Source organism: Canis lupus, chromosome 29 (assembly GCF_048164855.1).
Source record: "Canis lupus baileyi chromosome 29, mCanLup2.hap1, whole genome shotgun sequence".
Lineage (NCBI taxonomy): Eukaryota > Metazoa > Chordata > Mammalia > Carnivora > Canidae > Canis > Canis lupus.
The window spans coordinates 4,029,009-4,101,097 of NC_132866.1; the positions used below are offsets into that span (position 1 = coordinate 4,029,009).

The following is a 72,089-nucleotide window of genomic DNA, read 5'->3' on the forward strand; positions in this document are numbered from 1 at the left end:
ATAAAAATTTTATGAAATGTACTTTTTTTCCATTTGTTGGAATATGGTCTCCAAATGTGTGCTATTCCCATCATACTGTACAGGGCATGCGAAGGGCTTCTCTACGTTCCCACACAGAAGAGGGTCTCCCTGGTCACCACCTGTGTGTATCTACAAAATTTCTCTTCAGTGATAGTTTTGCATCACCTTGTGCAAACTTTGAAAGTTCCTCTGATCCATGCCTCCCCACCTCTCATTATTACAATTTCAGGTGTTGACAGTTTGCTTTTCTTTGCATTGGCCCTATTTTTAGTTAACATTTTTCACATATATATCATGATTTCTACATCCTTGACTAACAATTTTCTCTTGAGATTGCCCATTTTACTATTGGGTTGTTCCTAGTTTTATATTTGATCTTAAAGCATCATTTAAAAAGTGAGTAATATATATTGTAAATGATTCTTCCCAGTCTTTGGCTTAAGCTTTAAATTTCTTTATTTTGGGAGACTACATCCCCTTTAAAAAATATGATCAAATGCATCAACTGTTTTCTTTATAGCTTAGAGTTTTCACATCTTCTTTAAGAAATCCTTCCCTACCCCAAAGTTGTGACAATATCTTCCAAGAGTTTCTTTTATTTTTTTATTATTTATTCTACTTCATTTTATTTATTTATTTATTAATTATTTATTTATTTATTTTAATGATAAATTTATTTTTTATTGGTGTTCCATTTGCCAACATACAGAATAACACCCAGTGATCATCTGTCAAGTGCCTCCCTCAGTGCCCGTCACCCACTCATCCCCACCCCCCGCCCTCCTCCCCTTCTACCACCCCTAGTTCGTTTCCCAGAGTTAGGAGTCTTTATGTTCTGTCTCCCTTTCTGATATTTCCTATCCATTTCTTCTGCCTTCCCTTCTATTCCCTTTCACTATTATTTATATTCCCCAAATGAATGAGAACATATAATGTTTGTCCTTCTCCGATTGACTCATTCCACTCAGCATAATACCCTCCAGTTCCATCCACGTTGAAGCAAATGGTGGGTATTTGTCGTTTCTAATGGCTGAGGAATATTCCATTGGATACATAAACCACATCTTCTTTATCCATTCATCTTTCGATGGACACCGAGGCTCCATCCACAGTTTGGCTATTGTGGACATTGCTGCTATGAACATCAGGGTGCAGGGGTCCCGGCGTTTCATTGCATCTGTGTCTTTGGGGTAAATCCCCAGCAGTGCAATTGCTGGGTCATAGGGCAGGTCTATTTTTAACTCTTTGAGGAACCTCCACACAGTTTTCCAGGGTGGCTGCACCATTTCACATTCCCACCAACAGCGTAAGAGTTTCTTTTAAAAGATATGAAGCTTTGTTCTTTATAGATGAGTATTTAATTTTGCTGGAATTTACTTTTGTATGTATCTAAGGTGAGCATCTAATTTTATTTTAGTTTTCCATGGGAATAACCAGTTGGTACAGCTCTGTCTATATAATGATCTAGTGTCTCCCATTAATTTATAGTGCCCTACTATTGTATATAAAGTCCCCAGGGACATGCCATAGGGGTCTCTTCCTGTGTTCTCTGCAATGACCCACTGGACCATCCTCCCCATTACAGTTATCAAGATCTATAAATAGTCCCAAAAGCAGGCAGAGGGAAGTATCCTACATTGTTCTTCTTCAAAATTATCTTGCCATTTCTCTTTATAAATATTTATTCTTTTTAAAAAAGATTTTATTTATTTATTCATGAGAGACAGAGAGAGAGGGGCGCAGAGACACAGGCAGAGGGAAAAGCAGGCTCCATGCAGGGAGCCCGATGTGGGACTTGATCCTGGATCTCCAGGATCACACCCCGGGCCAAAGGTGACACTAAACCACTGAGCCACCTGGGCTGCCCTCTTTATAAATATTTGGATCAGCTTGTCAAATTCCACAGAGTATCATTTTAGAAGCTTTGTCAAAATTCTTATGGGTAGACTTGGTCCTTTTAAGAAATTTAGTTTTCCCATCTATAAGCATGAAATAGTTCTATTTTTATGTCTTTCAATAATTTTTATTGTTTTCTTCATCAAAATTATTTTTACTTTTTCTACCAGTTTACCCCTTTTTCTCAAAGCTTTTTATTTTGATTTATTCTAAAACTACAGAAAAAATGAAAAAATGTAGCATAATGTATACTCACATAGTCTCCACCCAAACTCATGAATTATCAATAGTTACCACATATTCACTTTTAATGAACAATCAAAGTAAGTTGTAGAATCATGAAAATCACCCACAGATTTTTGTCTCTTTCCTGTCAGAGAGCTTTCTTCCATATAACCACAGCACAATTCTCTTTGCCAAGACATTGAACCTGATTGAATATTACCTGATATGTAATTCACTTTTAAATTTCTCTATTGTCCAAAATATGTTTTATTTTCCTTCTCCTTGTGTCCAATAGAATATTACTGAGCAACATAGTAATTAACTCATTTTGAACTACAACATCGCCTTACCATTTTCATCTACCATTCATGGCACTAACACTATCCATTTCATAAGATATCTTTATCATTAGTTTTTACCCAAATTTTATTTTACATTTATTAAAATTGTGGTTTTCTTTCTTTTTAAGCTGTTAATATGAAAATTATTCTCTTAATGTCAAAATATTTGTATAAATACATGATGGAATAACCTGCATGATATACATCCTCTCAATACATCTAAACTAGAAAATTAGACAAAATAGACAAACCAGCTCCTTTCAGACATCAGACAATGGGCACCCCAGATCTAAGAAGCCTCAGGAAAAAGAAATAGATAATCCCCACAATCACCTTGCGATTCTATCTCAAGGCCCTTTTTAGTTTGATATAGGAAGGCAAATGCTAAATAGAGCACAGGGGTCTTGCTGCATTGAGGAAACAGATCAAAGTTCCTTAAGGCTAAAGGAACTGAAATATGTGGGATATAGAGTCAAAGACAAAGGAGCTACACAGAGAAAGATTCTAGAACTCTGTACAGAACTCTTTTAGATTTTGCTCAATAAGATAGATAGATAAATTTCAGAGACTGACTAAGAAACTATAAGCATAACTATGCTGAGAATTCATACATGCCTGGGAGAACTCACAAGTGCTCCAGAGATCCAGATTATAGGGTCCCCATTGAACACTCAGAGTAGAGAAGGGTCCAGATGAGTTACACTCTGGTAACAGAGAGAAACTAGATCAGACTCTAACACAAGTCCATTAAAGTTTAAAAACAAGCTTTGTAATAATCAAGTTGATCCTTAAGTAACTTAATTTTCTGCAAGGAAAATAAAACCCCAAAATTATTTGAAGGAAGACAACAAAAGCCAGTATGCACCAACACAAAATGTAGTGCCTAACTTAACATTTTTTAAAAATATTGAAAATGGGAAGAAGCAGAAAAATATTACCCATATGCAGGAAAGAAATCAGAAAATGGGAATACAGACAATTGCATTCAAACACTTTCACAAAAACTACTATAAAAATATGCAACCTACAGATAATGAGAAAGAAAAGAATAACAACAAAACTTTTAGAGATAAAAATGCACTATCTGAATTGAAATATTCACTGACTGGATTACGAGCAGATGAGATCAAAAGCAAAGATCAGAAACATTGAAGACAACAATAAATATACTATCCAATCTAGGCAAGGAGATAATAAATGACTGGGGGAAAAAAAAACAGCTACAATGATATGTGATTTAATACCAACTGGTCTAACACACTTATAATTGGAGATCCAAAAGGTGAAGACAAAGGGAGATGGAAAACAGTAGACAAAACAGTAGCTGAAAAAAAATACCAAATCTGATGTAAAAGATATAAATCCAGGGGCCCAAGAAGGTCAAGAAACACAAAGCAGAGTAAACATAAAAACACCAGAGGACATCATATGAACACTAGTGATATAATGATGTCCATAAGTACTGTTAGAGATATAAAGCATATTACATACAAAGGAACAAAGAAATCATGACCTCCAGGGTCCATATGTAACCCAGAAGACAATGGAATAACATCATTACAACAGGAAATCTAGAAATACACAAATGGTAAAGGGAATTTTCAGAAGTAAAGATGAAATCAAGATTTCCCCAGAAAACTAAATCTGCAAGGGGAACCAATAGTCCTCCTGCACTAAAATAATGAAGAAGGAAGTTCTTCATGTGGAAAGATCACTATACCAGGTGGAAATATGAATCTACACATCAAAGGTGGAAATATGTGGGTAAATATCAAAGTTTTTCTCACTTCTGCAAAGACCAGCGCTAAAATCCACTGTAACGCAACTAGATGTGAGCATTGATTAATAAATGAGTAACTCTGAAAACAAAGTCTCTATTTCAAATTAAAGATTTAAATGAAAAGTAAAGGGGAGAAAATTTGTTTAAATTCCTAGGACAAAGTCAAGTTGTCATGAATTTTTTCTTGTTGGACTTGGTGTGCTGATGTTGAATATTTGGTATAATTTGCCCATAAAATCATCCAAGCAGATATGTTGCGTATTTCTTTTAAACAAACATTTCAAATTATTTAATATCCTTGGGTCTATTAATGTATCTTGTTTAATTCAGTGTTGCCATCATGTATCTAGGGGATTGATTCTTTTATGTAGGTTTTCAAATGTATTGTCATGAAGTTTCTTAATAACATCTTCCTTTCTTCTCCCTGACATTGTTAATTTGTTATTCATCTTTCTTTCAATCATCAGAATTTTCTCTGTTAGTCTCTTCTAAGGAAGAGCATTGGTTTTTACTGAGCATCTCTATTTTTTTTCTGTTTTCATAGTTTCATCTCCTTACTTTATTGTTTCTTTATTTTCTTTGGGTTTATTTGGTTATTCTTTTCCTTTTATAAACAGCTTTATTGAAATATAACTGACACATATAAAACTCTATATTTTTAGAATTTACTTTTTGATAAATGTTGACATATGCATACACCTGTGGAATTATCACCACAATCAATAATGAAAACAGAGTTACGGTCATGAATTTCCTTCTAATTGTAGCCTTACATGCATCCCACAGGCTTTAATATGTAGATTTTTTCATTCTTGCTTTGTCCAAAGCAATTCCCAATTCCCATCATCAGTTTTTCCTTTGGCACATTGGCAATTTAAAAGTCTATTGCTGGGACTCCCGGATGGCTCAGTGGTTGAGCATCTGTCTTTGGCTCAGGGCGTGATCCCAGAGTCCCAGGATCGAGTCTCACTTTGGGGTCCCCGCATGGAGACTGCTTCTCCCTCCTCCTCTATCGCTGCCTCTGTCTCTGTATCTCTCATAAGTAAATAAATAAATAAATAAATAAATAAATAAATAAATAAATCTTTTTTAAAAAAATAAATAAATAAAATGAAAGTGTATTGCTTACTTTGCCAACCCTTGGTGTTTTCTCCTATCAGAGAGAAATAGAGGCTACACATTGAGTCTCCTGGGACCCCAGCCTGTCCACTGCAGATCCTGGGACTTTTCTCAGCCTCTCTAATTGTGTGAGCTGACTTCTCACAATAAATCTCTTTACACACACACATACTCCTCTTGCATATGGCTGGTCACTCTGATCTTATAGGATTCATCTCACATGTCCCCTCCACAGCAAAGCCCTCACTACCCACTCTATCTAAGTCAATCTTCTCAACCAGTTATTATATTTGTTTCTTTCAAGACATGTATCATGAGCTGTATTTGTTTCTTTGCTTACCTATCATTCTCCCCCTTCCCCCTACAGCACCAGTTGCATTGGGATGGGGACCACCTTCTCTTACCCATTGCCAGTCCCCATTATCTATGTCAATGCCCTTGCATGCTAGTCTCCATCCAAGTACCAGTAGAGTGTCGCAGAGGCTCTTTATTTTCCCTGGTATCCACACTGCCCTCTTCCTTTTAGAATTGCTAACCTCCTGCATTTTGACTGGGGATATGGCAACCCAGCTGCTAACTGCATTCCCCTGCTAGACTGGCATCTAGATATGGTGACATGGCTATGTGTTGGCTGTTGAGAAGCAAACAGATGTGATGTGGAGCTCCCTGATGACAATTTTATAAGCAAATTGCTTGCTCCCCAAGTGCTTTTCTATTCCTTTCCAAGACCTGGTAGTGGATATGGTGGTGGTGATCTGGGTTAAACCTTCAGCTGGGGCCACACTTCAGACTGAAGTAAAAAGGCAGAAACACCTGGGTCTCTGCACAACTCATGGAGCAGTACAGGCAGCCTACATTGAGGTCTCTGACCATTTGTACTGTTCTGTGAGAAAGGAATACTGTGCTGCATATCTGAACCAGTCAAACCCCTTATTACAGCCTAATATCCTACTTGAGCATTGAATGGTGGGCAAAGGAAGGTGAGAGTGTGTCATCGTCCCTTCTTCCAGCTGCAGAGTAGTAGTTCCCAAGCAGGGTCATTTGGCAATGTCTGCACACATGTTTGTTTGTCATAATTTGGGAGTTGGAGGTTTCCATTGGCATAACGTGTAGGGGCCAGCATTGTGACTAAACTTCAATGTATGTGACAATGAAGAACTACCCAGCCCCAGATGTCAACAGTGCCCACTGTTGTCTCACACTTACTTCTGGAAAGAGTGGTGTTCTATTTCTGCCCTCATCATGGGCCACTCATTCATTAGTCAACATCGTTATTTCTAGTGGTATCCTTGAAGGAGATTGAACTTTTCACCAAATACTCAAACTCAGTTCCAGGACCTAGCCCACAGTATGTGCCTAAGGATTGTTAGTCCCTCATACATTTACACATTTGTGGATCTCAGCCACAATCATCCTTCTCTGCCCGTCTACATCCGGCCAACTCCTTGCCTTTCTACAGGAGCCTGCCCCAATCCCGCTCCTAGCCCTATTACAGGTTATTAGGGACCACTCTTCCATGCTTCCAAAGCATTCTGTGCATTCCACGATCATAGTCCTCATCATGTAGTGTTAGGCTTGTGTGTTTGTGCATCAAGTAAGATACAGACCAAGACTTATCTCATTGTCCTGTCAAATCAATGGAGACATGAATATGTATGATTTTAAAAGAACTTATCAAGAAAGAAACTACACGTTCTGTTTATTTTGCTGGTGGATATTTGTAGATTAATTTCTAGGTCATGGTGGGGCAAGCGGCTACATAACACCTCTTTTCTGGCAGGTAAGGCTGGTCCATGAGTGCCAATTTTGAAGCTCACCTGTCATGGGTAGGGAGGAAGTGGAGGAGACCTTATCAGGAAGCTGGAGGTTATAGGGCACCTAGATACACCAGTGAAGTATCACATATCTTTGCAGCCTCCCTTGAAAACTCAGGAGGTCAGCACGCCTCTAATAACTAAAACCAACTCCCTTCATAAACAGACATGTTCCCAACCCTTTAAACAGACACAGTACAGCTCTTAGGAACGCCTTTCCCTTAAACACTGAGAATCATTACAATAAGTCAAGGACATCTCCTTTCCAAACAAATACCCAAGACTAAAAACACGAGGCCCTGTTAGGTGGAGGAGCTAGTGTCTTTCTTATTGAGGAGCCACAGCACTGGCGTATAACACAATATAATTGGTTCTTTTGAAGTTTTTAATCACTTTCCTTGTAATCGAGAGTGATGCTGACAAGCAGGCTATCAGAACCCAGCTCCACACATCAGTGACACGGGGGACCTTCGCCAGTGCAGGCTGGCATCGGTAATTGTTTTAGAACTAAAACACCCGACATACTGGGGGCTCATTACAAAGATTCCTCTGGAATGGATGAGGAGGTCAGAATCTCCCATCCCCACAAATCATTTGTCGGTGAGCGTGTTATCAAAATATGAGGCGGCCCCTTCAAATATATTTTAAACACTGTTAATGTATTTCCACATGTCACCATCTGACAGCTCCACCATCCTCAACTTTGCCACCAGGGAAATTTACATGCATTTGAATTCACTGGGCCAAGCACGGTCTCCCCACACTGACAGCCCATTTAGCTCCGTGATAAGTTAATCTGTGCGGCGTTTGATAGATTTCTGTCTCTTACCCAAAACAGAGTTTGCAAAAAGGATTCAGGAACAAAATTTGCAAAACATTAGCACTCCAGCTTCATCACCACGGAAGTCGGAACACTTAGAAATGCACAGCCGGGCCCCAGCTGTGGGTGACCTCGCCTGCCTGCCCTGTGCCGGCACTCCAGGTGCCTTCCCCCTTGTGTTATACAATCTTCACATATTTATTCAATGGGTCAACAACAGAATTGATCAGCCAATGTGTCCCAATGCAGTAAAAATTTTATTTATTTATTTATTCATGAGACAGAGAGAGAGAGAGAGAGGCAGAGACACAGACAGAGGGAGAAGCAGACTCCATGCAGGGAGCCCAACGTGGTACTCAATCTGGAGACTCCAGGATCGTGCCCTGGGCTGAAGACAGGCGCTAAACCGCTCAGCCACCCAGGGACCACAAATGCAGTAAAATTTTAAAGCATTACATTTTCTGCTTGTTTACTTTAAGCCAATGAGCTCCATGATACCACTGCCCCCCACCACCGCCTGCCCACCACCACCACCACCACCACCACCACCACCACCACCACCATGTTGGCTTATCATCGTATCAGGTTTTCTGGGGCTGCAGTAACAATTGATCACAATGTGGGTGGCCTGACACAGTAAGTTTATTCTCTCAGAGTTCTAGCCCAGAAGTCCAAAAGCCATGCGTCAGCAATGTTAGTTCCTTTGGGGGGTTCAAAGGGACAAAGCATCCCACACCTCTCTCCTAGCTTCTAGGGATGGCTGGCAACCTCAAGCAACCTCTTGGCTGTGGCAGCAACACCCCAACCTCTGCCTGTCCTCATGTGGCAACCCTCTTAGTCAACTTCCCCTCCTCCCTTTCTCCATTGGCAAACACACTGACAATTCTTGAATATGATGAGGATCCAGAGGCCCCCAAAGGCCCAGTGCATCCTTCTCTATGCTCTAAGCAATGTGCCCAGGTCGCTTCAGCATGGTGCAGCCAGTAGGCTCGGGGTATAGACCACAAGGGTGGTGGCACACGGTCAGTGCAAAGCCTATCAGGAGTCTGGGGTCCAAGCTCTCCTGCAGAGGAGCCATGAACTCCTGAGCAAATCCACAAACCTTCAGCTGACCCTTGAACGTCAAAAAACAAGCCACCCAAATCTAGACCTGGGAGATTGGTAGTGGGGGCGGGGGTGTGCTCCGTGGGAGAGAAGAGGGTGTGAAGTGATCCCGCTGATGAGTGTGAAAGATGACAGAGGAGGGGGCAGGTGGGTTGACTGTCTGGCTGATGTCATTTGGACTTTCAGTGGAGACCAATCTCCATGATTGCGTGATTGTAGGCTTTGGCCGGTGGGTGACATCCATCTTGGCAGCTGCAGCAGAGGGTGAGAGGCCAGCAGGGTTGAACCAGGCCTGGAGCTTCCCCGGCAGGGGGATGGAGAGAAAGGAGGCGAGGATATTGGCCATGGACGTGAGTCACTTGAGTTGTCATCAAATGATCCACTTGAGACCATGCCTTCAGGAGAGCAGAGAGAAAAGGAAGGAGTTGCACACATACAGGGGCTCTCAGCCATTCTTCCTTCAGGGTTGGGGGGTTTACCCCACCCAGCCCCACCCCAGGCCGACCTCCTCTCAGACAAAGCTCTGGCCTTGGGCACCCACCCACGCTGCCATCATCCCTCTGCCTGGAGCAGTTGGCCTCCCTTCCTGCCAGGCCTCACATGCCACCGTTGCCGGGAAGCATTTTCTGAAAGCCTAAGTCAAGCATCCTTTCTGAGGAGCCCCTGGTGTGATGTGCTGCGGCCCTGCCCCCAACCCCCATTCTGTAACCTTCATGCACGTCCCTGGTGAGCTTGAAGCACCCCAAGAGTAGCATCCACGCCTCAGGTCCTGCTCACTGCTGGGCTTCCAGGTTTAGCATGGTCCCCGATGCACAGGAGGTGCTCGATAAATGCCTATCGGATTGAAAACATACTCCGTCTTCGTAGAGCCTGACGCCCTTAGGATGATGTGAACACAAGATTGTTAAATGTTTGAAGGCCCAAGACGAGCCAAGGGCGCTCTGACGGCGTCATACCTTCTGGAGGCCCATGCAACCTCCTCTTGCATCAAAGTAGCCAAACCCAACCTCGTTAAGGGCTGTGTTTATTTATTCAGGAAGCTGTGCCCTGGTAGAGCAGCTGCACGGAGCTGACGGGCACCCAGGAAGAAACGCTGACAGCCAATTAGAGGAGGAGGGTGGCCCCCAGACACCCACGACAGCCTCTTCTGGATGCCTGGTGCCCGATCCAGATGTGCAAAGTTGGACCGCAGCCCAAGAAATGAGGGCATGAGAAGAAGCCTCCAGACCTCGGGCATCATCCTTCAGAATCGAAATAAGGTTGGCAGATGTAAAAGAACAGACGCAACAAAAATATAGGCTAGCCAGTTCAATTTGCGTCTTTTAGCTAAACTACGGGCAATTTTTAATCTGTGTCTATACGTCCCTCATGCAATGTCTGGGACATGTTTTTACTAAAAACTACTCATTTATCTCAAGTCCAAATGTACCTCGGCATCCCATGTTTCATCTGGTGACGGCACACACAAACCACTCCACCCTCATCCGCACCGTGCCCTCGTCCCGCCACAGGGGTCCCGTGAGGTCGGAGGTCACGCAGGCCGGCCCCAGGTCCCCAGCCCGCAAGGAGTGCTGGCCCCAGGCACAAAAGGTCTCATGGCTGCTGGAGTCGTCTCAGCCACGCAGGGAGCATCCAGGGCGGCCACAGAAGCACCACTGGTGTCAGATAGGAACCAACTAGAAAGCATGTAGGTACCGATCCAGGACGCCGCCAGCCGTGATTGCCAAGATCATATTTCTGAATCAGGACAGCCTCAAGAACAATTATCCGCACGGATCTGCGTGTAACAGTCAGCGCCCTGGGAGGCGTTGAGCCCTCTCTCAGGGGCTGCCCGGGGAGGGTGCCATTCACCAAGCAGGCTGCCCGCATGCCCGTGTGGAAGGAACAGTGTTCCTAGCTGTCCGCCACCAACCCAGCCACCTGCGGGGCCCCATGAGGGGTGAAGCAAGGACATCTAAGGGAGTGGACACCTGCCAAGTGGGGATCAACGCCGATGCTTTAAATGGGGTGATGCGGATCCCCTGGGATGGATTTGATTGGTGGAAAGAAGCCAGAGATCTCTGGTTAAGTGGTGAACGAGCTTGGCATCTAATGTTCGTAAGGACTGCAACATGCTTTTATTTTTTTATTTTTTTAAATTTTTATTTATTTATGATAGTCACACACAGAGAGAGGCAGAGACGTAGGCAGAGGGAGAAGCAGGCTCCATGCACCGGGAGCCCGACGTGGGATTCGATCCCAGGTCTCCAGGATTGCGCCCTGGGCCAAAGGCAGGCGCTAAACCGCTGCGCCACCCAGGGATCCTTGCAACATGCTTTTAAACAGTGAGATCCAGTCCACAGGCCAGATGTGGCCACAGGCCCGTGTCCCCTGGGCCAGCAATTCCCTTGACTGGAAGCTTCTTGTGGGGCAGGCCCTGGCTCCCCAGCTCCCTTCAGATGAGGCCTCAGCTGGCAGCAGCCCCACGAGCCCCACGAGCCCCACGAGCTCCGTCCTCTCCACGCGTTTCCCTTCTCGCTCTCACCTCCGTTCTCCGGATGCCGGGAGCCGAGAGGCGGCTCTGATGTGACAAATCGCCTCCAAGCCCTCCGTCAGTACTGGAATAGATCCGGGGTGCGTGGCACCGGGGAGGACAAATGCAGGCTGGCTGCGGATCTGTCAGCACAGACCTCCATATCACAGCCTCGCCGGCTCACGCCGTGCACACCTGCGGCTTGTTGACGGTGTGGAAATGAGAAATTCGGAGGCAATTGAACACCCCGTGAATTCACACAACCGACCCACACAAAGGTATTTAGCACAGGTGTTTCTGTAATTGTGATGCATTAGGACACTTCCCCGTGTTCAGTGGCCCTCGACACTCACACCTCCACCTGCTGGGGGAGGCTGGCGGGCAGGTTTGGGCCTACGTGGCGCCGAGACGAGATGCGGCTCTGCCAGCGGAGCCCGGGCGCCCCCCGTGTGTGCTCTCGCTCGTATCTCCCCTTTGGGGATCCTTGTCAGCCAAAGAGCACTTAAATGTCTGCTCAGCCCTCTCCTGGCCTCGCTCCCTTGCAGCTTACAGAGGGGCTGTGCGCGCCTTGCTGCAAATGCCCTGGAAGCAACAGCAGCAGACAAGGGAGGCGGGAGAAAAATGATCAAGCTCACACGTGGAGCGTGATAAACTGGGGAGGCTTAAAAGGAGGTCAGTCAAGTGAGCTGTCAACTGGCAACGAGGGCCCCGAGGTGGGGAGTTCAAAGTCACGCAGCAGCCTGAGCCGAGGGCCGGGGCACCTGGGACCCGGAGCCCCGACATAAATGGATGGGGCCGGAGGTGTGGGCAGCCGGGATTGCAGCGGGGGAGGCGGCGGCCAGACACCGGCGGGAAGGCTCCTTCCCCGGCAGGGCGCACGTCCCCGCCGTCTCCCCGCCCAGCCGGCGCGGGCCCCAGGCCGCCTGCCCCACAGGGTGGCCGATCGGGGGCAGCGGGGCGCCCGGTGCAGGCGGCGGGGGCCGGGGGCCTAGCGGCGTCTCAGAGTCTATCCATTATTTTTCAGTCTCACTCAGGGGGAGGGAAGCGTCGGCGGCTCAGCGCTTAGAGTCGCCCTTGCCATCCGCACCCTCCCCACCCGTGTCAGCAAAGACAGAGGGCGCAGGCAGGCACCGAACACAGTCCCCCGGCCGGCCACCCCGGCCACCCTGGCTGCCACAGCCACCCCGGCCACCCCGGCCACCCCAGCCTCCCTGGCTGCCACGGCCACCCCAGCCATCCCGGCTGCCACAGCCACCCTGGCCACCCCAGTCACCCCAGCCATCAAGCCCACCCCAGCCACCAAGCCACGAGCAGCGGGGACCAGGGCCGGGCACCACAGAGTGCAGCCGGAGTCCACGTCCAGGTTGCGCCCGGTGCTTTCGCCTTGGGGGGAGCCCCTGCCGTCCGGGGTGCCATTCAGCACCTCTTCATTCTGTACGTGGTTTTCAACATTATTTCCCTATTGCCACACGGTGAATCGTGTCCTTCCAAGAGCTGAAAGGGGACGGTCTCCCAGCGACGGGAGGGAGCCTGGGTGACCAGGAGCCACCTTCCCGGGCAGGTGTGGCGCCCAGAGGGAAACCGAGGCCGGGGATGCTCTGCTGAGGCGCGAGCTGGGCTGCCCCGGCCCCCGTGTCCCCTGCCAGCCGTCCCCACCACTCCCCGCGCTGAAGACAAGCAGGTCACGGTGGCACACACACTCTCACCCACATGCACACAGTCACACACAACACTCACACAGGCATTCGCATTCACACCTGCACACATTCTCACATACATGCACACACTCAATCACACACATAACACTCTGACACACATTCACACACACACATTTACACACAACACTCACATTCATGTACACACACAGACACATGCATGCACGCTGTCATGCATTCGCACATATATACATTCACACAGTCGCATGTGTACACTTGCACACTCACATATGCGCACACATTTACACACACAACACTCACAATCATGCACACACGTACACAATCATACATACACACATGCACACTCTCACACATTCACAGTCGCATACGCACACAGCTGCACACTCACACATACACATTCACACAGTCATGCGTGCACACACATTTACATACTCACACACACACACTCTCATGCACACACGCATCCTTGCTCCCTACAGGCGGGGACCTCCACTGCAAACCTGGAAAGAGACAACTGAGCAGAGAAGCCCCCAAAAGCCATTATTATCATTTATCCCCTTTTCACTTCTAACTCACTTTATACGGACTTTCTGCTCTGACTTTAGATTTGCACCGATGCGTGCATGTTATTGGTCGTGCCCTTATTTTGAAAGCACTAGTGCTTGGTTGTATTTCTCATTTCTATAATTTCTGTTCGTTTTTTTTTTTTTTTTTTTTTTCCCCTCTGCCTACTAAGGAATGAAGCCTCTGAAAGCTTCCGCTCTTTGAAGTTCATTTAGATTTTCTTCGGGGCTTTGTTTAGTGTCCATTTGCTTTTGTATTTGGATCAAAGGGTAATCTTTTAATTGGAAGATTTTATCATTTTTATTTATATCTTCCCTTGTTACAGAAAATTTTTCACAGAGATGAGTAATTCCTGCTTGGCAAGAGTCCTACATATGCCTGTTTGCTTTTTTTTTTAAATTTATACTAACATCTTTCCCCCTGCCCTCATTTTATTTGTGTTTCTTGAATTAATGTCTCTCCTTATAATTATTATGGGGTTTTTAAAATTATTATCCAACCATCTTCACTGTTCTTTTCAATAGATTTTAAGATGCCTTGATGCTATATTATTTGACCCTATACAAAAAGTTTAATTAATGTCATGTATTCATTATTCTTAATATTTTTATCAAAATCAATTGACCTTTTATCTAATTTTGTAAATTAGGTATGCCTTATCTGTTTTCCTTCTGTTTTTAATCCTTCCTTTCTGTGTCGATGGATGTCTAGTAAGCAACACATTGTACAGTTTTAGTTTTTCATCAACCAGAGACTTGGCTTCTTTGGTAGGTGAACTTAAAACCCCGTGAACATAGTCTGTTGCCATTATCATTTAGAGAAGCTTCATCCCTGATGGGTTTTTGACACACTCGGACTATGATCTGCCTGGATCTAACACTTAGAACTTATTTGGAAGACAACATTCCCTCCTTAACACTACTGTGATCTTAAGATCTCCTACATACATTTTCAAACCACTTAACAGCTACAGGATTTATTAGCATCACATCACCCTGTCCTTTTGTCTTCTCTGATGGAGGACGACGTGACAGGTGGTGTTCTCCACCTTCGTCACCCGCATCCACTCTTCTTGCAAGACAACAAAAGTCCTCGTCTGAGCCGTGAAATTCTAGCAGAGGAAGACAGGTGCAGAGGAGATGGACGGATGGCAGTGAGCACCATGGAGAAAAGCAGAGAAGGAGCGAGGGCTGTGTTCGGCTGTAGCTGGGGAAGCTGGTGGGTCAAGCCCTCATTTGAACCAAGACTGGAATAAAGAAAGGGAATAAGCCACACAGATAGCTGGTGTGGAGACTGTCAGGCGGAAGGGGCAGCCAGGGCAAAGGCCCTGGGGCATGTGCGGCTTGTTAAGGATCAACAAGGAAATGAGTAGGGCTGGAGCTGAGAGAAGGCAGTTGGCCAAGCCAGTGAGCTCGCTCTCTTCCAGAGAAGAGCTGGAATAGAAGAGGGAAATCTTCTTACCAGGCAGAAGGTGACCGCAGTCCTGGTGGCAGCAGCAGACGGTGAAGTGTGGTCAGAGCCTGGCGATGCATCAAAGCCCTGCCAGCGATCGGTTGATGCATTGGATGAGCGGGGAGAGAAGAAAGGAAGCAGACGTCACTGTGGGCTCTTCCACTGTTCTGGGTATTGCCCATAGGTCACGCACCTGGGTAACCCCACCAGCCCCCGTGGCCCCACCTGCTCCGGCTCTACCCACAGCTCCCTGGCTCCCGCCAATAGGTTTACGTGTCTCTTAAATCGGTAGTTTCAGCGGTCGGCAAAGGTGTGTCCCTGCAATTATATTTTTATTCAAGATTTCCTTATTTCAGGTGCATAATAAAAGCCTCCCTGTGATCTCCCAAGAAAAAGGCACGTTCTGGAAAGGCAAGCTCTGGAAAGGGCAGGGTCCTAAAGGGTTTTTCTGTTGTTCCCGCGAGAGATTGAGAGTGGGGTTTACGTCACGGACTGCACTGTGTCCCCAGAGCTCCTGTGTTGAAGCCCTACCTCTGAGCACCTCAATATGGTTCTGTATTTGGACACAGTGGGCCCTGATCCGGTGACCTGATGAGGAGAGGAAGTATGGACACTCAGATGACAGGAAAGCGAGTGCACAGAGGAAAGACCCTCGGCAAGCCAAGGAGAGGGGCCACGGGAGAAACCAAGCCCGGGGACGCCTTGATCGTGGCCTCCCAGCCCCCGGGACTGCCACAGAGCAAGCTTCCATCGTTATGCCGCCCTAGGTCGAGGTCTACTGCCATGGCCTAGCCAACCTCACCAGCTTACATCCTTCCTCGAGGACGACCAAACCTTTGTTCCGCTCTCCTCCTGCTTTGTTGCAGCTGGGGAGCTTGAAGCTACCTTGATTTTCACTTCCTCTGAACAGAGTTCCATTTTTCTTTTGAAGAGCTTAGAGAAATCCTTTTTTTGTTCCTGACAATTTAAGAATGTTACCATAACGGACTATAATCCGACCTGTGGCTCGCAAGTCCTTGTCCCCCCACGCAGGGCTCTCTGCAAAGTGTCACTAAAGTCCGGGGAATCAAACACGGCTCCTCTTTCAAGAAGCTGGGGGCCTGCCAGGGGTCAGCCAGGGAAACATCGTGAGGCTTGACCACCGCCGTAGCGGAGGAAGGGCCAGGCACGCGGGTGGTGCAGGGAGGGAGCTGGCTGGGGACCCAACTTACGGAAGCAAGACTGCAGGGAGACTCGCCGAGAAGGGCTCTTGATCTTTGGACATACAAGTGGGGGTCACCTGGAGTATGTGAGAGGCTGCCGTGAGCCTGGAGAGGGCTTCCAAGAGTGGGACCTTTGCAAAAGCTCAGGGGTTCAAAACCGAAGCAAACAAGATTTGGTGTAGCCAGGATCCCCGAGCACCGGGGCGTGGGCCTGGCTAGGAGGTGGGGTCACATTGGACGTGGGGTCGGATGGTGATCAAATTTGCATTTGCGCCACAGCGACCAGCCCATGGGACAATCCAACAACTGCAGAGACAGAAATGAGGCAGTGAGGACGTTTTTTTGGCAGACCTGCCACCAAACTCAGGCGGCTTAAACAAGCCAAGAAGTGTGTTCATCCCAGTAGCGACAGGTCAGGAGCGGGCAGCTGTTCCCAGACTCCTCTCCTCCACCCCCACCCCTGACACCCCCTGGGCACCCACCCTTCCCTTGGCGGTGGGCTTCATGCTTAGGCTACAAGCTTGGGCCTGGCATCCGGGCACAATGGGCCACTCGAGAGAAAATGCTCCTCGAGCCTCCTGGGCGGGAGCCTGGGGTGCACGGGGGGACTCCTTGGCCGGCGCCCACTCCCGAGAATGACCTCGGCTGGCAAGTGGAGCGTGCAGACGGCCTGGGGCCACCAGGTGGCCCATTCTGAGGCAACCGAGGCCCTGGAGGAGGGCAGACACCCCTACGGGACGGCGCTGTCAGGAGTAGGAAGGCAGGGGGCTCGGGAGCGCCGGGCAGGAGGTGGGGCGGCTCCGGGGGGGGGGGGCGGGGAGGGAGCGTCCTGCGTGGAACAGAAGGGCCGAGACCGCCAGACCCCGAATCGGGGCTCGCAGCCGGACCCCGAGCCCTGGTGGTGCTTTCTGTTCCACCTCCCTGGATCATCACTCTCCCTGTTCCAATCCTGGCTTTCGCTTCTTTTATTCGGAGCTCCCCGGTATTGATTTTCTTTCGCTGAGTTTATTTCTCTAAACCCTAACGGGTCCTCCTGATGACGGGTTCTCCTCCGTGGGCTCGCCAAGGGCCCGAGGGCTCCACGCCCGGGTCTCGTGGCGCACGTGTCAGCCTCTGTTAATGCGGCGCCCACTCCAGGGGCAGCGCCCCAGCTTCAAGCTTTTAGAATGACCCGGGTTCCGTCCCCGCGCCACTGCGCCCCAGCTTTGTGACACTGGCGGTTTACCTCATCTCTCTAAACCCCGGTGTTCTCGTCTATAAGGCCACGGCAATGATGACATTTGCCTGGCGGGGTTGCGGTAAACATCACATGAGGTGCCTGGCAAACAGAGCCGCCCCACGAAAGCTGGCCGCTCCTGTGCCTAGTCGGTGACAGCCTCATTGTCATCACGGTCACGAGTCTATTTTTGGGACGTCTGCGGTTTTCCAGCATCCCTCCAAACCCCCGTGTTCCCAAGAAAGGTCGGACTTCACCGGCAAAATTCAGCGTCCTCTGGTTTTGCGTCAGAGCCACGACACCCTCTCGTACCTTCCCGCGAGTGGCTCAAAGCCCTTTGCCGAAATCCTCTTCCGTGGCTCGTGGGAGGTCAATCCAGAGTGAGATTAGCCTTTGTGGTTTTTCTGTTTGTTTGGGTTTTTTTCCCTCTTTCTTTGAAACAAAGGAAGTTTTGAAACGGGATCAACTGTTCTTTCCAATACGTAAGAGAGTGGGCCGTCTGGGAGGCAGCTGCGAAGTCTCCGGTTGCTCAGTTAACAACATGGGGAACTGCCAAGGACAGCCTTCATGGAGCAGGAAGGGGGTGACACTGTCGAAGGAACGGTTCCAGGCGGTTCTGTGGCCTGACAAAAGGACCCCGTGTGATGCCCGTATGGCCCGGGAGCAGTGCGTCTCCTTCCCTAACCCCAGCACACCCACCAGCCAGGCCCTGGCCAGCAGCCCCAGAGTTGGGCTGGACACTTGGGCCAGGTGCAGATGCGCACCCAAGCCCCCTGAGACCCCCTTACTCTCGGGGTGATTCACGCAGTAAGCTTTTCTGGAGCACCTGCCCTCGTGCTCGCGTTCTGGGAGCCAGGCAGCCGTCAGGGAAAAGCACCAACAGAACCCCGCTTTGCTTAGCCTCATTTAAGGGGCTGGGGGCCCACGCGGAAGCCACACTGGGGGCTGGTTGCTGGGGCCCTACCCGTGACCGAAGGCCCCCCGCAGCGAGTGGCCGGCCGTTTGACCTCGCCAGGGCCACAGCTGCCCGGGTCAGAGACTTCCCAAGCCACAGCCCCGAGTGTTGCCCGGCCCTGTGCTGAGTCTTCTGCTCGGCCCCTGGTGTGGAATATCTTACAAGTCTTTCTGGAATATTCTGGAATTCTAGCTTCGTTAGGGGATGCTCTTATTGAGAACGGTTTTTCTTTTTTTCCTTTTCGACCCCCTAGATGATTTCATGGGCATTTCAATGGGAAACAGGGGGTGTCTCTAATATCCCCTCCCGGCCTTTGTCATCTTCCCGGGTGCCTCTCTCCTGTGCTGTCTCAAAATGCTCAGTTCCCAGTGAATTTAAGGTTGCCCCACTCAGCACCATGTGTCCTTTTAATGACATTTTTTGCTGGATTATGTACTCAACCTTTTTTTATATAAGAGGTGTTCCTTTGAGATGCCGCCAATCTGATCTCATTGGAAGTTTATGAGAAAATCCAATATGCTCCCGTCCTACTGCCGAGAGGGCGCGAGCCAGCTCGCCAGATTTATCCGCGGCTCCAGTGCAAACACGGCTGATCATTCCCCGGCTTTGTCCTGCGCTCACTGGTTCCAGAGTGGTCTCTGGGGCTCCGCATTCCTGCCAGAATGTTCATGACATCACTCATATTATTAATAATTACAGGTTATTCACAGATGGACGGGCAGATGGACACACGGCGACAGAGATTTGTTTAATCTCAGCAAGGCTATTTCCCCACACATCTCCCTTTGCCCACTCTTGCTGCCTCCCTGGAGGAAAAAATTAATGAAAAAACAAAATGTCTATGAAAAGAAAAATGAAAATCCTGTCGGAGGTTTGGTTGCATTTTCCCCCTTCAGGAGGAAAAAAATGACCCGTCCCCCTTGCCTCTCACAACGGAGTCTGTGTTACATGTTCCTTTGTGAGCCTTTGAACTATAAACATTCCCGAAGAAAGACATGTCCCTGTCCCTTGTCCGACCCTTGGATTGCTGCAGGCTTGATCTGTGATCCAAAATTCACAGAGGGGGAAGGAGTAGAGCTGAGTGCGTGTACGTGTGTGTGTGTGTGTGTCCGTTGGCTGGTACCCAGTTACTTCCTGGCTTTTCTGGAAGGAAAATGGAGCATCATTCGGTCTGAAGAGGTGCACTTGCTAAAGCCTGGACCCCTGGACGCCTCTCCTTGGTCGGCTTTAGAGGTTTAGAGGTGACCAGCCCCCCCTTATCTAGGCTGGAGGTCGTTCAGGCAGCCCAGAGCTGTGCTCGGCACAGACACAAAGGAGACTGCCTGTATCAGGAGGATGGGGAAGCTGCCACCCAGCTAACCCCATAAGCTGTGTGGGGGAGGACTCTCCGGAGCACGCTGTAGAGTAGGCCTCAGCACGGCACAGGCCCCTGTTGGGGCCAACTGCACCAACTGCACTCGGTACTTCTATGGCACGCGTAGTCCACGCACATCACTTCCTCAGACAGCTCGTCCTCGGTCTCTGAGATTGCTGCCTCTGGTCTGTCAACCCCCTGACTCTTCCTTCCCTACCTCATCCAACAGGTCCAAACGGTGGGCCCCACTCCCACCCCCTACGGCTCAACACTGAGCCACGATTTAGTAAAACTGAGTGATGACTCTATGTCTCTCGGCTCAGCTCAGGTTCTCCACCTGAATATGAAATGTTCAAATCACCCTTTCTAGGATCTTAAAGAACAGATAGAGTCTTAAGACCTTTGCACATCATTGAGCCAGGCCCATCTGACCCTTGGATGTCTTGGGAACACCCATTATCCCTATGGACTCTACAACAGTCGTATTTGTGACCAGTGGATGAAGAAACACAGCTGCTTTATTTGTAGTTGGGACAAGCAAGACATAATCGTAGTATCATTCAACTGGCGGGGGGGGGGGAGGGGTCAGGGAGACATTTTCAGGGAACAGCTCATCTTATAAGTGTCTCTCCACACAAAATACGTTGGGGCGAAAGAGCTACTGATCATTTTTTAAACACCCAGGTACTTGACTGCATTCAACCTGTCTCGTGCTGTTTTTCCTGCCAAATCTTTCCGTGTGTGCAAACACCACCTGGCCATCAGAGACTTGGCCACTGGGCTTTGATACAACTTGTGTAAACCTGGCCTCAAACTGCCAAGCATTTCTCTATTGCCCAAACTCAGAAATGTTGGGTCTTCCATATTGGGGTCGTTGCAATCCCAAGCTTATCGACTGAATCTATATTTTGCTGATAAGACTCACCCTATTTAAAATGCTGGAAAGGTTGCCAATGTAGCTGTTCTGCAGAATTCGCTAATTCTCCATTGTGAGGCCTTAATTTGTGTAGAATGCCGGCTGCATGGGATCTGCTTAATAAATACATTCTTCTTAATAAAAAGATGCATAAATATAAAAACGTGGACTCTGTCTCCCTGAATGAAATCGCATCTAGCCCAGTGCAAAGGGCAGGGTCATTTTGAAATAAGTTAATGGCAGAGAGAGAAAGCAATCAGGCCTTCCTGGTTGATACACGCTGCACACACACAGCTTATTAAATATTGAAACTCTTTAGAAAGATCTACTGACCACAGAGCCCAAATCATCTGTGGTGATTGAAAATACATGATTTCTACAAATCACACCCAACCACCCCAACCTGCTCCACTGAAGCACCTGTTCCCAGGACGGGGTTATTTTTCCAATGGCCTGAACAGATTTATGCTGGAGCCTCCCCACCATTCTCCACCAGCAGAAATACACATGCAGACCAGTGGGCCAGGCTGGGGCTCTATTCTGAGGCCCGCCACAGCGGCCTGGCTAACTGGCCCACCTGGGGCTCCTACCTTTGACCTCGGCTTCATTAGCACAGTGCTTTTGCCCCCTGAGCCAAGGAGGCTGCTGAAATATAAATCAACTGCCTTCTCCCAATTCCCCATTCCACTAGCAGAGGTGTTAATGAACAGGGCAGTGGCCAAAGAGTGCAATGGGAGAAGAAATAGATTTGGGGAAGCCACAAATTGGATAATCTACCTCTGGACAATGGTGAAGTGGATTATGATGCTTTCTATGCAAAATCCATCCACCTTACTGGGCCTCCCTGACCACCCCCCGCAGCACGGCATATCCGGGCGTCTCAGTGTCTCCAGGGCCTTGCGCGTCCTCACCCCCCATGTGTACCACCCACAGACATTCTTTTTGAAGGCTCCAGGCATAAAAACAAGATGGTGCTCCAGCAACCCCCTAACGTCCTCATACATTTAAAAAAGAAAAAGTAAAACACATGGATGCTGTGATTAGAATCACTTTGTTCCCAGACATCCGGCTCATGGAATGATGGATACTTTGGTCAGGGCTGGAGTCCATTTGTTGCTGCGTCTCTATGCCCTGAGCCGGGGCCAGTCTGCCTGTGAGTCCCCAAAACTCACACCCCATGGGGTGTCCTGACATCCTGAAGGGCTAGCAGAGCCCACACGAACCAGCTGCTCACATTGTCCCCTCGGACTGCTGTTCTCCAACCCCATAGTGGCCTGATCCCTCTCCCTAAGCCAGGACTCCTGCTCCCTTCTGAAATCCGCATTCATTTTGAACTCGTAACCTTGATCGCCCTTCAATAGAGTGGGTATTTTCAACATCAGCGCGTTGCCACTCTATGAGCTTCATCTACGTAGTGATGCCGAGGCCGGTGTGGCAATTCCATTTTTCTTAGCAGCACTAAGCAATCATCATTTATCTTAAAAATTGGCACATTCCTCCAAATACATTCATGAGAAGGTTGAGTGTCCACTCCAATGAGAGTCAGAATCTTAAAGAAAGCATCTCCACCTACTTTCCCACATCCTAAAGCTAATATGAAAAAAAAGATAGGCATCCTGTGTTCTACAGAAGCAGAGATTTGGGGGAAACAGACATTGAAATGCATGAGGCGAAGTGCATCTGAAAATATAAGCTCAAAATGTCATTCCATAATGAAACAAATACCAAGTAGAGGGAGAAATTCTAATCGCATACATAGAGATCAAGAACGTATTGCATTTCTATGTAAAACAAACTGATTTCTTACAACTCGGAAAGAAATTAGAATTATTCATTTATAACTTCATAGATGAGGTTTTGCCTCTAACATCCCACTAATCCCTATTTTCATCACAACTGGGAAGGAAGAAGTAGTCAAGCTTTTTACTTTGGGGACACCTGAGCTCCTCGGAGGGAAGAAAGAGATGCCTTCAGCCTATTTTTTTTTAAAGCGTGTCATCAATAATTCTGGGCCGAGGCTATGCCCTGGTTCCCAGCAGAGGAAAGTGAGATGCAGGTGCCTGCGCTCCCGTAGCCGCCAGCATCGTACACACTGGACCCTGCTCCACAGTGAAGGGGCTGATGCCAGCCAGTGACCAAGGGCATTAACCTCCAGATGCCAGAAGGTAACTCGTTGGCTTCGGCCAGCAGACATTTTCTGAGGAGAACCAAACTTCATTAGCGGATGGCTCACTGCATAGAAGAAAAAGGTCTCTCAGCGGTGAGGGTCTATTATCACAGCCAAAACAAATCTCACCATCTGCAAGTAGCATCAGCCAGAGAAAGCCACTGCCCATTTGTGAGGCCATCAGAGGTCACAGAAGAGATCGTCTCCGTGCCCAGTGAAAAGAATTAAGAACACGGCCCTGCCAGACTGACTCTAATGACAAGACCCCCAAGGTGGGACAAGGAGCCATCACTCACCTGTGCTGACAAAACATTGTCAACAGAGGCCTGTGGCCCTGGAACAGGGGTACACTGTGGCTTGCCTAGAAATTTTCGTTGTTTCACTTAAGAAGCAAAGACATTCTGTGTGTATGTGGGGGGGCATGTATGGGTTCCTGCATGCATATACCCCAGCAGGAAGGACACAGTTGAGGACATTTTTAACTGGCCTGGGATCTTTACCTGGACTCCTATTGCCCAAGAGGATCCATACCTTCCTTCCCAGGATCCCTGATGGAGAATTCTAAGGGAAGGCAGCTCCTTCCTCCAGTCTCTGCTTTTTTTTTTTTTTTCTTTTAAATATCCTCCAAAAATCCAACTGGCAAGACAGATTTCCCCATTCCTTCGATGGAATTCATGGGATGGTTTTAAATTCAGGGTCATGTCTTACATAGGTACAAAGACCAATTTCCTGAAATGAAAATGAAGCTGAGAATATCCATCCTGTGTGTGCTGCTTTTCATAAATATCGCAAAGACCCCCAAGGCCCGTGTCTCTGAAACCCCCTACCTCCACTGTCCTCAGGGATTCACAATTATCATTTGACCATTTCACAATTATGCACAAATTGTTCTAAATGGCGAGACAGATAATCTCCACTTAAGTCTTATTGATAAAAAGCTTCAAATAGTTCTAACCAAAGTCTGTTTTCCTAGAACTAAGTATCTTTTGTAGCTACAAAATTTATTTTATTTTGTTTTTTAGAGAGAGGGTGGGCAGAGGGGCAGAGGGAGAGAGAGAATCTTAAGCAGTCTCCACTCCAGGCTTGATCTCAGGACCCTGAGATCATGACCTGAGCCAAAGTCAAGAGTCAGACACTTAACCAACTGAGATACCCAGGTGCCCACAAAATCTATTTTATAGTAGTAATTAGGCACTAGAACTGACATTTTAAAAAATTCCAGGCTCTGACTAGACCAAACTTCCTTCAGGTGTGCTATGGGTTGAACTTCATTTCCCCAAAAAATGCTGAAGTCCCATCCTCCAGTACCTGTGAATGTGTTCCTTTTTGGGAATCGAGTCTTTGCAGCTGAACAAGTGAGAACACGGTCATTGAGGTGCATTTTAATCCAATGTGACTGGCACCCTTACAAAAAGGGAAAATTTGGCCAGAGATAGACACACATAGAAGGAAGATGATATAAAAACACAGGAAGAGGCCACTAGAAGCCAGGAGAGGGGCCTGGAACAGATTCTCCTCACAGCCTCGTAAAGACCCAACCTTGCAGACATCTTGAGACTTATGGCCTCCAGACTGTGAGACAGTACGTTTCTGTTGTTGAATCTTCCAGTCTGTAGTATTTGTTATGGAGGCTGAGCACAAGGCCTTTGATCAGTCTACTCCCTTATCACCTCTACACTTTGGGCAGCCCATGCTTGCTCCATCCTCTGGGTGGGCAGGCCCCCCTCCCGTGTCCTCAGGGACCCTGAACTTCTTTGGGGAAGTTATTGGGTGATTAGTCTTGGGAGACTGAATACATGAATAGATGATGGCCAGACCTTTTACAAAAACAGAACAATGACCCTAAGCTCTGTAGTGTCCAACCTAGGAAGCCAAACCACACAGTCCATGGTGGTTGCCCATAAAGTTCAGGATGTGATCAATAACTGCCAGTTTCCTTATCTTTGCTGCTGCTTCCATCTCAGGACCAACCAGAGAAAACCAAATAGGCCGCCAAGTGAATCACGTAGGATACTCTGCTTCTAGTGGGCTGCCTCTCGCTTCTCCAGGCCAACGGCTCACCTCCAACCCGGCCCACCTGAAGCCATCCCTCCTTGTACTCTAAAGCTTTCCTGTTCCTCTGCCTGTCTTTGAGTTTCCACCAAAGGCAGGTGATGGAGGCTGAGTCCCTTGCCATGGCAAGCTCTGAGTAAATACCCTCTGTTTGTTCTCATCTGGGTGGTCTTCATTTCTTTCCACAGTCCAACTTCCATATTATGTCACAAATTCCATGAAGGGAAAGCACATTATAGGTTTCAGGAAATACTTTTTAGATGGCGAAAATGATGAGTGCTGCCATGACAACTAATAAATATTTGTTGAATGAGTGAGTGGGTTTTCACAACTTGTATAGCTGGGAGAAAAAATTTTGGAGAAAACGAAACACTACCATGCATGAATTACTTGGTAGCTCTGGGCTTTGGTCAAACTGGAAGAAATGGCCAGATTGTGAGTTCCTAGTTTTCAATACAATATGCATTATTCTTTCAGCCTTATTTATTATGGTATTTTTCAAATTATAATACATTTGCTTTCTTCTGAATATTCAGATGCTTCAAAAGGTACCCAAAGGATGCAATTAGCCTCTGGGGAAATATGCTATTATGTGCACATATCATGTTTTGCATAGGCTTTCCATCATCTACATAATTTATGTGCTTCTGCATAATTTTGCCTCTTTTTATGTTTTCTATGTATTTGTGAGATAATCTAGAAGTCAGTTTCCTACCATCAGAAACACAGAAAGAACTCAAGTCAGTTCCTTCACCCAATCTGCTTTACTTCCAGTGAACCCCCTTACAGAACCCTCAGGAGACCATTGCCTTTCATAGGCACCAAACATCAAGGCAGGAAGAAAGTAGAAGGTTCAGGGAGCTTTCAGGAATGAAACGGAACCTTGTCCATTTTCATATTCTTCTGGGTATTCACTGGGGTCTCTGATGGATGGTGCTAGCATTTTAAAGCTCTTTAAACTGTTTATAATCCTCACTTTGGTTTTGAAACAGAAAAATAATGCCAAAATTAATGGCTTTTTAAAGCTTCTGATGTGAGTTGGTTGCATACAAATTTCCCTAAAACTGAGAAAGTCTCTCATCTGGGGAACAGGTAAGTTGTGTGTAACCCTGGTTGGACTATAATTGATTTTTCTCTCCCAAAAGCTTTTCCTATTTCTCATATTTTTAATTTCCATCTCTCATGTGCTTTCTTTACTGCTCAAATCTTATAGAACCGTCATTAGATGCAGAATAGACTTGCCTTCTTGAGCATTCAACCCACATGGGGATCTGGGCTTGGGCTTGAGCTGGCTTTGTCACTAGGCCAGCCCTCTAGCCAGCCTCAACCAAATCCATAGCATGCCAGGATTTGTCCTAGCCTCCGTTTTCATGAGGAAGTAGTGATATAATTTTGACACAGCACATGACTCTCTTCTGGGCCAAAATACAGGGGGAGGGTGAATCACAGTGATTTTTGGAAATTACCCCACCTCTTACCTCATTTTCACAGATGAGAACTAAGACCACGATAAGTACAGAAGGCCCTCCTCAAGGCCAAGCAGTCAAGAAGGGTGTAGGGGTCTGGACAAATACCTGTCTCTCCTTTCTCCTAAAAGAGCTATTTGGGAGGAAAAGCCCAAGGAGGGCAAGTACTACCAATCCACACACATCAGGTGTCAGACTATGACATACACTTCCAGGAAGCAGCCAGCCAAAGAAGAGGGTGCTGCCCCCATAGACTAGAGCAAAACCAACTGACCACAAGGTCTCAGGCCTCTTCCAGGTGCCCATGAACATATGCATCAGCCACTGCTTCCCTTTCCAGTCAGTAGTACCTCTAAGCACTACAACCTAACTTTAGAGACCACCAATGCCACCCCTGAGACACCCCACTGAATCTATCTAAAAAAACATTATAGAGACACACCTAGCAGTCACCCAAGAAAGGCCAGACAGTACCTGAAAAACAGGGTGGTCCCACAGATGGACCCTAGGACAACATTTTTTGAGACATTCTTAGCAAACAAAAAGATTTCCTATTGGAGCATATGGATACTTACATATTGAAAGTGGAGATCACTGAGTTAAAAGGAATGTGAGTTTAAAATGTGTAACTTCTGAAAAGAAAATTCATAATTTCTACAGAATAAATATCAACATTTGTGAGGGCCAGGACAAACCCATAGAACTGACAAGAATAAGGCATCCAAATGAAAATTAGATCCTCCTTGTCCCAACGCAAAGCAACTCCCAAAAGATCAAGCAAGGAAGAAAAAAAAAACATTATGTAAATTGGTATTGTTAAAATCTTGTATCTGAAAATCATGCCAGCTAGCAAAACCAGAGGCATGAGGAGATCTGTCTTTAGAACTATGGAATACAGTGCCTTTGCTTTTACAGTTTCCTGCAGAATTAGCACAGATGTGCCAGCTGAAGGACTGCTATTTCCTCTGAGGGTCCTTCCTCATGACACTGACCACCAGACCTCCACTTGCCACTCTGTCCTCCTAGATGTCACCTTGGACTTTTGCTCTCCCTCCCTCTCCTGTTTCCTCTTATTACTTTTCTGCCTTTTTATTCTCTTCTTCTGCTCTTCTCTCTACATGACAACTTCATTCTGATAGAAGCTCTTTCTTAAGTAAACAACAAAATATCCACAATCCTTTCTAACTTTAATACCCAGATCAACTGTCCTCTGTTTATGAATGAGCAAAGTGAGACACAGAGAGAAGAGGTAAGAGGCTAGGTGAGAAAAACGCAGAGCAAACCACAGTTCAGTTAGCTCCTCTATACATCTCCTAGAGTTCTTCCAAATGAAGGGTCATTGTCTTTGGCAATAATGGAAAGGTGACCACAGTCTCCTCAGTATAAAAAAAAAAAAAAAAAAAGCAAATTTTTTGAGTAAAGTTGTGTCTCAGAACAAAGTGTCTAACTATTCATCTCACCAAAACGCCACCCAGAGTACAAAAGGAAACTATAAATAGGGAAGAAAATGTGTGTATGTGTCACCCATCCATACGCATTGTATTTGGTATGCTGAGGGCAGGCTGAGGCTGTGTGTGACCCAGGGCACAGTTAAGGAATATTCCCTTTGGAAAGCACCACTCCTTGGTACATGAAAATTTTGAAAATGCTCTCTACTCAAAAGACCTATGGTTTATGCAACTGCTTTACCAAGTAAAATTCAACAGAGGAGAAGAGTCCTACCTGTACATACAAGCAGAATATAAGTGGCACCAAGGTGTCCCTGAAGGAATTCTATTTCCATCAAGAATCCATACCTGGTCAAGGAGTGGGAGGGAGTCCAGCCAAGAGCAGAGATCTGAGTATCCAAAGCTAGGTTGTGGTATAGCAGCTCGTGTGACCTATAGTTCTATATAATTGAACTATGTAATTCATTTGTTATATTTGTTCCTTCTATGGTAATATACACTCCATGCAGGCGGGAGCCATAACTGTCTGGTTTCCAGGCTCAGCACCAACTATACAAAGGACATGCCAGATCAATACTAGATGAGGGAATCATTGAATGGATGAGTAGAGTGAGACCATCTGCCAGGAAGGAACACACCTGTTGGACTGCCCAGGGCTCCCTCTCCGCCCCTCACCCCAGCCTGCTGGTCTCACCACCTCACCTCTTATGAACATTTACCAGATCTGGAGAGACCTGCTTTCAATAATAAGTGAAGAGAAAAACAAAATCCAAAGATACTGTGATATAAAAGGACAAGAATCACACTATTAAAAAAAAAAAAAAAGAACAGTTTTTAAAAATATGTTGAAACGTTACAAAAATGACCAGGGAAGTTGGGTAGAATCTATTGGAGCTCTCAAAAATGTCCTTACAAAATAGAAGAACTCTCAGAAGCAAGAGATGAAGGATGAACGAATAACCAACAGAATGAAAGGCAGTAAATAATTAAAGGGAGTCAATCAAGAACAAATTAAAGGAAAGAAAAGATGTCAACTCCGAATAAAACAGGACCAGAGGCTCTAAGTGAGGGAAGTGACCCCACAAGAAAACATCAGATCAGCGAGTCAAGGATTTATGACCTTCCAAAGGGCGAGAATGCAGGGAAAAGAGCCAAACAATTAAAATAGTAAGAGAGAACGTGACAGCTAAGAATGGCAGAGAACAGAGACTGGATATGCAGACGATTGCTTTTCATGAAAAAGTGCCCAGAATAAATGGAACAGAAGCAACAGCTGCAGAATATATCTTCTTCAAAATGGTGTGGGGGGGGGGGGAGCTTAGATCTGAAATCTAAAAGGGCTCCTTGCCAGCAAAAACCAGATTTGCACTTAAAAAAAAAGAAAAAGAAAAGAGAAACCTATAGGTATGTCTATACTGATAAAAGTTTGAAGTTTTAAGGATTAATAAAACCATATGGCAAGCACCCATGCAGCAAACAAAAGCAAAAGCAAAAAGAGGTTGCTTACAAAAAGCTAGTCAGGTCGGCCTCAGGTTTCTCCTCTGTGATATTAAATGTCTTTATGCTTTTGGAGGGTTTAGAATCCCAGAAGGATGGAAAAGAGTCTAAGACTAATTAATGTCTTCCGACTCTAGAGCTGGAAATCCAAAGACCATGTTTTATGCTTGATATTAAAAATATATATACTTTAAATATATGTTTTAAAATTAAATTTAATTTTCAAGTTAATTTAAATGTTTAAGTACAAAAATTTAATTTAAGTGTTAAAACTTGAAAATGCAGACACTTCAGAATTAAAGCATATCAGTCAATAGGGAAGATCCAGAGGTAAGATTCTGTTACCTATAATGGTGGCTCAATGATTGGAATTAACTGATTGAAAACAATGAAAAATGCTCCACAAGTTAGACATCCTCTTAAAAGCAGAGTTGACATGGTCATAGGGAGCCTCAAGTTATATTCTGGAATTATTCAAAGAGGGAGGAATCTGAACTCTGAGGACCTCTGAGGAGCCCACACTCTTGGACATGGGCTGCTTTTAAGGATGAGGGAACCATGGAAGAGAGGCCCTTGGATCTGGCCAAAGAAGAAAAAGAGCTGGAAAGGTGTCCTGTCCCTCAGAGATGGTGACCCTGGGCAGGCTCAGGAGCGCAGGTGTATCAACAAAGCCCAGAGAGGAAGGTGGGTTGAGTTGAGCCCCAAACGGCCCCTAGAGAAACAACCACAGAGCCTCTTCCAGGAGGGCACAGTCATACAAAATTTTAGAATAAATGCTCACAGGGCCTCATGAGGAGTTAGGCTAGGTGAGCAAGACGGAACAGAAAAAGCCAACTGTGAACCAACCCTTGCAAACTCAGTTTTGGAATTGAATTGGGCATCATTACTCCACTATCCACTATGCCTCCCCTGTGGAGGGAATGAGCCACCAGCTCGAAATCTGCAGAGGATGAGAAATAGGAAAAAGGGACTTGGCGGATTTGGAAAGGGCCAAAGAATGTCTCGAAATGAAAGATACATAGACTGGACAGTCAACAAAGCCAGTAGGGACTTCTGGCAGCAGAAGGGACAAGAGAGGAGGGGGGGGGCTGGGGAAGAAGCTCAACCTCAAGGTCGGGGAAGATGCCCTTGTGAAGCTCTGAGATGGAGAAAGAGCTGGAGTTGGTGCCAGAAGCTGCTGTGTGGGGTTCTTCTCTGAGACCCTGGACTCTGCAGGCCAAGGGGTGACTTCAGGGAAGAGCCCCGGGAACCAGCCCCGGTGAGATTCAGAGGGAGGAGGTGAGCCTGGTGTGGCTGTGGAGGGGCTGCAGAAGATCCAAGGGGTCCTTCAAGGGGATGGCCCTCCTGAGATAGTGGGACCCAGGCCAGGGGACCAGGCCATTATCCCCCTGCAGCAAGCAGCCATCAGGGAGGTGGGGGGATGTCCCAAAGAGCAGCTTTCAAGGGCAGTTTGCAGAAAAGGACTCCTTTGTGGGCCTTTGGTATGAGCCAACAATTCTAGAAGCTGGGGAATGGGAGCCTCCAACCTGAAGGGAACGTGGCATCCAGGTGGGAGGGCATAGCTCCCATGTCTAGGGAGAAGAGGGCAGATCTCCCCCAGCCACCCCCACACAGACTAGCTCCAACCCCCAGCTCTGATGGGGGGCGGCCCACCTCTCCTGGTTCCCCTTGGCCATGGCCCAAGCCTAAGCCCAGTGATGGGGTCCCATTTCTCCTTCAACTTTCCTACCTCAGACCCTACGGGGCGGGACACTGGTGACCTCCAGAGGGTGCCGGGCACAGCATGCTCTCTGCCAAGGGCACCCCGGAAGCTGTGTGGCACAGAGACTGAATCTGGTGACTCAGTCTCCTGGGATAGCTTCCCCCTCAGGCGAACAATTTCTACGGGGCAACCTTGCCCACTCCGGTGCCATTCGCTTATCCAGAGCAAGTGTCCCAGTGTCTCAATAGGGTCTTCATAAGCACCATGCAGAGGCCATCAGGCTGCAGGCCCTCCACCCGGGGCTCCCTGAGAGAAGCTCAATGCAAACAAGTAATTAAGATGCTTTTTGGTTGAACATCTCCCTCAGTTTTGTTTAGATTGTTTCTTTCAAGTCTAAATGCAAAGTTTTCTGAAGGAAAGGGCTCAGACATTCTGAAATCCTTGGTGCTGGGATTGTTAGCATGAGAGGAAGGAACCCTAGAGCTCCCCACCAGAAGTGCCTGATGGCCCAGAGGGGGTGCCGCAGGCCCGGGGGACACAACCTGACTCTCCTGCCCTTCCCCTCCAGGGGCCGGACACACAAACTCTCTGTAAATATGTCCCTCTGCTGAGACCTCAAAGTTGCCTGAGATTTTGGCTCAGTTCCAACTGCTCACAGAGAAGGATGGAAGGGACACTTCCCAAAGTTTCTGGGACAAATTACCACCCATTTGGCAGAATGTCCAGGGACAACTCATAGAAAGATTCCCTGTGTAGAGCCCACAGGCTGCTCAGCAGGACCCAAAAAACATGAAATGATTTAAAGAATTAAGTTTATTTGTGGAACGTAGAAGACAGTACCTGCTGCTTCTCTTATCTTTTATTTATTATAATTAATATGTTTAACTCATGCATCATGCAGATACATGAAACAAATAGCTGAGAAAATAATGAATATGTTTTATTAAAAGTTCAGATGAAGTTGAGAAACTTGGAGGATTAATTAATCACCCTGGTCTCTAGTTACATAAAAGCAGATAGGCCAATGCTTTAAATTCAGTTTTAAAACATGAGCAAAATATCTAGCTACTATCCAAAGTCTTTCCCATGGTCTTCTTGGGGTAATAATTTTAGTCTTTCTTGTATATTATGTCCAACCTGGAAGATGTTGGAAGCCAACACTCAATTTGTTCATGATACTTTGCACATATCCTAAAACATAAATGCTATGATCTCCATAAATCTGACATCATTAAAATTGTGTACAATGAGATTAATGGTTTGAAATAATATTTCTCATCATTGTGTCCAGGACCAGGGTTTCACAAACATATTCCAGGGAGTTTTATGAGTTACTTGAGAATTTTTAATTTTTTTCTATTGTCATTGGCTGAAGGTCTAAAAAATTATTTTTGTAGTATAAAAACCTCTCTTTTACCATGATAATTTCCCATCAAAATCCATATCCCTGGAATAAATTTTCAGTTTCTGAAGTGACTGTTTCTCTTACCGAAGCCTGTGGAATCCCCCAGGGTGTCTCAAATATACTTTTGGGATTTTTCCTTGGCTCCTTCTCTTATAGAAATATAATTGGATTCTGATGCCACAACTTAAGGAAATAATATACTTCAAATCGACAGGCCCCTCAAGAAACTGAAATCCTTATTTGCCTCTTTTTCTTTTAAGAAAAAAGAGAGAACATTTAGTCCTACACAAAAAAAAGAACTTATATTGGATATTTAGTTATTCAAATTTTTTTAATGACAAAACTTGTCATGTCTGGGGGTATGTGATAGACAGATGCCCAGGTGGCCCGTGGTCCCCTCCAGCTGCTGTTCTCCCTGTCCCCCACCCTCAGCATCCCTCTCTGCCCTCACCGTGTGGGCAGACCTGTGACTTGCTCTAACCAATCAAATGTGGCAAAGTGGCAGCGTGCATGAGATAACCTATGTGTAATTATGTTGCATACGATTATAACATCTGCCTTGCTACAACGTTCTCCTTTTGACTGGTCTTGTGAGCTGACCAAGGAGAGGGGCCAACACACTGAGGGTGCCTCCAGCCACAGCCGACAGGAAACTGACTCTAGATCCTTCAGCTACAAGAGAATGATGCTGCCAACAAACACATGATTTTGGAAGCAGAAGCTTCTCCAGCTGAGCCTTCAGATGAGAGCACAGCCCCGGCACCAACACTTTTTCTCAAGTGGAGGAAAATCAGGGTCATGAAATGAGTGATCCAGGGCCACTGCTGGTGAGTGATGCTACTGCCACTATAGCTCGGACTTTGGGAAAGCAGATGTGCTCTCCTTCCACCTCTCCTTCCCTGGTCATAGTCGGTTTCTCTCTTCTTGCTTTCACTTCTGCAGGCGAGCCCGACAGCAAGAATGCTTCTGGCCTGATTGCTCAGGGGCTGTGGATTGTGCTGAATGTCTGCCCTTGGCTTTCACATCCACTATCTTCCTTGCTCCATGTACAGGAGGTAGACGAGGTATCTTCTTTATGCTTCAACTTTTAATGGGGTTTAATCAATGAGAAGCACCTGCAGGAGACCCCGAGGGTTGGGGAGAGTGGGCTAGGGAGAGTGGGCTAGGGTGTTAATGACCCCAGATCCCTCCCTATCAGGTCACCTTGGGGCGATGCCTCCCTTCACCTACAACCACAGCTTGTCAGGCAGCTGTATGGTTGCAATTCTTTCTCTGGCTTCTGGGGACCACTCTCCCCTGCTACCCAGCCTAAGAGTGACAATGCCCCTGGGGGCACAAACCCAGGGATACCTCCCTCTCCCTTGAAGTTTCCCCAAACCCTGCCCACATGGATTAACAGCCCCTTTCCTAAATCCTGCTCAAATTTCCCAAAGTGAGTGGGGTCTCTCTTTCCCTCCAAGTCCAAACTGATACAGAGCCCTCCTGGGCTGGGCTCAGGACACCTCTCCTCTCTACAAGTTGGCTTCAGTCCCTCTGTTTCCACCCAAAAAGAGCAGCAGTCACCCCCTCTGGAGGGGTCCTTCCTCCCTGCAGTGCTCTTCTAGGACCCACCTAGCCTGGTGCTGCCTGGCTCAGTGCCACCTGCTGCCAGGGCACCTGCATCTTCTCTGGTGCATCATCAAATGTTTCACTGCAGCACAGGACACTTGTTGGCATGTCTGTGTGCTTGTGTGTGGGTGCAGAACCACCTGCCTCCTCCTCTTTATGGCAGAGAGCATCATCTACATCTCCTGGCTTGTGAAAGAGGTGTTTCATTAATTATTATCTGCTGAAGTATACTTAACATAACTCCAACTGATCCCAGGAAACATGATCTTAAAGAAGAGCTTGTACAATAATTAAATGTAGTATTGAGAACATCGTTAAAGTCAATGACCCAGTCCATTAGCAGTTTAAACACATTTTACCTCAACGTGATTATATTCAATGAAATTCTGATGATGTTAGATGAGTGAGAACATATATAAAAGCAGGCGGTGCTTTCATACTTCCCAGATCCCCCGTAATCGGGTGGCCGAGCTCCCTCATACAGGTGGCAGTATGGCAGGACTCCAGTGGCAAGCCACAAGCAGCAACACCAGTTGCATTTCCATGCATACTACAAATATTTTTTTAACAAACTCAAGTGGATTCAACAAATAGAGGGGTTCCTATTGCTCTGTAATAATACTTGTTGTCTGCAATTAATGGTCACCAGAGGGGAGGTGGGTAGGAGGGTGGGAGAAATAGGTCATGGGGGTGAAGAGTACACTTACCATGATGAGAACTGAATAATGTGTAGAACTGTCCAATCACTATATTATACACCCAAAACTAATATAACACTGTATGGTGCTTATGCTGGAATTAAAATTAAGAAAACAAACAATTTAAAAAGATGTCTGTTCTCTGAATTGCTGGGTAGAAAGTCGACTGCTGATTCTCAGCCACCATAGCAAGGGATTTGTACTTCATGGGATGGACTTACATTCAAGGGTCTCCTCAGAGGTGTGGACCATGAGGGTGGCCAGAATTGCCATCATTGACAATGTGCCATTGAGTCGCCCCCGGATCCCAGGAACACTGCCCCAGCCTTGCACCCTGGAATTGGCAGGGATGACCATGAGGACAAGGAAGCCCTGGTCCCCTACTTGCTCAGACTGACATGAGTCAACCAGGATGGTGAGAGCAGCTTTGAATTTCAGTGGAGGGATTTGTTCTTGGGAAATGACAGGTCTTTCCTCTGGAACATGACATTCAGGAAAAAGAACACGGCCTGGTTTCAAGGGGGAACCATGCTTATCCTAATTTAGGCAACATTCTGGAAGATGTTATGTACCATTTCTCAGCGGTGAAAGACTCAGTTCACTATCTTCCTAGACGAGCAGAGAAGGAAGAAGAGCTACAGGATAGCCTGTGACTTTGACCCAGCCCTTGCAATTTGGGTGCTCCCCACTTCCTAAAGACACCAAGTATTGCTCCTTCTTTGGGCTCCTGTTAGACTGCTCATCTCCCAGCTCCCTTTACCTGTAGGTAAACACATGGTCTGTATGACCGTGTTCTCCACTGTGGAGCACAGGCCAGTGTGGGCAGTAATCTGGGCTTGGCACATAAACCTGTGCTAGTCTGTGCCTGGCCCCTTTCAGGTAGCTTCCACACCTAGCCTTGGAGTAGCCCAGATACAGACCTCACATAGACACCACCCAGATTTCCCTGGGCATTCTCTCGGGATCAATATGAGAACAAGAAATCAACTTCCACTGGCATAAGCTACTCAAGTTTTGGCCATTTGCCACTCCAGACTAGCTCACTGGGGCCGTGACAGCGCCTTTCACTCTATGCTGAGATCGAGAAACCCGAATTACTTAATTAAATGCATCACTGAGGAGGGCCAGGTCTTCACAGTCTGCCCTTCTGTCCCAGCAGTGTGCCCTGACCCACAGAGCTCTCTGAGCTCCTGTCGGCTGTGGTGTCAAGCCCTGAGTCCCTGACTTGGGCTGGGGGCACAGGGACACCCAAGGGCCAGCTTGGAGGGTTGGGGAGCTGCCAGCTGAAAGCACATTGGGATATGAGCGCCATCTTTGCTGCTCGCTCTACCTCATGCAGGAGGCTGTCTTAATGTCCTTGCATGTCTACTCCCAGGATCTCGTGCCCCGGGGCCCCTCAGCCAAAGGTGTGACAGTGAGAGACACATGAGTCATTCCTAAGTAGCTGTTCTCCTGGACCAAACATAACAGAGCAAGGCAGGCCTGCTTCCCTCCAGGAGATGAAGAAATAACCTTTACACTCCAAGCCACTGGGGTGCTTAGACTCCAAGATCTGGGTGCTTATTACTGCTGTACAGCTTGGCCCATCCCAACCGACCCCTCCTCCCCAGGGAGCACTTACCCCACTCTGATCCACGCACCCAGACTCACCACGCTCCCTTCTCTCTGTGCAAGCTGCACACTAAACATACTTATGTGTCTATCCCCCTGGCCTTTACCCATCATATTACCCCAGGACCTCAGGGAGGGTGGGATGCAGCAGACACTTGCTCTCTCCTTCTCGGGGCCCCAGCAAAATGGCCTCTAGGGCACCACGGGGGCCACCGGTTAGAACGCATCCAGCTGCATCATCTCCCGTCTTGGCAGGAGCCTCAGAGACGTTCATGCTCTGCCTTGAAACATCAAGTTGTAGGTGTCTTCTGTGTCTGTCTGTGCCACAAGCGTGGCAGAAAATGGAGACACGGGGAACGCGACCCGCCCCACAGAGCCCAGAGGCGCCCATGGCGAGAACAAGCTGCGGAATGCTCGGGAATAGGCCCAAGCCGGCCTCAGCTGTGCCAAGCTCCTCGGGTCACTCCCAGTGCCCCGCACTGGTGCCCGGCCATGTGCTGGGGCAGGACGTTACTCTCCATAACAGGGACACTGAGGCCTGGGAAGGGTCCTCAAATGGAAGCCTGCGTGAGTGAGAAAGGTCCCAAGCAGCTATTGGCAGCAGGTCAAATGCCAGCAGGACGGCAGCTCTGTCCTCGGCTGAGCGGAGCCTACACGCTGAGGCCGAGTTGGCGTGGGAGCCAGGCCTCCTTCCAGATCTGTGGGAAGCCACACGCAGCCCGCATGGATGATGATTCCAGCCATGTCCACACGGGAAAGTCTGAGAAGCCTCGGGGCTCTGATGCTGCCACACACACTCTACTCAGTTCAAGGCAAAGTCAAGGCTCCGAAGGGTCGGGTCCCCCCAGTCCCGCAGAGATCACAGGTGCTAGGCCCAGGCCCCTGTGGTGCACAGATGACAGCAGGTAATCAGAGGACCAGTCCTGGACCGTGGGCCCCAGGAGGGTCCTGGTCTACCAGCCCGTCACCATCAGGGGTGAGGTGCCACAGCTCACCTCTTGCTAGTGGCCATGTGGCGGGGTGAAATCTGTTATCTCAACAGCTGGCGACAGGTTGACAAGACACCAGAAGACATTGGTGAGTCCCCTAAGGGGAAGAAGAGACTCCCAGGGCATGAGAGGTTCTGAAGAGTCTGTCTGGGGACAGAAAACAGACAAGACGAGACAGAGGGGCTCAGAACAGAGACAATTGTGGGTGCGACAGTGATGTGACCCAGTGAGCTGAGCTCCAAACCCCCAGCCCTGGCAGCTGCCATCCTTCTGGAAGAGTCTTTGGGCTTCCAACGGGCATGGAACAGAGGTACTTTCAGACACGTAACTGCTGATACCCCACAGAGTAGCCAGCCTCCTGCTGCTGTGAGATTCCAATAATGCTGTTTAAATCTGTTAGAAGGGGGTCAAGTTTCCGCTGGCCACGGAGGAGTCTCTGGCTGATGACACCTTGGGGGATGCTGGGTGGGGAGGCGGAGTGTGCAAAGTGTCCACTCAAGCTAAGTGAGGGGTTTTGTGCTTAGAGCCAGGATCAGATCTCCAGGAAAATCTTCAATGTCCTGGTGCACCAAATTCACACTTTTTTCTTTGGTGGGGAACATCGAAAGGTGGTTCATTATCATTAAAAAAAAAAAATGTCCAAATAAAAGATCTGCATCTCCTAAACGACAGCCGTGCAGAATGAATCCATTGAGTTCACCATCGTCCTTCCTGGTTTTCCAGGTTTCTCCTCCCAGAACTGACGGAGGTCTGAGGACGGGTGTCTGCTACCAACCAGGATACTCTTGGAGTCATACGTGGGTTTCCTACACTGGGTCCGGGAGACAAGGGGCACCTGATGGGGGCTATCTAGAGAGAAACCCCAAAACCGAGGGATGGCCCCCACAACCGAAAATACATAAAACTTACATGGCATGTGTTTTGTCCATTTCTCTCTTCAGGTTAAAAACAACAAAGATGAGCCAGTTTCATCATTCTGAGGCAAGCAGGACTCCCCAAGGGTTTCAGGGATGCGTCCCTCGGAGCAGCTTGTCTTTGCAGCCTGGGTCCTGAGGTCACACTCTCCAGCAAGGGATGGTCAGGACCTCCCACGAGCCCCCCAGGGTCTCCCCACAAGAGCCCAACCTCGCTTCTTCGTGACCAATCAGTGAGTTCTGTTTCTGACATCATCCCCAAAGGCCTGATGCAGGTTACGATGTTTGGTGAAGCTCGTTTCCTCTCACCTACAGAAAACCAACCACCATCACCACCAAATCCGCCATCTCAAAAAGGGGTGCCGGTCAACAGACGCCCTCTCCCCAGGCTTCCAAGTCCTGCCATCACTCTCCCAGGACACATTCTCTGGCAGCGTTTCTCTGCCTGGAGCACACCCAAGACTCCTCCGGGTGCCTTACTGATAGCAGATCCGGATATAGTACCCCTGGCTGGGGTCTCATAGTCAGCAATTCTAACAAGCCCCCTGGTGATGCTGGTGCTATTAGCCCATGGACCACATTTTCATCATCTAAGATCTGAGATCTATAGCACACCCACACCTGAAATCACGGATAACCTCAATCCCAAGTTTATCTTAGGCCAAGCGCTCCTTTGAACAGTGCTGCTGTACCATCCCGATGAGAACATTCGTGTGACTCCATGCTGAGCCACTAAGATACCCAACACGACCACACAGGGTTTCAACCTTATTTCATATTTGCCTCACACATAACTAGGACCAAGGGTATACCGCAGGGACCATCAGATACGGTGCCTGCCTCCAGCCTATGAAAGATCTAAAGAAAATCTAGCATCTGCTAATGAGGGTAGATCTGAAAATAATACAGAGGACTTGATATCTCTTTATACTGCCCTGCGTAATGGGATCTTTTTGAAGAATATTTTACTCTGCATACACATTTAAAATGTTATATTATCACACATGCACAAACACAAGTCTATACAATGTGTGTTCATTGTGGAAATTTTTAAAAATACAGAAGGATAAAAACAAGTCAGAAATCATGTCTAATTTCACCATCCACCTCATTGTCATGCATAAAAATCTTGAGGTCATAGTGTACATGGTTTTATAGCCTTCCTTCTTTTTTTAACTTGATATTTTATCAGTATCTTGGCCCCATTAGAAATTAAGTAAACCTCGGTTTTGATGGCCACATAGCATTCCATTATAAATGAATAATTCACCTTTTCACCCAACAGTTAGGTTGCTTTCTTTGGCAGGGTTTAATGCTGTAGAGCTTCTTTTTTATGATGTATCACTCTCTACATTTTATTCAGTTCACTGAGTTTGAGCTTCTCCATTGAGTCAGGTACTGATCTTTTTTTTTTTTTTTCTTTTTTTTTTTCCTTTTTTTTTTTTCTTAGGATGGCTTCCAAGGTCAGGAAATTCCAAGCTAAATAGTAAGGAGATGCACATAGTGCATCACCCTCCAGGACGTTGGTGTCAATTTGACACAGCCAGCAACAGTCCCGAGAGAGCCCGGCTCAACCCGACTCCTTCAGAAGCTCTGAGCTTTATGAGTTTTTACATTTTAAAAACCATTTTCAAGGGAGATATTCACATGCTTTGCCAATGGCCACATTTGGCCTTGGCCCAGCTAAGAACGCTCACGCGAATCCCCACCCTGTCCTCGGGAGCAGAAAGCGCTATGTTCTCATGCTGGCACCACTGGAAGCAAGGTCTTGAGCCAGCAATAAATGAGTGAGGGGAGAAAAACCCAGAATCTTGTAATTGATTATTTAGTGCAAAAGAGGAAGAAAATGATCACAGGTGGCAATGGCAGATGTGTCCTGCCCAGGATACTTGGCAAAGTACGGCACACATTCGATTGCTGGTACGGTGGCTTCTAAGGTGTCGAATGTCCAACCGAAGCTCTGTTCTCCCCCCTTCCACCCTTACCTGGAGCAATGAATTACTGTTTTTATTTTCTTCACCTACTTTCCTCTCTCTTTTCTCGATACCTACATCAGTGGCATCAATAGCAGGTGCCGTGTGGAATTAGACGCCTAAGTGCGGCTATGAAATTCTCTCAACAAACAATGCCAGCAATTCAATGTTTCAAAACAGAGCATCACTGTCATATCTCAAAATAGATGCACGACAACTTTGAAAGATAGCAGCCATAGATACCAAGTCTGGCAAGGAGCCCGAATCAGCTCTCATTCCAGGCACCAATTCAAAATGCTATTACTATTATTCTTAATTAGTGCATACTAATTACTTTCTAACTTTCTCTCTGCCTAAAAAAAAAATAAAATAAAATAAAATTTCCTTTTCCCTCCTGGAGTTTCAAGGATACTCACTGACAGTCTAATTTGATAATGAATGCACCCTCATAGAAAAGGCAGCCTGCTCACCAGCCAGGCTCCTGCGTGATCCCGCCACTCCTAAGATGATCACCCTGGCGCTGAGGTTTGGGAAGACTTTGGCTCCAGGAAAAAAAGTCAGAAATTGCTATCAGGCTTCTAATACATCAAAAGCAACTTCATTTGCATTTCGCCACCACAATGAGGATTAATAGGCAAATGGCGCATCATCTGCAGCCCAACTGAGTTGAAAGGTGGATAAACATTCCACACTGAAGCAAGAAGACGGATCGGGCTGTTCCAGCCAGGGCGCCAGACCGTCTACACCTCAGCAATGCTGATGGAATAGCAATGAAGACTGTAAAGGGAAAGTCCCAGCCAGCCCCACCCTCACGCATATTGTTATGACTTCTCTCTCACCCAGAAAGCCTGTGCCTCACCAAGGAGTTCTCTTTATCCCCAGCAAAATATTATGGAGACAGGGAGGAGTGGAAACGAAACTGTATTAGCCCCTCTAGCAAAGTCAACTACAGGAGAGAAGGAGAAATCAAAACAACAAAAAACACAAACAAAACACACACATGCACTCAGGCACACGCGTGCGCACACACAAGACAGAGGTGGTACCAGAGTCCCCTTGGAAACTTTTCTATCTGCTCTGTGCCCGTGGTTCCCATAGATCGCATTTGACTTGAATTCTCATAATCCTCAAACTGTTAAAAAAAAAAAGGGCATCATTGCTCATTTGCTGGTGAAAGAACTGAATGAGGTTTCAGGAGCTCAGAAGGCTGGGAAGGCTCTGAGCCTCGTACTTCCTGGCCTCAATGTGTAGACTCGTTCATTGGACCCCAGGCTGCCTCTCTGCAGGCTGCACCCTCCCCTCTCACGGGCTGCTCTGGCTCTCTCTGTCCCCATGTGCAGTATAAGCTATGCTATTTAAAGCCAGTCTTCAACAGGAGAGGTTGGTCATGTTGGGTGTAGACGATGGCTTGTGACTGGAGCCTTGGCTTCCCTGGAGCCATCTTTATTCTTATCTGTGGCCACAGCCAAGCTCTTACAAGTGTGTCGCCCACTGATCTGTGATGCTAGATGAGTGGTTATGGAGGAAAAGTGAAATCTTCCATCACCAGGGCAACCCCAGCCCACCAGTAGGAGGTGAGGAGCATACATTTTGTACCCAGTGTTTAATTAAGATCATGAAACATGAGAATGAGAGAATACAGGCATCATCTACCGTCTAACTTCCAACCACATCTACATTAAGTACAACTCTTCTGATCACAAAGCACAGATTACACAATGGAAATTGACTTGAGCCAAAACAAAGGAAGAATCATCTCATGTAGCAGAGGGTCCAGAGATACAGGTGGCTGGCCCTGGGCTTGGCTGATACCGCTGGGATGCCTTTCTCAGTCCCCCTTCCCTGGATTCTCTTGATTCTCAGCTTCCCCACAAAGCCCTGTTAGCTTCAGGACCACATTGTGGAACAGAGAGCACTGTGGTTTCTACGTGACATTCTTGTTACATTTTGTCATCTCCAAACACAAATTAGTCCTGTGTACATTTCCCGATCGTGTATCTCACCAAAGCCCATTTGTCCTGATCATCATTCCCCCATCACTATTCAGCTAATATTCCCCTCACACCTGCTGCAGCCCAGGTACTGCGCTAAGCTCTGGGCATCCAGAAGTGAGTAAGAACCAGTGCCCACCTTCAAGGAAGTCAGGTTGTAGAGAAGGACTTCACGTCAGCTACTAAATGATCTGAGACAAAAGGGATATCTATTTGTCCTTTCCAGTCCTATGTGACTCTCTATAAATGGGTAGAAACCAAATAACAAGTTTTAGAAAGGCAAATAGATAATGAAAGAAATACTCCTTAGCTCAGTGTCATTCCACAGATACAGGATTTATGGTATTGGTTGGTCAGTGTTTTACAACAAACTCTAATGGGAAATGATGAACTTTATGCAAACACAATGAACTATGTATTTTTCTTTTGCCTCTTTGGGTACTATCCACTGTCCCCCCTTCTCCATGCAAGCTCTGCCCAAGGATATGGGCTTAGATATCTACATAAGTAGGCATTCTCACCCTTTGGCTTCTGGAGGGGCTCATCCATGAGATTATTGGAAGGAGATCAGAGGAACAGAGCAAAGAAAGTAAGATCTGGACCTGTTTTGCCGTGGGTCCCTTCCTATCAGGTCTCATGGGTTGACTGGCCTCCACTGAAGGCCACGTTGTTAGGAGGATCTTGTCACACAACTGTCTTCTCTAAATCAAGTAACACTTCCCTTCAGATGATTTCCCTTCAACTTCCTCACATCTCTGCAAATAGTCCTTTATTTAATTCTCTTCAAAATACTCAGTTAAAGTGTCCAGTCTAGTTAGTTTCTACCAGTTCCTTGACTGATTAGACTACTTGAGCCACAATTTCTTCAAATATCTTCTATACGTATTTGGTTTCCTTATGAAAGTTTCCAAAATGGCACGTGAAACCTCCTTGCCTCACTGTCCTCAAGGATTGCACCACCCTCTGGTCTCACTCTCTAGATGAGTTGTGAGCCCTCTGCTAACTCTACCTTCCAGATTAACCCCACCCATAAACTCTGACCATTGTTTCAGAAAGGCACCCAGTTTAATCTCAATACTTACTGTCCTATTCTTCCTAGTTGCCCTGAAAGCACACACAAACATACACACACACACACACACACACACACACACCAACATTAAATTAAATGTGAGACAAAGCCAAGTGTTGGCAAGGATGCAGAGCAACTGAAGCTATAAATACACTGCATACAGGAGGGAAAATTAGTGCAGCCACTTTTAGAACAGGATTTGGCAGGGTCTACTAAAACTAAAATATATCTACCCTATGACCCAGCAATTCCACTCAGAGGTACACCCAAGAGAAATGAGTTTATATGTTCAAAAAAGAATCATACAAGAATATCCAAGGCAGCACTGCTTATAATAGCTCTGAACTGGGAACAGTCCAAGTGTCTATCAACAGGGTGATAAACAAATTGTGGGATTTAACAAAGAATGAGCTGCTGGTACATACAACAACAAGGCTGAGTCTCAGTTCTCATGTTGAAAAGAAGAAGCCAAACACAAAAGACTATACCTTGCGTGATTCTATTCATATGAAAGTCGGGAACAAGAAAAACTAATGGATGGAGGGACAATTCAGGACCGCGATTCCCTTGGGAAGGACTGTATTGAGTAGAAATGAGAACGAAGACAACCCTTGGGGGCTGGAAATGTCCTACATCTCGATCTGGTGTAGACACATGCAAAACATCATCAGACTGTACACTGAAGGTTAGTTGTCCCCTGTACGCGTTCTGTGGCATGTGTGTTATACCTGATTAACAAACTAAAATTCAAAGTTAGACCTGAGGACAATAATATAATACGAAATATAAATGTTGATTGAAATCAGCCGTCTGAGATTCTAAACACAGTTGTTTGTCGATGTGGCTCTCCAAGCCCATACTGATACACAGCTAGTATTTTTCACCTACGAAGCTTAGGCAGGTAGCAGATAACCAAGGAGTGCTCAGTGAGAGGTTTATAATAACTCGTAATTCATGTGACAGCTGTTTTTCCAGCCCAGGCTCTTTTTCAGGATAACTTCTATAATCACACAGGGTGATAAGCCCAAAGCATGGAGAAATGAGTCATTTTGCAGACCCACGGGCAGAAGAGGTTTGGCACACTTACCAGAAAGGCCTGGTGTCTGTCCTCTATAACGGGAGTCTAGTCCTAAGGTGGATACACAGGTGGGAGTAAAAAAGCAGAAGATCACACTAAGTGAACTTCCCAGAGAGAGGGAGGAATTATTTTTAAAGTCTAGAGAAAATCTCTTCAGGAATCTTTGGCAGAATAACACTATCTGGGTAATTGAAGAGGGGACCCAGCAACGTCCCTGGGACTTCCACTTCTACAGCAGCGCTCTAAATTGCCTTGTGGCTGTCTGCAACTATAGCAAGAGATCAATCTGATCACCTGCAAGCCTTGTCTAAGTAGGTCTACAGCTTGGCATGAAGGGTTTAAAACTGACCACGTCCTAGCCATGCAATGCCACCATCTCAAGTAGAAAGCCATTCTTGAGGCCTGGAGCATCTGAGCTCCTCAAGTAACCATCCAGCCACCACTCAAGTAGGCTGGAACCACTCAGACTAAGCTTCAAACTCCTGTGCTCCGGTGATACTAGTGTTTCCCAAGGGACCCCCAACACAAGCCAACCTGCAGGGCCATAATCTGGTCCCACAGACTGCTCCTCCCTCACTCATCCCTTGGCCCCCAGTGTGCCTGGCCCTCGTCCACCTCCCAGCCCTCAGGTCTTCCTGCCCCTCTCGCCCTTTGTGGTCAATTCCTCCTTGTCAGGCCTCAGCCTAATTCTCCTTCCCTCCGAGGGCCCTTCCCTAAAATCCCATTTGGACCAGATCCACCTTGATATTCCCTCATGCGACACAGACTCTTTTCCTTTGTGGAACACATCATGATTTATAACTGTGTCATTGTTTATGTACTTACCTCTCTAGTTTCTGACTCTTAGATTGAGCTCATAAGGAAAGAGCCCAAGCTGAGTCCAGCACAGGGCTCCAAACGCTAGCAGAAACAGATAGTCACGCAGCAAAAATGATACAAGGATTGCAAACACATGGGTCACTGCTCCAGTCCGCTACCTCGCAAGGAAGTGCTCATTAAATTGATAGGCATAAAAATCAATTAGAAAGTAAGTGTTAATCCTAAAACCCATGGTGATGAGGCTGCAGGAAGAGAGAAATAAACTCATTGCTGATAGTGGCAGAAAGCAGCACGACACCTGTGGCCCAGTAACAATTATTTGGTACCGGGAATTAATTCAAAAAAACAAAACTGCTTTTACAAAGATACACACATTTCCCATGTTTTCATAACAACTATAGATGAAAAATAACCTAAAATATTCAACAAAGAGGGAACCGTTAAATATAGCATGCTGACTGGAAGGAATGTTTGCAGCTATTTGAAATTACATCTGTATCCTAAGATATTTTTTTGTAATATCTAAAGGATGTTAGGATATATCCTAAGATATATCCTAACAATTATTATTGATCATTTGTTCATATTAAGTAAGAAACATGACAAGCACAGTCTACAAAACATTTATGCCACCATGCACAGATCCATGAATAAGGACTCTAAGGAACAAACACCCAGCATTAACATCTTTGTGGGAAAGAACAGAAAAAAAATACTTTTAAATTATCCTTGAATGACAAATGCATGAAGTTGAATAGCACCGAAAATTCTATCCGGATCTCCATATCCAAAAGCATTTGTCACTGCTGGTTGCAGATGCCAATGGCTCCCAGCTCCACCTGTTTCCCCCAAACCCTCGGTGACTTTCCTTCTTCCCTCACCCTGTTGTCTCTTGCAGGCCTGCCACCCTTGCATGCAGTGGCCACTCCACACACAGAAGCCCCGCTTGGAGGGAGGTGGGCACCACAGTGCCCCTCTCCACACTCTATCCTTGGAACTTGGGCTTCTTTCTCTGTCTGCAAGACCCGCTTAAGCACATGGTTCCCCCCATCAAAAGAGACTCGCACTGAACTCTACACAGTCTTGGAAAGAGCGAGTTTACAGAACGTCCCTTGAGGATGCCTGGGAAGGGAGTTTCCGTTCCACACCAGACTCCACAGAGGCCCAGCTGAGATTGTGGTGCGCTTACTATTCCCTCCACAGCAGAACAGACGCCCCTCCCTCCCCGAGCTCTTGCTTTGAGACTGGCCCATGTTGGACAACCAAGAATAGGGCATTTTTGGTTTTCCACTTTTTTTTTTTTTCTTATCAATTGGCCCTCCCCCGCCCCCAAAGTGGATCAGGAAAAGACCATCTTGAAATTCCACGCTTGACTCATACCAGAGAGTTCAGTGGCTTTTCAAGCTGTTCACGTGAAGACGGTTTTCACAGGGATGAACACGAAGTGAAGAAAATGTACCAAGACGCATGCAAGAGAAAATGACGGATTGTTTTGTGTTCTGTGTCCTTGGGTAGCTCTTTACAAAGAGCTAAGTAGATTAGCCAGCTAATTAGGAAGAGTCAAGCTTGTCATGTCTTTATTTTTACCGTCCTTAAATTTTGATCAGAAACTAGACCAACCCGGTTTCCACAGGTCTCCGTGGGCGAAAAGAGGGAGTCCGCTGCGAGCGGAATGGCCTCCCCAGGGCGACACTTGCCGGGCCCGGGCCGTGCATCGCTCCTGCTGGGAGCTGGACCCTCATTTCTCTCAAGCTTCCTGAAGGCTCATTTAGGCCTTGGCAGGATGATGGGTACAGAGCAGCTGTTTGCTCTGACTCTTTCCCATCATTTGACCGGTTTTTAATCCGCAACAACGCTTCCAAAATTGAAAACGGAACCAGGTTGGCTTCCCGACCAGAGCTGACCAAGTGTGGGGCTGGCTGGGCGCATCACAGCAGGTGCCAGAATGAAGATGAATCTCCGTGACCGCCTGCACCCCCGGCGGGGCACAAGGCCGGTGCCAGGAGCCCTCGGCGAGCCGCGGGGAGGCCAGCCGCCAGCTCCGGGCACCGTCCTGGGCAGGGCCCAGGGACACTTTGTCCTGACAACTCCAGACAGCCCCTGACCCTCACCAGGAGAGCCTCGGCTGCCTCTCAGTCACGAACAGACCATCTGAGAGATTGGGTTAATAACCGAGAGGCGCTGGCATGAGGGACGGGGCGTGATCAGGACACGGTGGCAGCCCGCCATTCGGGAATTCATTCTAATTTATATTCGTTTAGAATATCTCCTATGGGGGCCCTGGGGGGCTCAGTTGGTTAAGCCACCGACTCGTGATTTCGGCTCAGGTCATGATCTCAGAGACCTGGGATGGGGCCCTGCATCGGGCTCTGCGCTCAGCACGGAGTTGGCTTCTCCTTCTCCCTCTGTTCCTCCTCCTGTTCTCTCTCTCTCTCTCTCTCTCTCAAATAAATAAAATCTTTTAAAAATAACAAATATATTTCTTGTGAGGATTTTGTCTGGAAATTCAGGTTTCTTTTTTTTTTTTCAATTGTGGTAAAATGCGCTAAACATACAATTTGCCATCTTAATCATGTTTAAGTGCCCGGTTCAGGGGCATGAAGTAGAGTATGTGCAACCATCCATCCCTAAAACTCTTCATTTTGCAAACCTAAACCCCATACCCATTAAACCATAACTCCCTGGCCACACTCCCCACCCTCCAACCCTGGCAACCACCATTCTTCTCTCTGTCCTTGTGAATTTGACAACTCCAGGAATCTTGTGTAAGGGGAATAATACAGTATTTGTCATTTTGTGACTGGCTGATTTCACTGAGCATAGTATCCTCAGTATCAATCCTTGTTGGAGCATTTTTAGAATTTTCATCCTTTTTAAGCTGAATAATGTTCAATGTATGTACCTAACCTCATTAGGTTTATTTGTCCATCCTTCGACAGACACTGGGTTTGATTCCAGTTTTTGATTCTTATGAATAATGCTGCTGTGAATACAATTGTACAAATATCTGTTCAATCCCTGCTTTCAATCCTTTCAGGTATACACCCAGAAGTAGAATTGCTGGATCATATAGTAATTGTATCTTTTAGTTTTTTGTGGGGCCTCCGTATCATTTTCCACAGCCACGGTACCAATTTACATCCCCATCAACAGTGCACAAGGGTTCCAACTTCTCCACATCCTCACCAACACCTGTCGTTTTGGTTTTATTTTGTTTTGTTTTTATATAGTCACCATCCTAACATGGGTGAGGCCAGGTCTCATTGTGGTCAGACTGCCTTTTACAAATTCAAAAAAAAAAAAATGTTGATCATTCATAAGTTTTCCACAGGTGAATTCCATCTGCCTAATGATAATGGGAACCACACAGCAACCTCAAGAGCAGGGATTGTTCCTCACAGGGGAGTCTTCAGGCCTGGCATTGAAGTGGTCACTTTATACAGATGCCTTGGTGTCTAAGGAGTGAGGTGATGACTTGGTGACAGATGGAAGCGTTGGCCACTATGTGGCTAGGAGGAGAGTGGATTAGGGAACCAGGTGAGAGGGGGAGAAAGATCTCTCAAGAAGGCAGAGGGAAAGAAGGAATGAAAGGGGCTTTTGAAAGATCCAGTGCTTTGGAGAGAAGCACAGAAACTTTGATGTTGCCCCGTGTGAGCTTGTGGAGGGTCCTCCTCATTAATTAGCATCCGTGTGCATATGGAGCTCGGGAGGACTGCTCACTAGCCCAGCCAAGACCGCTAACTCAGCAAGTCATCTGGAACAGAAGCCAGCTCTGCAGAGCCGCACGCTGAGAGTGGGTCATGGATCATCTTTTGCTAAATAAGAACCGAAGAATGCGTCCTATTAATGAGATGCCACCCATGACAGACACCACGCAATTAAACCAGGAGAAGCCAAATGCAGGAATTAAAGAGAACAGATGAAAATGGGGGGTGGAGGGAGACAGAGAGTCAAACAATAGTGTAGCCAAACTCCTGAAAGATGGAGACTGTGCTGGGGTCGCAGGAAGTGTTGAAGGCAAGGGCCACCCCAAATGATTTTTCCATGAGTTTCTTGGAATCCATGTGTTCCTCCCCCAGCAGCCACGAATCCCGCCGTGCAGACGGGCTTGCACCACTTCCCCGATGTTCCCTGCACTATCCTGTCCTTTCTTGTATTCCTGGCATCTGGCTTGAGGGCCACACACAATATACCTGGTTCTGCCTCCTTCCATCCCTGAGTGGGCTTGGCGGTGAACACAGGCCATGCCCCCCACAGTCCTGCCTGGGGCCCTACAAGCCGCCCAGCCTTGACCAGCACCACCTCCCTCTAGTCACCAGCCAGGAGGGGCTGTGCCTCCAGCAAGCAACATTCAGCCCCATCCCTTTCCACAAGTCAGGATAATGAATGGATTCCATCCAAATGTCAGAGGCAATTCCTTTTCTTAGAACATTCTGAAAGCCTCAATATGCCGGGTCCATGTCTACCATCTTCACTATCAGCCAAGGGTCGGATGCCACTTCATTTCAATCTGCCAGCAATCTGGGATTGTGCAGGATCCCCCAACTTAGAAAAGTCTGCTCTCCTGCCACTGTCTTGAAATTGTTGATAATTATTTAACAGGGGTCCAGAAAATTACATAGCAGCTCTTGCAAAGAATTTCTAACATTCTCCAAAATTAACCACGCTCTAAGCAAGTGCAATTTCTCTAGCTCTCAACTGTGATCCCTCCCCTTGTCTTCCTTCTTTTCTCCTAACCTCACTCCCACTCTATGCACAGCACCCGTGCCTCATGGTCCAAACAACTAAACATGAAAATAAATTAAGTATCTTGGCCATCTTTGTTAACTGTCTCTACTTTCAAGAGAGAGTTTGCATGTAGGAAGGAAGAGAGAATCTGGTTATTTAAATATATAGTGAAAAAGCATGGTCTATAAGGACACGTCCATTTGAGGGCAGAAATAGCCTCAAAATAAGAAACACACACATGAGGCACGTGGGGGGCTCAGTCGGTTGAGTGTCCAACTCTTGGTTTCGGCTCAGGTCATGATCTTGGGGCCCTGGGATCCAGCCCTGCTTCCAGCTCCATGCTCAGCAGGGAATCTGCTTGAGACTCTCCCCCTCTCCCTCTGTCCTCTCCCTGCTCATGCACATACTCTTTCTCTCTCTCTCTAAAAAATAAAAAGAAAAAGAAAGACCCACTTTGTAACTCGCGTCTATCATTAGGTAGATTCATAAGAATAACTGGCTCTGAAATTTAAGGTGCTACGTTCAGATGACTCCTACCGGCTCTCAGGTCGTCCTCATTCTTCAACTGATTTTTAAAGGTACCTATCATTGTTTTATGTTCATTGTTAAGAATAAGTAAAGTGCATACAAACCAAGTAAGTGAAAAAAAACAGATCATACCCAGAGACAAGCACCGTTGGCACATCGCATTCACTACATAAATCCCTGCCGTGGCTCCTCTAAATGCTCAACACTCTTTTACGTATTGGACACACTACGTGTTGGACACCAAAGTGTCACTACGTGGCTTGTGGAACTTGCATTTCAATGTAGGAACTCAAGAGTACAAGAGCACTAGGTCGTATGGCAATATGCTCCAAATGCTCTGCAGGATAGCCTAGAGAGAGCGAGACGGAGGGAGGCCCTCTTAAGTTGGTGGTCTGGGGAAGGTGTCTCTGATAAGGTGATGCTGAGCAGGGGGTTGAGCTGACATGTAAGGTTCAGCAGAAACAGCACATGAAGAACAAAACAGAGGAGCACAGGGGAAGAGAGGAAAAAATAAGACAAGATGAAATTAGAGAGGGAGACAAACCATGAGAGAGACTCTTCATCATAGGAATCAAACTGAGGGTCACTGGAGGAGAGGAGGGGAGGGAGGATGGGGTAAATGGGTGATGGGCATGAAGGAGGGCACGTGATATAATGAGCACTGGGTTTATTTAAGATTGATAAATAAAAAAAAAAGACTGATAAATCACTGACCTTTACATCTGAAATCAATGACATATGTTTATTAATTGAATTTAAATATATATGAATTTAAATATATATTAAATTTATATATATAAATTATATGTTTATTAATTGAATAATATATATTATTCAATTGAATAATATATATGTTTATCAATTGAATTTAAATATATATATTATATGAATTTAAATATATATTTAATTTATTTATATATAAATTATATATAATATATATTATTTATATATTAAATTCATATAGTTTATTATATGAATTTAGATATATATTTAAAATATTATTTTAATAATAAATAGAATATTACTTTATTATATATATTTTAAAATATATATAAATATATATTTAGATTCAGTTGATATATATATTATATATTATTATGTACAATAATATATAATAATAGAGCATATATATATATATATATATTAAGCTATAAAAAAGAATAAAAGAAACAGCACATGCAAAGGGCCTAGGGTGGAATATACCAGGTTGTCTGAGGATAGGTCGGAGTCAGAGGGTCCCGAGCAGGGTGAGCCAAAGGGGAAAGTGCTTGAAGGTGAGGTTTGTCCAAGAGGCAGCAGGGCCAGACCCCAGGGTGTCTGAGGGCTGTGTGAGGGGCTGCCTTTTACTCTAAGGGAGACAGGAAAGTGCTACAGGAGTTTGAGCAGAAGAAGGACAAGTTCCGACATAAAAAATAGAGACCATCATAGTAACAGCTAATCATACCTGGAGTGCTCATGATGTGCCAGGTACTGTAGCATCGGGGGTCAGTGATGTATGTATATTAAAGAATTGTAGAATCCTTGTACCGAGAGATAAGCACCGTTAAGACATGTCACTCATTACACAAACACACACACACATATCTATACATACAAATAAATATACTTTAATATATACACTGAAATATCTATAATCCCTGTATGTAGTATATATATTTAATCATGGATATTTTGTGCCATATATAAAAATATATTTATATATAAGTATTATTTTATATATATTATATATGAGATTAAAGGAATATATATAGGGATCCCTGGGTGGCGCAGCGGTTTGGTGCCTGCCTTTGGCCCAGGGCGCGATCCTGGAGACCTGGGATCGAATCCCACGTCGGGCTCCCGGTACATGGAGCCTGCTTCTCCCTCTGCCTGTGTCTCTGCCTCTCTCTCTCTCTGTGTGACTATCATAAATAAATTAATTAATTAATTTAAAAAAGGAATATATATATATGTATATAATGAGCATCATAAACATATAAGTATAAATATGCATTTAAAAATATGGGGACAGCCCGGGTGGCGCAGCGGTTTAGCGCCGCCTTCAGCCCGGGGCGTGATCCTGGAGACCCGGGATCAAGTCCCACATCGGGATCCCTGCATGGAGCCTGTTTCTCCCTCTGCCTGTGTCTCTGTCTCTGTCTCTGTCTCTGTGTCTCTCATGAATAAATAAATAAAATCTTTAAAAAATAAAACAACAGAACGGCTCCTGGGACAACTTTCCAAGCACCTAAACATCACTCTACAACTATGGACTTAAACCTTCCTAAAGTGATGAAAGTTTTGTTCAAACTAAGTCTTTCATGTTGGTTAAAAAAAAAAAAAACAAATTGGGAAGATAGTTCCCACAGAGGCTTACCTGCCAGACCTGAAGGAGGTCCCCAGGGAACCCTCCAAGAGCTGCCAGGTACACAGATTGAGAATCGCTCATCTTTGGTAATACAATGTTTGCTTCGACATGAACACATTGTTGTTTGGTAAGTAATCCTGTGTTTCTGAACAAGTCAGTGGTTTCCAATGCTTCATTGTCAAACGTTGCAGCAAACACCTGTGAGCCTGTTCCATGGCGGTCTCTGTGAAGCTTCCGGAGTGAATCCTTCACCCACCATTCCACATGCAATTACAAGGTCAAGGGTATGTCCATTTGTAAGGTGTTTGGGACATATTGTCCAAATCATCCTCCACACATGCTGTATTCATTAACATTTCTACCAATTCTTTGAGACTGGAAGCCTTACACACACACACACACACGCACACACACAATCTTAACTCATTTGAAAGATGACAAATCTTGCCATAATATGACTTATTGAAATATAAATATTTTTTCTTATGTACCATCCATTTGTGGTTTCCATTTTCTTTAGGGCCTGTTTACCACCTGCTTTTCTATGAGCATCTTTATAGTTTTCTCATTAATTTGTTCATTTATTAAAATATATGTGAGGTCCCTGAAGCTTCCACTGATCGTACAAGTAGCTCACGTTCCCCGGGTTCATACGGGCTGTGCAGCTAATGTAAGGTGTCTGAGAGTGTGTGTGGGGGAGGATGTTTGACATTTAGTCAAGTCTATCAGTGGTGCCTTTTGGAACATCTGCCTTTGGTGTCTTGCATAGAAATTTTGTCCCCACTCCCAGATCGTATAAAACATTGTTCTATAGTCTCTTCTAGCACCTTCGGGGAGTTATATTTTTACTCTTGATCTTTAGCTGATTTTCAGGTGTGTTTGGAAGCAGAGGCAAAGGGTTCCTGACCCATGATTCCATGCCTTCTCTCCTTTCCTGATCTTGCATCATTAAGTGTGATGTTTGCTGTGGGTTTTTCTTATGTGACTTTTATCATGTTGGTATTATTTGCTTTTATTCCTCGTTTGAATTGTGTTCATCATGAAAGTGTTCAATTTTGTCACATGTCTCTTCTGCATCAATTGAAATACCACGTGGGTTTTTTTCCTTCATTCTGTGACCCTGGCATATTACACTGATTGATTTTCATATGTTGAATCATCCTTGCATTCCAGAAGTAAATCCCATTTGGTCATGGCGTGTAATCCTTTTAATATGCTGCTGGATTTGACTTGAGAGTATTTTGTCAAGAATTTTTGCATCAATGTTTTATTTCCTGTAGTGACTTGGTCTAGCTTTGGTATCGGACAATGTTGGCCTCATATGATAAGTTAGGAAGTATTCCCTCCACTCCAAATTTTGGGAAAGTTTGAGAAGAATTGATATAAGTTCAATTCATTCTTTAAATGCTTGATAAAATTTATTGGTGAAACCATCAGATCCAGGGTTTTTCTTTGTTGGGAGATTTTTGGTTTCTGATCCAGTCTCCCTGAGTTACAGGTCTATTCAGATTTCCTATTTCTTTGTGATTTGGTCTTGGTAGGTTGTGGGTTTCTAGGAATTTGTTTCATGTAGCTTGTCCAATTTGTTGGTGCACACTTGTTCATAGTATGCTCTTCTAATCCTCCATATTTCTTTAGAACAGGTAGTATTGCCCCATTTTCCTTTCTGACCTTAGTAACTTGAGTCTTCTCTTTTTTCCAGCCCATCTAGCTAAACATTTGTCAGTTTTGTCAATCTTTACAAGGCATTAAATTCTGTTTTATTAATTCCCTCTGTTGTGTCTCTATTGTCTAGTTCATTTATCTCTGTTCTAATGTTTATTATTTATTTTCCTTCTGCTAGTTTTGGGTTTGCTAAGCTCCTTTTAATCATGTGAGTATTTCACACAGGTATTTTTAAAGCTTACTGCACAATTGCCTTGAAAATACTTTATTTTACTGCCTTGGCATTAATACACAGTCTCATTGTCAAATTCACCTCCTTCCTAAGCTGCAAATACCTTCTTCTCTCTTATAAATGCAAACCTAAAAGACTCTACTGCTTCCAACTTGTATCGAAAGGCTTCATTTGAAGAACATAATTTTCAAAGCAAAGCATCTGGCTCATTAAGAATTTTGTTTCTTCCTTTCACTCCTCTCATTTAAGCGAGTAGATACCAGCAAGGTTATCCGCAGAACCCACACCCTCCTTGACTATTGCCCCAAGTTTGGTGGGTTTTGCCTCCACCAACAGGATTTGGGGCATCGACTCCACTCCACAAATTGGTTTTCAGTCCCATTCAACAGGCAAACATTCTGAGTGGCATGTGTGATCTGGAGATTGTTTTAGCTGCCCCCCACCCCGCACCCCGATCTGGACTGGCCTTCAGAGGGTGCATGCCTTGATCAGAAGCATGCATGTGCAGGCTAACCCAGCTCCCAGTTGTCCAGAAATTACATGTAATGACCCCAGTGTAGAAATAGTGCTTTGTCTGGCTCAACAGCAGCCCCATTCCCCTGGTGACAGAAAAGGTTAAAATGAATCCAAAGGGCAGACTTCTGAGCCCTCAGCCTGCCTCACCTGGCCGCACACCCTCTGCAAACAGGTGGCCCAGTTGCTGTAATGGACACCCAGTGTCTGCGTGTGGCCCAGTGGCTGAGGCGCAGCCAACAGCGCTATCTATTTTAGTAACTTGCCCTTTTGCCGCTTCCAGCTTGTCTACCAGTTTCTTGAAGCATAAACTTTTCAACGTGCCTGCTGTGCCATGGGCTTACTTCAAAGAGACAGCCAGGCCGGGTTAAATCCATTCAGTAACAAGGTGAAAATTATTGCTCTCTATTAAGATTCTATGTCTTCCTCTGTCACCAACATCAAGAAGAAGGGGGGCAGAAGGTGGGGGAGGTAGGCCACCGGAAGGACTTGTTTATTTCTACGAGTCAGACCCACAAGCTGCTATTTCTGCCCCAGCCTGTCATCGGCAGGATGAGCCATTTGCCTGGGGAGGCTTGCAGGAGACCAGCAAGCCCTGGGTTCTGCCGATTGGCTGCTGGGCACCCCTCCTATCCAGACACCTGTAAGGGGCACTAGAAGGCCGGGATGTGGCTGCACAGGGCCCTGTGAAGGCTGACACTTGCTAGCACAAATGTGTGTTTAATTTATTATGTGACCACTTCAATTGGATTGCAGATACCGGGTGAATGGCTGGCTGTATTTGCATACCTTATATTTACAACTGGCAGATAAAAAACTCCTCTGAGGTAGGGACTGCGGGTACAGCTATTAATAAATCACTAGCAGGGGAAGGAAAAATCAGAAAAGAGTTTCAAGGCTCATATTAGAAATAATTATGCTCAGAAATATAAAAGCCCAGCTATACGGGGGAGATGACTGCCAAGCCCACAGGAGGAGTCCTGGTTCTCTTCAGTACGTGAGGGCAGAGGGGACCTCCCCTCGCCACCTCCCCAGGGGAATGGTGGTCAGTGGGGGGGGTGGGGGGTGACCTGGGAGGCACCGGGGGAAGGGTCCATTCAAATAGCTGCCCCCAAATGGAGACTGCCTCGTCCAATAGGTCAGGCAATGGGTGGTATCCTGCGAATGAATGCGGCACCCACTGGCCCGGCCCCTTCCCAATGACGCGGGAAGATGGGAACCAAGCTACACACCTTCATTAAGGGCCCCCATGGGCTTGGGGTGGTGTCAGGAGAGTGGACAAAGGAAGATGTGCTTGAGCCTCCGAAGGTCACTCGTAGCCCTGCAATAAGGAGCTGTGGGGCTCTCGGTCTTATATCACAGTGAAACCAGCTCACTTCCCCCTGCGGTCTCCATCCCCTCCCTGGAGGCCAGGATGCAACTGGCCTTTGGAAAGTCCAAGTGTCCCTTTTGTGGCAGTGTGGGCCCACGGCCCCCTCATTCCAGATGCTCCCCACCTTGAGAAGTTGGGAGGAGAGGCAGCGGCCACAGGCTCCTCCACTCACAGTGTTCTCTGACCTTAAGGACGAGTCTTCGTGGCCCTGGGTGCCCGGAAGGCCTGGGGCTAAAGGTCAGAACAGAGTGGAATGGCCCACCTTGGGGCCTGGCCTCGGTCCCTCTGAGCAGACTGGGAACCCACCCATTGCACGGAGCTTCTGGCCCCCCTTAGGTCTTTTTCTCCATATATCCAGGCTCTCCCTGCTAAATTCTTTGGGTTGAATGGGGTCAGAAAAAATGATGTGGGAAGATGGGAACCAAGCTACACACATTCACTAAGGGCCATGTGGAGTCCATTTCCACTCTTGGGATGTGGGATTTTACTTGCCCTGGAGGGGTGTTCGTATCTGTTACGTAGAACGTACTCACCCAATCGTACAGAGCTGACCTAAGAAGGCAACGACTCAAGAGGCCCACCAGGAAGAAGGAAACCAGGGTCTAGGAAACCCAAGAAGCCTTAGAGAGCTGGGCGTGAGTGCTCTTCCATGTTCAACAGGTTTCTAGGCTGGGTCTCGTCCCCACTCCAGCCTTGCTGGGTTCCTGAATGTGGGACACAGAATGACACAGGGTAAAACCCCAGCTTGCTTTCTCTGAGAGTAGAAGCGGTGAAAACACAGTCCCAGCCCCAGAAGAGTGAAGTGGGAAGGCAAGCGGCTTGGTTTTCTTTCCTGGGTTTACACCATCAGTTGACCCTGGGAGAAAGTGCAGTGCCCCAGCCGGCCCCAGGGTCAGGATGACAGACCTCGAGTGGTTTCAGGCCCTCTGATTCGCTGATGGGAAAGGCCGCCGAGTCATGGAGCACAGGCCTGTCACCCCCGGGCTGTAATTTCTGATATTCCCTCTTAGTTATTATTTCCCCAAATTGCAAAACAGAACTGATAGGTCCTCCGGTTCCCGAAGTTCTGATCAGGATCTTCCTGTTCCTGCCACAAGCCCAAGGTCACGGATACACTGTATCCGGTTGAGAAAGTTGCTTGCCCAAAAGGTTTAAACATCTTTTTCACCTATTTGCTTTCTTTGTCAAATCCTAAATCCTGCAGATTCTACCAATATGTGCTACTCCCTCCCCGCCCCTCCCCCTGATGTCGGGAGGAGCACAGCTGTGCAGAAACAAGGACACTCGGCCACAGTCCCCCAGCCCCGCGCCCACCGGACCTTCACAACTGACCCAACCTGGCCCGTCCTCCTCCCCCAGAGCTACGCCTTCTCTCTATGTCCGTGGAGCCAGCGGGAGCCCAAACCACCAGCATGGCCCACCCATCCTTTTGAAGCAGCCCCCAGCTGAGCTTAGACTTTTCACTCAGGGGGCCAGCCTCCACTTAATGCTCCACCGTGGGGCAAAAATGATCTTCTTACAACTCAGGTGGCTAGATTTAGCAAATAAAAACTCAGGATGCTCTGTTAAATTAGAATTTCAGGTGGGCCATGAATATTTTTTGGTGTACGTGTGTCTCGTGCACATACGACCCACCGACTTCACTCCTGGGTATATGCCCAAGACCAGTGGAAACATATTCTCGTACAAGCGCTTGTGTATAGAAGTTCGTAGCAGCTTTACCCGTAAGAGGCAAAAGTTGGAAACAACCCAAATGTTCATCACCAGAGGAGCGAATAAACATACTGGGGTACATCCATAGGATGGAATATTATTCAGCAAAAACACATACATGTACCATGATATGTTCTGTAATATGACTGAATTTTGAAAACATCACACTGAGCAAGAGAAGCGAGTTACAAAAGACCACGTATCACGTGCTTCCATCTCGTGGAAGTCCAGACTACAGAAATCCACAGAGAAACAAAGCAGATTTGTGGTTGTCAGGGGCTGGATTCGGATTGGTGGGGATAGGAACACCTCCCACCCAGCAGACGGCAGCTGAGGGTATATGTTCATTTAGGACTTTTTAGGGGAAGAGTATTTTCTCAAATTGGTGATGGCTGCACATGTCCGAATATACCAAACACAATTGCACACTTGACGTGAGTGAATCGTATGTTATGTGAGTTCTAGCTCAGTAAAGCTGTTTGGGGGCGGAGGGAAAGTATGTCCCGTGAAATATTTGTCTTATATTTACACTAAAAATGTGTTTCCTCCTCATCAGCATATCCCATTTTCGTGGACACCTTGTGTGTACCTGGCAACCCTACTTACAGGAGGCATCGGAGCCTGTGCCTCTCTTGCATAGATTTTTTTCAATGACCTGCTTTGCGGTGAAGAAGAATCCACAATCCTTAAAAATCTTCAAGACCAGAAATTACCTGGCATCCACCCCTTTCCTCGCACTAGCCCTCAGGCCACATCCTTCTTAGTCACTTTGCTCCGAACCTGGCTGTAGGTCAGTGCTTCCGGCCAGAGGCGCCCCTCAAGGACTCTGCGTCTTCTCTGAAGCTGGTTCCCTCCCTACGACACCCACCCCCACCACCGGCGAAGACTGCGTCCTGTGCTGAAGATCCCTTACATTTTACCTGGAAAGGTTCTGATGATCTTAGCTTTCAAAAGTGATTGACGGGAAAATACGTGGATCATCCCGGTCGAACTATCTAACCTGAAATGGTCGTGTAGTCCTGATGTCGAGCCTTTGTCCTCTGAGATAGTGTTTACCAGGCATCTTCCAAGTGGATTTGGCATCGATCATCGATTCTGGCCTTCCTTCCTCAGGGGAGAGGTACTCTGCTCTGGTGGGTAGGTTGCTGTCCCTGCTGGGCCCCATTGTCATTCTCCATCCGACACCCCGCCTGGTGCCTCAGGGCACCTCTCCCACCGGTGACTGTTTCATGGATCTCGCACCCCCCACACCCCACAGATGAAGCCATTGCGCACCCCTTCCCCCTACCTGGGCCGCGAGTGCCATCGAACAGCTTATGCTTCTATGGTCCTGGAACGGTGCCTGGCACGATAGCAGGTGCTCTGGAAGTGTCTGCTAGTAGAAGGGGAGGAGGTCGATAGATACTTTTTGAGCAAAACTCATGGGAAATGGAAGGAATGCTGAGCTGGGCTCCATTGCCGGCCTTGGAAGCAGCAGAAGGAAACAACCGCCAGGTGGGGAGAACAGGCTCGGCCAGGAGCTTCCTGGGCATACACCCTGTGGGCACAGTCAAGTGAATCTTCACGGTCAGCACCGCGAGCACCAGGGCAGGCTTGGTCTGAAAGTGTCTGTGGCACCGCACAGCCCGTCTCCAAAGCCTTGCCCACCTTGGCCAACGTGGAAAGGCCACCTGTCTCCACTACCCAGGTTTCACCTGCAGACGAAAGTCAGAAACGAGAACAAAGCTCCAGTACCTGAGCCACTCTGCTTGCACGTGCTCATCTAACCACAGCTGCATGTATGTTTCTTCTAGATGGTTCTACTTCAGACCAGGACACAGAAGCCCCCAGTTTGTGTGTCTCATAAATCCAAGAATAAGAGGCCACATTATGACTCTCACGTCCTCAAGAGGCCCAAAATAATGCTTATTCTCCGATCTCCTCTATGAAAATCGCATTGATATGTCTCTATGCCTCTGTTTATTTTTTTTAATTTTATTTATTTATTTATTTATTTATTTATTTATTTATTTATGATAGTCACACACACAGAGAGAGAGAGAGGCAGAGACACAGGCAGAGAGAGAAGCAGGCTCCATGCACCGGGAGCCCGACGTGGGATTTGATCCCGGGTCTCCAGGATCGCGCCCTGGGCCAAAGGCAGGGTCCAAACCGCTGCGCCACCCAGGGATCCCTATGCCTCTGTTTAAATCATTCGAATACTTGAGAGAGAAAAACCTTGGCACAAAGAAAAAAAATTCTGTAGATTTTTCTCTCAAAAGTGAGAAGGTTCAAGAAGAAAACCATCAGGAAAAGCTCAGCGCTGGTACCTGTGACGCCCCGTCGCCAGATTCATCTCCGCACCCCGCTCTCCCGGCCCCGAGTGCATAACTCCCTCCCCACGAGGGAGAAGGCAGGAACCGACATTGAATCCACTCGGAGGATAGCTGTCATAAACTATACTAGAAAAAAAATTCTCTATATTAGAAGTCAACTCTGATACTTCCCATTTTTTTTTTCCAGGCTAGGAATTTCATTACTGATGGTCCATTTATGTATTTATTTTTTCCAATCACTTTCAGGATAGAAGGTCACCAAAACTGTTAGAATTAAAAGCAAACACACACACAAAAAAAACCAGCAACCACAAACTTCTATAAGAACGGCTCCTCTCAGAAAGGGCTCAGGGTAACCTGCCCGGAGAGGAGGCTGATCCCAGAGGAAGGACACAGCAGGCCCGGAAACGTCCCTTCTACCTCCCAGGAGCATTTGCTCAGAAAAGATCCGTGTCGTGTCGTGTCTTGTCGTGTCGTGTCGTGTCGTGTTGCCTCCTTGGGCTGATTAGGGGTGGCCTCAGCATTTCATGGAGCCTGAGAGAGACGGAGGCAAAGTTTCCTTTGAAACAGGGATGGGAGCGAATCTTGACCATGGATCCTAAAGAAGGGTTTGGAGCAAGAAGAAAACATCGCCAAGCACATTCCCCGCTGTGGAGGGAAGGGGCCCAGCCCGGGAGCCTGGAAGGAGGGGACGGACAAACCCTGGGCCAGGAGACTCTGAAAGGAGGAGAATGTTCTCACACTCACTCCGGGTTTTCACCAGCTTCCGAGCCAGGGGTAACTGGCGGCCAAGATCAGGATCCTCTGCGCAGCATTTATAGTTCATCACCTGCGAGACTTCAGAACGACCAGCTGTGGTTCTCAGAAAAAGGTAAACTAAGTCTTCCTCAAAGGGAGATGACAATGATCATTTTTTACCTTGCTTCCCCCACCCCCACCAGATTTTGACCTTTAGGGCAAACTCCCAGACGTAGAGGGATGCCTGGTCCAGGAGAGCAGGGGCAGCCGACGCGGGAACTTCCGAAGGGGCCTGCTGGAGCCCCGGACGGGGACCCTGAGCCAGAGCTGCCCCTGCCACCACCTGCCGCCGACCGGGGGGACCGTGTGGACCGGTGGGAGGCCCCCAGCAGCCCCGGGGAGCCCACAGCACCGGGTCCTTAGCTCGCGGCTCCCCATCAAGCAGGATGTTTTCAGCAGGCATCCCCCGCGGTATAGACGGAATACTTAATTTTCTTTTTTAATCATCACGTTTGAGCCGGAGGCGCGCACGCTTCCAAGCACCGAGTCACTGAGAGATGTGGAAGACGAGGCTCGAGGCGTTCGGGAGCTTTTCCAAATTAAGTCTTTTCATTTCCCTTCCGTCATCCTTACCTGGGGTCTCCTGTCACCACTGATCCACGGGAAGCTGGGGGATGGTTGGAGCCTTGAAACACCCCCTCCGCTCATCTCTTATTCCCGAGGAAAGACACGGAGCAGGAGCGACAGGCAGGCCCCGCTAATCTTCCAAGGGGCCATTTGTAGAAAATCCGGGGGGCAATCCATTTTTTACAAAAATTCTCTGCCTCTAATAAGTAGAAAATATCGAATATTCAAGCCGAGGGAATACCGATCACGACGAGGGCAGGATGGATGGCGAGGCCAAGGTCGCGGCCAATTGCCGGCCGGGCCCAGGCCACGCGGCCTCTGCGCTCCTCTCCTGCCTCCGCCCCGACCGTCCAGCGCGTGGCTCCTCATTTGTTACAACATAAAAGTCCCCTTAATATTTTTTATCATTTCCCATCACAGACGTGTAATGACACCCACAGGAACGGCCTGTCCACCCGTGTGTGTTTTCAGTATTGCTGGCGTCTCCTGCAATTTTGTGAAGCCGGGAATGAGCCTTCGCTGTGCTGCGGGGAGGTGACAAATCACTCACGGGTCGTCACCCCCCCACACACACACACACACCGGCCCCAGTGGTGGCTCACGCCCCGGGACGGGTCGGGCTGTGCAGGGGGGCCAGGGCAGCACCATGCTGTCCTGCGTGCCCCTCGTGTGTGGCTCTTCACGACGCACGAAGCATGAGCCCTCTGGCCTCATGGGTCCCAAAGTTTTATAAATAGGGGTCCTCCAAAAGGGGAGCCCTCCTGCACTGTTGGTGGGAATGTGACCTGGTGCCCCCACTCTGGAAAATCGTGTGGAGGGTCCTCAAAGAGGTAAAAATAGACCTGCCCTATGACCCAGCAATTGCACTGCTGGGGATTCACCCCAAAGATACAGATGCAGTGAAACGCCGGGACCCCTGCACCCCGATGTTCACAGCAGCAAAGTCCACAATAGCCAAACTGTGGGAGGAGCCTCGGTGTCCATCGACAGATGATGGATCAAGAAGCTGTGGTCTATGTATACAATGGAATATTCCTCAGCCATCAGAAACGACAAATACCCACCATTTGCTTCAACGTGGATGGACCTGGAGGGTATTATGCTGAGTGAAGTAAGTCAATTGGAGAAGGACAAACATTATATGGTCTCATTCATTTGGGGAATATAAATAATAGTGAAAGGGAATATAAGGGAAGGGAGAGAAAATGAGTGGGAAATATCAGAGAGGGAGACAGAACATGAGAGACTCCTGACTCTGGGAAACGAACTAGGGGTGGTGGAAGGGGAGGAGGGCGGGGGGTGGGGGTGACTGGGTGGCGGGCACTGAGGGGGGCACTTGATGGGATGAGCACTGGGTGTTATACTATATGTTGGCAAATTGAACACCAATAAAAAAGTAAATTTATAAATATGTAAAAATAGAGGTCCTCCAGAGTACGGCCTCCTGGCAGAAAGTGCTGCACGGTACTGATCCTGGGGGGAAAGAATCCACAGATTTCCGGCAGCTCTTTCTAGTCATCTTCAGAGATACCCTGCAAAGAACTTATTATATATATATATTTTTTTTTTTTTCCTTAAACCTATTTTGCTTAAGGTAACAAAAGATGCTGGGGCTTTCCTAGGATTTTGATGCTAAGTGATGGTGCAGTGTTGCTACAGACTCTCCGAGCCTCCTGTCGGCTGATTTGTCTGGGGCACCCAAGGTGGATCCCAAATGATGCACTTTGACATTCATCACCTGAGACCAACCGGCACCCACGTATCTTCTGCTCCACAATTTTCCACAGGTGCTGCATGCAACGCTGCCTCTCAGGGTACAAGGCAGGCACTTCCCGTCCCTTCCTCGGATCACCACTCTGGCAAGGAATTTCAACGGGACGAAGTGGCCCTCTGCATGCAGGGAGCATCCTTTCGCATCAGAGGCCCCCCGTCCCTCCGGCAGACCTGTGCCCACCCTTCACCTGCGCCCGCCAGGCCAGGCTATCGCTGGTGAGCCTGGGATGCCTCCCAGCCCATGACTTTGTTCCAGGGACCTGCACACCGAGGGGGCTTCCTCTGGTTCAGGCCCTGGCGCAGAGGACCAGTGCGCTGCCTCCTGCAGGAAGTCAGGAAAGACAGGAGAGCCACACGCAGGATGGAGACCTATCAAGACGGGGAGTGATGGTTCCTGCCATCCTACAGACCACAATGATTGAAAATAGGGGGGAGAAGAAAAAGGAATGACTCATTTCTCCTGCAAAAGATGTTGCCAGGAGCCAGGTGTGCATATGACACAAATGACCAAATTGCAGGTTAAAAACGCCACAAGGGGCCCCAATTAACCCGAGAAGCTTGGAAACTGCGTGGTTCCCTCCCTCCGTCCCTCCCACCCAAGAACTTACCGAACTTGCCGTTAAAAAGAGGTGAAAAGCAGGAAAAGAACGACAGGAGCAGATACGGAGAAACACATAAAGCATGCAAGATCACAAGCACATAAAACACATCAAAATAAATCTGTCATATTACTATATTCACTTCTTTGTCCCTCTTCTGGCGGGCTGGCTGCGTTATAAATCTCCCTTGGAGGAAGGGGAGGTGGCGAGCGCAGGTAACATATCCTGAGATTTCAAACATAAATATGGAGTTGTGGGGGAAGGCAAGCAGCCCGTACTGCGTCGGCCTCTTTGATAAGTTAATATGCCCTCATAGCAGAAGGCCCAGGCGAGCCTGACATTTGAATCATTTATGGCTTGGGGGGGAATGGCAGCAGCCTTATTTTTTTTCTGGAAAGGAACCCACATGTCTTTATAAGCAGTCAGAGTGTCACTGATGGCGCTTGGGAGCTTTTGCATTTCGGCCATAAACCATGTGTTTGGGAGCCGGGCCATCTCTGTCGAGGAGAGCGCGGCCGGGGCTCTCGGCCCAGGGCCCGCCGCCCACCTCAGCCCCGTGTGGGCCCAGCGAGGCCCAGCCCCCCTGCCCCCGCCACGCCACCCGCCACCTCTCCTTCCATCCGAGGCACACTCGGTGTGGCGAGGCTGGTGGCCCGGGGGAAGCCACCTGCGAGGACAGTCTCCAACACCACCCCCCATTGCTTCGTTGGAGCCCAGGGGTGGCCCCAGCCCTGGCCCTGAGCTGTCTCTTCAGGACGCGGCCTGACTGTGTGGCACACGAGCCACCTCCACGCTTCCGTGCACCAGCGATTGTGTCGGGATCCACCCTCCGCCCCGGCCGGGCTTACACCAGCCCTCTTTCCCTCCGACCCTCCCCCAGCACCGGATCTGAGCCCGGCCTGGGACCCGCCCCGGGTGCCCGCAAACGGCAAACCACTGGAGCAGCAAGCAGGCCACTGCGGCAGGTGCTGGAGGCTGGGAGGCCAGGGAGGCCAGGGAGGCCAGGGAGGCCAGGGAGGTGGGGAGCAGTGGGTGAGGCCGGCTGCATCCTCTGGCCCCTGACTGTTCTGCAGGCGTCAGCAGCGGCGCTGGCCCCAGGCGTCCCGATGCCCGGACCAAGCCATCTGCTCCGTGAACGCAGGAAGCGAAGTGAGCCCCACAGGGTGGGCGTCAGCCCCAGCTCTCCCCTGGGACCTTCTCCCCCTGGATCTCTGCCTTAGACCTCCCTGCTTCCCCCAGGGAGCCCATCATTTCCCTCCACGTCCTCCCCAAAGTCCATCTCCTCGGTCGTCCAGCTGTCCCCAAATTCTGCAGGCCCCTCTACTCCCCCCAGGCCCGGATGGAGCCAGCCAGCCTGAGGGGTCTCTCTTCCAGGGGTGTCGGTAGGGGAAGCCCTTGCCTGCCCTCCGCCTGCCCTCAGCCTCTGATGCTGAGATGCCACCTGTTATCTCCTGGTCTGAGGCAGCCTCGTCATCCTCCAGCCAGGTGGCTCCTTCACCCCACCTCTCTGGCGCGCCTCTCTGCACCCCTGGCTGGGCTTGCTGGGGAGCAGCAGGGTCCAGCCTGCCTTCCCCCGCCCTCCCCCCACTGTCTGGCTTCCACGCCCCCGGCCACTCCCTTGGTGCACCAGCCAGTGCGCACGGCGTGGCTCTCACTCTCGCCCCCTCCACGGAGTAGGGTCTGGCAGCAAGGCCACCTTCCTGCTGTGCCTTCTCCTTTGGCTTCAAGATAGGGCCTTCCTGGTGAGACCTCTAGGTTCTTCTCATGGCAAGACTAACCCTCTGAGGCCTCGCCTCCCCACGTGTGGCCCAGGCACCAGCGGGGAGATCTAGGAGATGCAGAATTCATGCCCCGCCAGACATGCCGAGTCCGAGTCTGCATTTCAGCAGGATTCCCAGGTGACCTGAGCACACATTAGATCCTAGGAAGGGCTGTCTTGGGCAGCACCTCCACTCTTAATCCTAGAAGTCACCTGGGCTGTCGGGAGGTCTCCCTCCCTAGAGGGAAATAGTGATCCCCACCTGGTGCCGTCCAGGCTCTCACCCCACTCCCCCTGCACCTCCTGCTCCCACATCCCCAGGGTTTCACCAGCCCTGCTTGCTGAGGCTCTGCAGCTTGCATGTCCCTCTCAAATTCCATCTATTCAGCTGTATCAGTTTCCTTGAGCTGCCTCGACAAAGGGCCACAGATGGGTTGCTGAAAACAATAGAAATTTGCCTCAAAGATCTGAGACCAGAAAAGCAAGGTGTCGGTAGGGCTGTTTCCCGATCCCTTAGCTCCTGGCCGCGGCCGGCAGTCCTTGACTTGGGTCCAGTCTCTGCCTCGGCGATCACGCGGTGTTCTCCCTGGGTCTGTATCCAGGTCTCCCTTCCCTTTCCCTTATAAAGCCACCAGTCACTAGATTAGGGCCCCTCCAGACCTGGACAACTTCACCCTCGCTTGACTGCACCTACGAAGACCCGGTTTTCAAATAAGGTCGCACTCACAGACCCCAGGGGTTTGAGTTTGAACCCATCAAGTGGAGGGAAACAATTCAACCCACAGCACCATCCACCTGTGTTGGGTGATCTCTCGAGCTCCTTAAACTCAACAAGTCTGGAGGTGAACTCAGCGCTACCTCTCTGGGTCCTGCTCTGGTTTCTGTCCTCTCGTGCCAGCAAAGGGACCTGCCATCCACCAAGACCTGGATGTCAGTTCTGACACCCTCCCCACCCCTGCCCCTGCATGCAGCCACCAGGTCCTATTTCTCTCTCTCTCTCTGCTCCCTCTGCCCCATCTCAGGTTAAAGCCCCACCATCTGTCACCAGAACCACTGTACCAACTTTTTCCTGGTCTCCTGCTGGCCCGGCCAGCTCTCTCCACTCCGTTATAGACACAGCTCTCTTGCTAAGCACCCATCTGACCTTCTCACTTCCCTGAAAACCATCTTCCATGATTCCAATGAAAGACCAGACTCCTCCACGGGGTTTTCTAAACCCAAGATGCACTGCCCAGACCCCATCTGCTGCAGACCTGCCTCTCCCCGGCTTCACCTCCTCATATTCCACACCCAAGGCATGCACACTGCCTCAGCTCCCCACACAGATCCTGTCTTCCGGAGGCTAGCCCTTCCTCATCTTGTAGTTTCCAGTGTGCACATCACCTCCTCTGGGAATCTGTCTGAATCACTTGGGCATCTCTTCATTTCGCTTCTGAAGCACCAGGAATTCATTCCCAGCACAGGGCTTCCCCCACCTACTTACTGTTTTGAGCATCTCACTATGTGTCGAGGTGCATAAGGTCAAGGGGTAGCCTCATGCACCCAGGACCTCTGTGCCTGGAAGGCACCTGACCTGAGAGGTGCTCTGATGATTGTAAACTGAATTGAAAGAAAGGAAACAAAAACTGTCTCTCCTCCCGTTCATGGGCAAGTCTCAGGCTCAAAAGACTTTCCAGAACAATGAGCCTTCCCAGGGAATATGGACTTCCTGGTTGAAATCAGTGGCTCGATAGTTAATTGCCTTGTAAACTGTTTTCTGAAGCTTGTAGCATGGGAAATGTGCTTAACTACCCTGTTCATCATTTACTCATCAACCCCAATGGAAAGGTGATAAAGGGCTGTCACAATAAAATGCCCTGAAAATCCCGATGATCCCGAAATGTGTTTTGTTATTTTTTTAATGAGGAAATTATTTTATCAAGTCGTTGGCCTTACGAAGTTTGATGTGATAAACTGACCACTCTGGCATCTGTTCTTCTTCGAATTATTTAAGAAAAAGCAAAGAATCTGTTTTTGGATTGGTCCTACCCCTAAGGAGCTCTTTACCTAATTAATTCCCATAAAACCACTGTGAGTTAGGTGAAATGAGCTAAAAGTCAGACCTAATTCACCAGAAGCCAGGGGACCACATCTTAAAAATCACCCTCCCAAATGGAATCAAATCAGGATCTCCACAGAGAGCTTCTCTGCTGAATGGGGCATGCAGGCGTAACCCCCCCTCCCGACAGCGGGTCCTCCCTGGCGCCCCCATCACAGCGGAGGTTCCGTTTCTACTTCCTGTCTGTCTCCTCCCCTGGGCCACCCTCCCAAAGCCTCGCACCCGCCTGTGGCCTGGAATAGGAACCCAGGAGAAAACCACTACGTGGGCGAGCAGAGTATTATAAGTGGTACTTTTCAGCTGATGGAAGATTCCCCCCATTTGAAAGTTGTCCTGTGGGCCGACACCGCTAGGCCACCGTTATTTTGAACATGCACACCAGGCCTTTCACTCTTGGTATTGGGGGAAAGGAAATCCAGTGCCTTCCCAACCCACACCCCCTCCTGAGCTCCCCATGCCCGTGTCCTTTGCATTCAGAACCCCAGGCAGATCGAATTTACAGAGCAATCGTTTCCCCTTACCACGGCCGCGAGCAGACGATAGGAATAAATGCAGCATGCGGCTCCTAACGCCGGAAGTTCAGTGTCACGCGAAGACGTCCATGCATAAGCTGCAGGGAGCAGAGCTAGCATGAGGCAGCAATGTGCAAAGGACAAGTGGCTTTGGAAAACGCAGAAGGATCCCCAAAGGGCAGGGCTGCAATACGGTTCTCCCGACGGTGGGATCCAGGAGGAAATGGAACAAGGGCAAGTCCAAAGGGGAGGGGCCCGGCCAGGCCATGCCAGACGTCCTTGAGCTGAGCCGCTCTACCCTCCTCCACGACGCCGAGGACATTGTCTCCTCAGCTCAGGTGCACCGACGGGCCCAGGATTGTGAGACCTGACGGTAAACGCTCCGGGTACCACCTCCTGCCCCCAGTCCCTGCGAGGGGCCACCGCATGTCAGAAGCCGGGAAATAAGAGTGATGCTGGGCCAGGGATATCTTGAACTTAGTATCTTGGAGTTATTAGCAGTTGGAATAGAAATAACAACCAGCTGCGGTCCCCCCCACACCAACCCTCGCCGCACATCATCGTGCAGTGATCTGGGCACATCTCCTTCTTTCTTCCCTGACATCACCCCATCATGCTGTCTCTCTCCTGCGCTGTCAGCCTCTCCTCCCCGCTGGTTTCTTCACGTCAGCCCATAAATATGCCCACCACATCTCTTCCACATCAAAAAGTGCTCCTGGGCCTCAGGTCCCCTCCTGCAGCAGCTGTCCAGACCCCCTTCCTTCCCTGAAGAGAAGCACACAGAGCTGAAGTCTATCACCTTTGAAGTCAGTGTCTCCTACCCACGGCTCCCTTGCACCTACCCTCTTCCTAATTCATTAGTGCATGGGTTCTACAAACACAGGGAACCTAGCATCTCTCAGATGTGACGCTTGGCTTGGTGTGGACAGGAGTGCTGCTGGAAGATGAGCCGTCGCCTTCAGGAGGTCATGGGTACTGGGGGAAGGAGGTGAAGTATCTCCATGTGCTAAAAGCCTATTGAAAAGAATACCCGATCTGAGAAGCCCCATTCCTAAAACCACCACAGTCATGGTTATACCTTCAAGCTCTTCTGAAACTCTCCCCACCTGGGTCCCCAACATTCTCAGTACCAGATCCAGTACCGTCTTTCCTCTCCTTCTGCTCCAGCTGACAGGCCTTGCTGCACTCACCTAACCCTTCTGCCTCTCCCCTGGGCTTCTCCAGGACCTGGTGGAATGCCTCTAGCCCCTCACCCTCAACCACCAATCTGTGAGGAGGGTTCTCAAGCCTGGACGTCTAACCCAGCCCCTTGTGCTGAGCTGAAGTCTCTCTGCTAGCCTCCATCCACTCAGGGGTGCCAATGGGCCCCCAACACTTGGCCAAGTTGTGACCTTCCCCCAAGTGGAGAAAACCACAGGAATAGTTCCAGATCTGTCCTCCTCCCTCACCCACTCCACCCTCATCATCACAGATGGGCGCTGTCTTTGGTGACTATAACGCCCCTCAGTTGGAGGTATGCTCTGCTTCTACTGCTCTAGTTTGGATGATAATTAACCACAGTCGAGATGACTTCGAAGGACACCTCCAGCCTCTCCCTTATTCAATCCTCATAGCCAGATTGATCCTTGCAAAGCGCAGCTCACCTCCTGCCTCATCTGAAGATGGTAACTCCTTCCTGCCAGGAGACTGAAGCCGAAACTCTGTCTGGTGGTTATCGACACGCTGCGTAGTCCTGCCTGCTTCCCCTTTACACCAGCTTAGTCCCTGCCTGGCACCTGGTGGCATTTAACAAATGTCATCTGGTTGGTGTTGTTGTCATTATAACTGCCATTGCTGTAATTCTGATTGCTTTCACATACATGGTGCGGGAGCAAAATCCATTCATTCACTCATTCACATACTCCAAAATGATAATTGAGCACCTGCTGTGTTCCAGGCGCTACTCAGGCCCTGCTGATTCATGGGATAACAGTACGAAGCCCCTGTCCTCACAGAGCTGACTGACCTTCTGGTTGGAGGAGACCATCAAATAACAAATTAAGGCAAGTGTCCCAGGGCAAAGTGGTGACCTTTGAATAGGTGAACAGAAAGTCAGGGGGAGGGGAAAGAGGATTCAAGGCTTACTGTTTTATGCAAGGTGAGCAGAGAAGGTGTTTCTAACCAGGTGGCCTTTGATGAGACATCTGAAGGAAGTAGGCAACAGGCCAGAGACTATCTGAGGGAAGAACATTGCAGGCGGAAGAAAGAGCTCTGCAAAGGCCCTGAGGTGGGAACACATGGAGAGTATTGGATGGGAAACAGCCAGGAGGCTACTCACTGAAATCAGAGCAAGTAGAGAAAAAAGGTAGAAGACCAAGTTACTAAGGGTCGGGGTCTTACAGGCCACAGAACAGTAGGATCTATCATTTTTTCCTCTGGGAAAGGATTCTGAGGTCAAATATGATTGGAAAATGCAGAGTAAACTGAAGGATTTCTTGGTGTCTTTCATTCCCTATTGTTAAGGGGAAGGTAGGCACCGTTTCCAAACTGGTTTTCCTCAAAGAAATCTTTGGTCAGGTGAACTTTTACTCACGTCTCTGTGTGGAAACCAGTTTGGGAATATGCCCTTAAACATGAACTAAAGAAATATTATTAACTCTTGAAACTGTGAACAATCAAACAATTCCACATCCTGGTTGTATATAGAAATGCTTTTCCTGGGGTCCTGGGTGGCTCAGATGGTTGAGCATCCGAGTCTTGATTTTGGCTCAGGTTATGATCTCGGGGTGCTGAGGTTGAGCCCCACATCAGGCTCCGTGCTCAGGTGTAAGTCCACTTAAGATTCTCTCTCTCTCTCTCTCTGCCCTACTACCCCCCCAAAAAAAAATAAATAAAAAGAAGAAAAAGAAAAGAATTGCTTTTTCCTTTTTGCACTGAGCATTTGTTCTCTACAGTAAATTTTGGAGCTTGTAACTAGAAAACGAAATTAAAGTATGCATGCTTGTGTTATTGTTTAAGGAATTAAGTCTGTTTTTATTTTGTGAGAGTCAAGAGCAGTGTGGGCAGGGACATCTCCTGCTTACTCATGCCTCCCTTCCAAAGGTCTAAATGCAGTTGAAGTATTCATAAGCTTT

General features: G+C 47.7%; 1 long non-coding RNA gene across 4 annotated transcripts; it reads right to left on the minus strand.

Annotated features, from left to right (window-relative positions):
- Nucleotides 1-14,152: 14,152 nt before the first annotated feature.
- LOC140620516 (uncharacterized) lies at nucleotides 14,153-44,761 on the minus strand. Of its 4 annotated transcripts, XR_012020272.1 has the most exons (4): nucleotides 16,536-16,911; nucleotides 16,135-16,281; nucleotides 15,334-15,411; nucleotides 14,153-15,118 (listed from the first exon to the last, which is right to left on the minus strand). It is a non-coding gene; the product is annotated as an uncharacterized lncRNA (long non-coding RNA). The 4 variants fall into 4 exon arrangements; XR_012020274.1 differs by lacking the exons at nucleotides 16,135-16,281; nucleotides 16,536-16,911 and adding an exon at nucleotides 44,648-44,761 and having other exon boundaries at nucleotides 14,156-15,118; XR_012020271.1 differs by lacking the exon at nucleotides 16,536-16,911 and having other exon boundaries at nucleotides 14,156-15,118; nucleotides 16,135-16,523.
- Nucleotides 44,762-72,089: the final 27,328 nt, after the last annotated feature.